A 72,089-nucleotide genomic window follows, 5' to 3' on the forward strand; every position below is an offset into this window, starting at 1 on the left:
CCAAGGAAATGGGTTGAGGGGGGGAATGCCTGTTGGGGGTCAATGTTCTCCAAATTCCGGAGTAGGGGCTAAACTAGAGTGGTAGAATGCTCAAAAGAATCCAGCGAAGAAGAAGACTTCTGAAATAATAACTAGGACTTATAGTCATTCTAGGTTGGTAGATGGTAAAAGAAAAAACCCCCAGCTGAAATAAAATAAACTATGAAGGAAATGGTTCTGCCCGAAAGAGCACAGCCCTGCGACAACTTGGTTTTTAGTCCGGCGGGGCCCATGTAGGACTTCTGATTTCCAGAACAGTAAGGTGATACGCTTGGATCATTCTAAATCACCAAGTTTGTGGTAAAAGGTTACAGCGGTCACTAGAAATCAATACATCACCCCATCCCAACCTTTATTTAGGTTTTCTTCAACCCTCCAGCCCCCGTGAGGCCTGCCTCCCGGGGAATCCTCCATTGACTTCCACCGCCCACAAGGACCCCTTTGCCCCAGAAATCTGGTGCCCCTCCGGCCTGTTGCCTCTGTGCCCTTTCTCTCAATGAGTGCCCAGAGGGCACGGCCAGGACTTTGTCCTGGGTAGGAGCTCGTGGTTCCCGCTGCTGACTCAGGTCCCATGCTATGGAGGGCGTGTGCCTACCACCTGCATCGCCTCCTGGGTGCTGGACCCTGGCCAGAAGAGGCATGTTGCAGGGATGGAGTCTGAATTCACAGGCTTGACCCAAGGGTCGCAAAGGGCTAAAGGTTTTCTCCATTTGGATAACAGGATGGTGTTCTGATTTTGCTCTGGGTCAGTTGAATTGTAGAGTGATAAAAACTCAGTTTAGCATTGATATAGTTTGGCTGTGTCCCCACCCAAGTCTCGTCTTGAATTTTAGCTCCCATAATCCCCACATGTCGTGGGGGAGACTCAGTGGGAAGTAACTGAATCATGTGGGTGGTTGCCCCCATGCTGCTGTTCTCATGATAGTGAGTGAGTTCTCACAATGTCTGATGGTTTTATAAGGGACTTTTCCCCCTTTTGCTCAGCACTTCTCTTGCCTGGCACCATGTAACGTGTGCTTTGCTTCTCCTTCACCTTCTGCCATGATGATGAGGCCTCCCCAGTCATGTGGAACTTTGAGTTCATTAAACCTCTTTTTCTTCATAAATTATCCAGTCTCAGGCATTTCTTCATAGCAGTATGAAAATGGACTAATACAAGCATGCTACTTCTTAAATCAAGAACAAACATTTTAAAACATTTATTTTATTTTTAGGATTTTATTTTTCTCTGTAAAAAATTATTAATATTAAATTTTTATCAATACGTAGTAGGTATATATATATATATTCAGGGAGTACATGAGATATTTTGATACAGGTGAGCAATGTGAAATAAACACGTCATGGAGAATGGGGTATCCCTCCCTTCAAGCATTTGTCTTTTGAGTTACAAACAATCTTATGGCACCCTTTAACTTATTTTAAAATGTACTTTAAGAACATTTTAAAACTATTTTTTTCCTTTACAGATAGTTGCATTGTATCTGTCATGATGCCCTGACATTATACACATAGTGAGTGTCTGGCGATATTGATGGAATGAGTTATTATGAGACTAAATGGGTGGGTTTTGGGGTTCACTCACATTTTGGTCTCTTAACCAGGCTTGTTGAAGATGGTGAAGCTAGGGTGGAGGAGAAAGTCTGGTCACCTGTTGTTGGTCCAGTCTTCCCTCAGTCGCTGTCTCCAAGTGTGAGCATGGGCTGTCCCTTCCTTCTTTGCAATTGGGTGTTCTCATCTACTTTTTCTGGATCAGGGAACTCTAGAACAACCCTGCCCCTGGAGAACAGCCAGCACAGCTGGGGAGGGGAGGCAGGTCTGCTCATCCCAGGGCCCTCAGATACCCTCTCTGTTCTCATGTGGGTGTCCCTGGCCCCATGTTCCTGCCCAGGGCTCTCCTCTCTACCTGGGTTCTGGGAGCACCTTGCCACAGGTGCAGGAGCCAGAAGCACCGGGAAGGACATGTTCCCCAGGGTGGTCCTACTCCAGTGGCCAACAGCTGGAGGGGGAGACCTGCCCAGTTCCCTCATCTTGAGCTGTAACAACCTCTTGAGGTGTAACTTCCACTCCACACTTCCTGGTATGATCTGCTGATATTGGGGCTGTGCCTGAGACAGCACCATGCTGGACTGGCACTCCTTCGTACCCTGCTTCCCCTCCCCACCCCTACTTCCAGACCACATTCTCCTGAAAACACACAGACCCTTTATCTCAGGGCCTGTTTCTAGAGAATGAACCCACAACATCCCCTCCTCCCAGATGATCTCTGAGCATCCTCAGCAGAACCTTCAGGTGACTCAGAGCTGGCTTCCCAACCTCTGAATGGGGTGAAGGCTCAGCTGGCTGCTTGGCTTGGTGAAGCAGTTGTATCAGTAACCAACCGAGTGTAAAGGGCCAAGTATTTGAGTTTCAGAACAGAAACTACCCCATCCCTGCCTTCCCATTCTGGGGACAGGAAGACTCAGTACCTTTCAGATAGGACTCAGAGAGGTGCCTGGCAAGTGGCTGGACCAAGGAGAAGATTCTGGAACGTGCTGCTTTGGGAACAGTGATGGATGGGTCAGCACCTCCATACCCCCACTCCCCATTTCTTGGTCCAATCTCTGAGCTGCAGAGTCCCTCTGAATGTACATCACTGGGCAGAGTAAAGTTCCAGTTAGCTCGGCCCTTTCTATTAATAGTGGGCACTGTTAGAGGCCAACTATCGATAGAAAGATGAGGACCCCTCCAAGTGTCATGGAGCGTGGAAGGACCCTAGCACCAGTCGGCTTTGTCCTGGTAGTCTCTGAGCCCCAGTTTCCTCTCCTGTAAACTGAGGACACACATGCTGTTCCTCTCTTGAGCCTGTGGTGAGGATCAAGGAGAACAAGCACGTGAAAAGCCTTGGAAACTGTCCAGCACTTTACTGTAATGTCCATTTTCCTTTTTTGACAATGTATCCCGCCTCCTCTGCAATCTCAGCCTTCAAACCTCCCAGCTCATGAAACAGAGAGATACTGGCCCCTCCTTGGTGAGTAGACACTCCTCTCCCTCCAGCCCCTCTCAGCACCTGCAGAGCACACAGCAGGCAGGCAGGTGTTAGGAGAATTATGTCTGCTTTTTATGACTCGCTCACTGTAGCACTTGGAACAATTCCAGGTCCTTGTGGTTCCTGGTATGTTTGCAAAGTCACAGAGGCAGGGAATGTTTGTTCCTGTGTCAGCAAGTTAATCCTCCCCCTTTGGGGTCCCTGCCTGCCAGGAGATGAGGGTGGATGATAACAAAAGGTCACACTGACGGGGTGGTGACCAAGCCTTGCACTTACTCATCTCAGTGTCTTCAGCATGGCAGGAGGCAGGTGCTGTTACACTCTGTTTCTGGCTGAGGAAGATGAGGCACAGAGTGGGTTAGTCGCCTCCCTACTGTCACACAGCCAGTCGATGGCCATGTGGGGAGTGCCCCACAGGCTTTTCTGACCCTGGAGGGGGATTGTTCTTGAAACTTCCAGAGGCATTTTCTACAACAGCTCTTGGAAAGCCCTGAGGTACCGATTGGCGAACACACCAGAGCCCCGGGGCACTAAGGTTTGCCCTCACTTCTCTAGGGCTGACAGGTAGCTGGATTTTCACGTCTATGAATTTGAGCACTCTAGAGAGCTTATATAAATGGAATTTCTCCTTTTGTGACTGTTTTATTTCATTTAGCATAATGTCTTGAAGGTTCAGCCAGGCTGTACCATGTGTCAGCATTTCCTTCCTTTTTTAAGGCTGAATAATATTCCATTACAGGTACACGCCACATTGGGCTTATTAATTCATCTGTCCATGACATTGAGCTTATTCATTCATCTGTCCATGACATTGGGCTTATTCATTCATCTGTCCATGACATTGAGCTTATTCATTCATCTGTCCATGACATTGAGCTTATTCATTCATCTGTCCATGACATTGGGCTTATTCATTCATCTGTCCATGGACGCTTGTGTTGCTTCCACATTTTAGCTACCATGAATAATGCTGTTATAAACATGAGAGTACAAATATCTGCTAGAGGTTTTGCTTTTACTTCTTTTGAATAAATAACAAAAAAAAATGGAATTGTTATGTTAATTCCAATGGATTATATGTTATTTCCATTTTTAATTTTTTGAGAAACTATCACACTGTTTTTCATAGCGGCGATAACATTTTATATTCCCACCAACAGTGCACAAGAGTTCGAATTTCTCCACATCCTCATCAGCACTTCTCATGTTCTGCTTTTCAGATTGTAACCATCCTAATGGGTGTGAGACGTATCTCATTGAATTTGCATTTCCCTAATGATTAGGGATGTTGAGCATTTTTATGTGCTTATTGACCGTTTGTATATCTTCTTTGGATAAATGTTTACTCAAGTCCTTAGCTCATTTTTGAGTTAAGTTGTTGTTGTTGTTGTTGTTATTGTTGTTGAGTTTTAGGAGTTCTCTATATATTCTGTGTATTGATCCTTTATCAGATATATGGTTTTCAAATATTTTCTCCCATTCTATGTGTTGTTTTTTCTACTTTGTTGATACCGTCTTTTGATGTACAAAATTTTTTATGAAGTCCAATTTGTCTGTATTTTTTTCTTTTGTTGCCTGTGTCTTTGGTGTTATATCCAAGAAATCACTGCCAAATCCAATGTTGTGAAGCTTTTCCCCTGTTTCCTTCTAAGAGTTTTGTATTTTCAGGTCTTACATTTAGGTCTGAGACCATTTTAAGCTAGTGTTTGTATATGGTTATAGGTAAGGGTCCAACTTCATTCTCTTGCATGTGAATATCCAGTTTTACCAACATCATTTGTTGAATAGATTGTCCTTTCCCTACTGGATGGTCTTGGCATCCTTGTAAAATATCATTTCATCATATATGTGAGTGTTTATTTCTGTGCTCTCTATTCCATTTGTCTACATATCTGTCTTTATGCCAGTACCACATTATTTTGATTACTGTAGCTTTGTAATAGGTTTTGAAATCAGGAAATGTAAGTCCTCCAACTTTCTCTTATTTTTCAAGATTATTTTAGTTACTTCAGGGTCCCTTGACATTCCGTTTGAATTTTAGAATGGGGTTTTCCATTTCTGCAGAAAGCATCATTGAGACTTTGATAGGGATTATGCTGAATATGTACATCACTTTGGGTAGTACTGACATCTTAACAATGTTAAGACTTCCAATCCATGAATATGAGATGCGTTCCATTTACAATTGACTTTTGAACAACATGTGAGTTGAGGTGCTGACCTCCCATGAAGTCAAAAATCCATGCATAACTTTTGACTCCTGCAAAACTTAACCACTAATACCCGACTGCTGAGTGGAAGCCTTACGGATAACATAAACATTCAACTAACACAAATTATTAGGTGGTATGTATTATGTATCCTTACAATGAAGTAAGCTGTTAGAGAAAAGAAAATGTTATTAAGAAAATCACAAGGAAGAGGAAATTTGTTTACTACTCACTAAGTGGAAGAGGATTACCATAAAGGTCTTCATCCTTGTCTTCATATTGAGTAGGCTGAGGAGCTGGAGGAAGAGTAGAGGTTGGTCTTGCTGTCTCAGGGATGGAAGAGATGGAAGAGGAGGCAAGAGAAGAAAGCCAGGCACACTTGGTGTAACTTTATGGAAACACATTGTAATTTCTGTCTGACTCTTTTGCTTTTTCATATCTTTAAAAATGTTTCTGGCCAGGCGCGGTGGCTCAAGCCTGTAATCCGAGCACTCTGGGAGGCCGAGACGGGCGGATCACGAGGTCAGGAGATAGAGACCATCCTGGCTAACACAGTGAAACCCCATCTCTACTAAAAAATACAAAAAACTAGCCGGGCGAGGTGGCGGGCACCTGTAGTCCCAGCTACTCAGGAGGCTGAGGCAGGAGAATGGCATAAACCTGGGAGGCGGAGCTTGCAGTGAGCCCAGATCCGGCCACTGCACTCCAGCCTGGGCGACAGAGCGAGACTCAGTCTCAAAAAAAAAAAAAAAAAAAAAAAAATGTTTCTATATGGTACCAATCCTTTTCCCACCATATGCTTTAGTTTTAGTACCTGTGTCATAGAAGGGCTCGTGTCTTAAAAAAAACAAAAACAAAAACAAAAACAAAAAAACCAGAAGCAGCCTTGAACAATCAGAACCCTTCTGCCAGATTGTCTAATGTTAATTTGTTTCTTGGCACTACTTCTTCTACATTATCTTCTGCATGGTCTGGCACTGGTTCAGAAGCATTCATCTCCTTCGTCTTCTGTTAATTCCTCTGGTATGGTGTCTATTAGCTTTTGAATTTCTCCAAGTCCATATCTTGAAACCCTTTACACCCACTTTTTATTTTTTATTTTTTGCCATATCCACAATCTCTTAATTTCCCTGTTTGTCTTTCTTGTGAATCTTGTGATGTCAAGTACAACATCTGGACACAGTTGTCTCCAGTAAGAATTCATTGTTTTAGGCTTGATAGTTTTCACAACTTTTTGTATAACAATGTTGGCCTCTTCAATGGTGCAATCCTTCCAGACTTTCATGATGTTCCCTCTACTAGTATTCTTTTATCTAGCATTGATAATACTTTCCATAGAGTACTGAGCCTACAGATCCTTATGGCCTCCTGATCTAGAGGCTGAAGGAATGGCACTTTGTCTGGGGGCAAGTACTCCACTCCAATGCCTTCAGTGTTGAACTCCTGGGATTCCGGGTGGCCAGGGACATTGTTCAGTATCAAAATAACTTTATAAGCAGTCTCCTACTGGCAAGGTATATCCTGACTTCAGGGACAAAGCATCAGTGAAGGCAATCCAGAAAAAATGTTCTCATTTTCTAGTCCTTCTTATTGTACAACCAAAAGACTGGCAGCTGGTGTTTAACGTTTCCCTTCAAGGCTTGCGGATTGGCAGCTTTACAGATAAGGGCAGACCTGGTCATAAATCCAACTTCATTTGTACAAAACAGTAGAGATGTCCTATTCCTTCCTGTCTTAAATCCTCCTGCTCACTTCTTTTCCTTATTAATAAATGTCCTTTGTGGCATTTTTTTTTTTCCAGAACAGGACACATTTGTCTGCATTAAAATCAGTTCAGGCAAATATCCTTACTCCTCAATGATTTTTTTTAATGGTGTCTGGGAACTTGTCTGCTGCTTCTTGGTTGGCAGAAACTGCTTCTCCTGTTATCTTGACATTTTCAAAGCCAAACCTCTTTCTAAAATTATCAAACCATCCTTTGCTGACATGAAATTCTGCAGCTTTAGATCCTCCACCTTCCTTTTGCTTTAAGTTGTCATATAATGGCTTCATTTTTTGACTCATAATAGTTTATAAATATACCTTTCTTATAGCAATCCTGCACCCAGATAAAAGCTGCATTTTCAAAATAGGATCAAAAGGTATTTTACAAAAAGTGCAAGATTTTCATTCCTTCTAGCCTAGCTGCAGTGATGGCTCCATGAATTTCATTTTCTTTATTTACAATGGTCCTTATACTATATTCATTTATCTTGAAATTGAGGGCAACTGTAGCTGCAGATCTTAATCTACAGTACATATCAAGCAATTTAACTTTTTCCTGTAATGTCATGACTTTTCTCTGCTTCTTGGGAACACTTCTAACATAGTGGCACTTTTTAATGGGTCCCATAGTGTTATTCAAGGTTTACAGTATTGCACTAAATGAGATGAAAAACAAGTAAGTACCACAAATTATCAAATTTTACTGAGATATGCAATTTACTGGAGAGATGAACTGCTCATACAGAGATGAATAATGTCACATAACATTTGAAGTGGATGGATACTCCTGAGTTCACTGCAATAGCAACAGGAGGTGGCTACAAAATTATCACAATAGTACAGTATTACTACAGTTAATTTTATGCAGTCATGATTGAATACATCTTTACATTTGTTTATGTTTCTCTTAACTGTGAATAGCACCATGTAAATACCATGTAAGTCCATTTGCATGTATAAATTTTAATAAATTTTAACCTTTTGTAAAAAATTTATATATATTTTATGGTAGTAAATGATAAAATAGATTAGTAGCTACATGTATTTTATTCATTCATAACATAACTAATTAATTTTTCAATATTTTTCAATATTTCTAGGCTATGTGGTTTGTGTTTTCAAATTGTCACAAATCTTCAACAAATTTTCTAACATATTTACATTTGAAAATTCAAGTATGATAGTGAACCCATGCACAGTTCAAACCTGTGTTGTTCAAAGCTCAACTGTATTTATGTCTTCTTTAATTTCTTTCAGCAATGCATTTGTAGTTTTTATTGTACAAGTCTTTCATCTCCTTAATTCCAAATATTTTATTCTTTTTGATGCTATTGTAAATGGGGTTTTAAAAATTCTTTTTAGATTGTTTGTTGCTGAAATAAAGGAATGCAACTGATTTTTGTGTGTGTGTGTGTGTGTTGACTTTGTATCCTGAAAGTTTGCTGAATTCATCTATTACTTCTAACAGATTTTTGTGGAATCTTCACAGGTTTTCTGCGTATAAGGTTATATCACCCCAAAACAAAGATAACTTTATTTTTTCTTTCCAATTTGAATGGCTTTGATTTCTTTTCAAGCCTGATTTATCTAGCTAGAACTTCCAGTTTTGGTAATGCTGGCTGTAGAATGAGTTAAGAGGTGTTCCCTCCTCTCCAATTTTTAAAAAAAGTTTGAGAAGAATTGGTATTAATTCTTCAAATGTCTGGTAAAATTCGCCAGTGAAGTCATCAACTCCAGGGCTTTTCTTTGTCAGGAGAATTTTGATTACTGTCTCAATTTTCTTGCTAGTTTTAGGTCTATTCAGATTTTCAACTTCTTCAATATTTGGTCTTTGTAGGTTGTGTATTTCTAGGAATCTGCTCATTTCATCCAGATCATCCAGTTTGTTGGCATAAAATTGTTCATAGTACTCTCTTATAATCCTTTTCATTTCTGTAGATTCAGTAGTAATGTCCCCACTTTCATTTCTGATTTTAGTAATTCGAGTATTCTCTCTTTGTTTTCTTAATCTGTCTGGTTAAAGTTTTGTCAACTCTGTTGATCTTGTGGTTTCATTGATTTTTATCTATTTTTCTAGTCTCTATTCCATTTAGCTTTGTTCTAATCTTATTTCCTTCCTTCTGCTAGCTTTGATTTTACTTTGTTTTTATTTTTCTAATTCCTTAAGCTGTAAAGTTAGGTTGTTGATTTGAGATCATTCTTGTTTTTAATATAAGCATTTATAACTATAAATTTCCCCCTTCATACTGCTTTTGCTGTGTCCCATAGTTTTGGTATATTGCGTTTTCATTTTCATGTTTTTTTTCTAAGTGTTTTCTAACGTACCTTGTACTTTTTCTTTGATCCATTAGTTGTTGAGGAGTGTGTTAATTTTCCACATATTTGTGAATTTTCCAGTTTTACTTCTCTTATGATTTCTAACTTCATCGCGCTGTGGTGGAGAAAACACTTTGTATGATATTTATCTGTTAAAATCTATTGAGACTTGCTTTGTTGACCTAATACACGGCCTGCCCTGGAAAATGTCCCATATGTACTTGAAGAGAATGTGTAGGCTGCTGTTGTTGGATAGTATGTTCTGCATAAGTCCGTTAGATCTAATTGGTATTTTGTTGTTGAAGCCTCCCAAGTTTCCTTACTTACCTTCCATTCTACTTATTATTCTATTCATTTTTGTGAGTAAGGTATTGAAGTCTCCAACTGTTACTGTAGAACTGTCTATTTTCCCTTCAGTTCCATTGGTTTTTGCCTTACATATTTTGGTGGTCTGTTATTAGGTTAATCGTTGTTTATGATTGTTATATTTACATGCTACATTAAACATTTAATTACTATATGATGTCCTTCTGTGTCTTTTGTAATTTGTTTACTTAAAGTATATTTTGTCTGATACTATAGCCACTCCTGCTTTCTCTTGGTTACTATTTGATGAAACATCTTTTTTCATCCTTTTACTTTCTACCTGTTTGTATCTTTGGATATAAAGCAAGTGTCTTGTAAATAGCATATAGTTCAATCATGTATTTTTATCTATTTTACTGTTCTGTGGTCTTTTTATTGGAGAGTTTAATTCATTTACACTTGAAGTAATTACTGATAAGAAAGGATTTATTTATGTCATTTTGCTGTTAGTTTTCTATATGACTTACAGCTGTTTTGTCCCTCCTTCTGTATCACTATCTTCTTTTGTGTTTAGTTGAGTTTTTTTTTTTGCAAGGAAGTGTTTAAATTACTTTTTCACCTCCCTTTGTGTATATTCTACAGCTGTTTTTTCTGAGGATACTGTAAAGATTGCATTTTACATACTAAAGTTATAATAGTCTAATTTGAACTTTTATTTGTTTAACTTCAGTAACATACAAAAACTCTGCCCTTACAGATCTATCTCCACTCCTTTTGGTTGTTGTTGTTACAGAATTACATCTATATACATTATGTGCCTAAATATATGAGCTAATCATTAATTTAAATGCCTTAATCCCTTAATTTATGTAGAGAACAAAGCAGAGTTACAAACTAAAGTTACAATAAACTAACTTTTAGACTAATAATTTTTTAAACATGTATTAGTCTCTTAAGTTACCTAGAAAACAGAAAGCGGAGTTACAAAACACAGTTAGAGTAATACTATCTCTTATAATTGCCTATGTATTTACCTTCATTGAAATTGTTATTTCTTTATGTGGCTTTGAGTCACTGTTTAGTGTCTTTTCCTTTCACTTCCCATGACTGTCTTGAGCATTTTCAGCTCCAGAACTTCTTTTTGGCTTCTTTTTAGGTTTCCTTTTTTTTTTTCCTTGTTAAATTTATTATTATTATTATTATTTGAGTTCTAGGGTACATGTGCACAATGTGCAGGTTTGTTACATAGGTATACATGTGCCGTGTTGGTGTGCTGCACCCATCAACTTGTCATTTACATTAGGTATTTCTCCTAATGCTATCCCTCCCCCAGCCCCCCACCCCCTGACAAGCTCTGGTGTGTGCTGTGGTCTGCCCTGTGTCCCTGTGTTCTCATTGTTCAATTCCCACCTATGATTGAGGACATGTCAATTCCCACCTATGAATGAGAACATGTGGTGTTTGGTTTTCTGTCCTGGTGATAGTTTGCTGAGAATGATGGTTTCCAGCTTCATCCATGTCCCTGCAAAGGACATGAACTCATCCTTTTTTATGGCTGCATACGTTTCCTATCTCTATTGATATTTCCTCTCAAACATCATTTTCTTTATTTCTCCCTATCTTTTAATTGTTTGAGCATCTTTAATACAGTTCTTAATGATACTCTGGTAGATTTGCACTCAGTTCTTTTTCAGAGAAGGGCAGTATCTGTTGATTTATTTTTTTCCTTTGAGTGGACCATACTTTCCTGTTTCTTTATATAACTTCTGATTTTTTTTGATTGAAAACTGGACATTTGAACTTAGTAATGTGGCGACTCTGGAAATCAGATTCTCTCCTTTCCCCATGGTTTGGCGTTTTGTTGATGTTATTTATTTTTTATTCTTTTTTAAATTGTTGGTGGCTGTCTCTGTGCCAAGGATTAGCCTGAGGCGTAAACTTGGGGTCTTCTCACACCTTTGCAGGGCCTTGGCCTTTACCTGGGCATGTATGGTCACTTTCCAGTTATCCCTGTATACGCAGTTGTTTTTAAATAACTTAATCTGTAGTATCTGGCTCCCAAAAGGGGAAAAAGAGAAAACTAAGGCAGGAAAAAAAGGGTGCCAGTCCTTTAAATCCCCTGGAGATCATGTCAGCCAGAGTGGGAGGGACTTACATTAATCAGGGGAGGTGCAACAATAATGACCACTGCCTTTTTGCACTCTGTGAACGGAAGCAGAGAAATCAGGAATCAGAGCACAGCTTCCTGACATTTTTAGAGTCCTCTTTGCCCACTCCATCTTCCACTAGCTGTGTGCAAGCTGTTCCAGGAACATATGCGTATCTGCAACCACCGGGCTGGTGATGAAGGGTGGGGAGCTGCTACTGCTCTATGAACTGAAATGGACTGAAATTAACTGCAACATACCCTGCAAGCCTTCCCTTGAAAATTGCAAGCCTTCAATAGATGCTGGGGTTCGAAAACAGTTACAGCAGACTGATTCTGTCAGCGCAATTATTGTCTGGGTGGTGAGATAGATTCCTGGTTCTTCCTACTTTGTCATATTCCCAGAATCTCTTTCCTATTGTTTTGTTTGCAAAATCCTGAAGGTGATGAACAGAGGCTGAGGGAAATCAGCTATGTGTTAATTAATATAGCCAATTAAAATTTTTTATTTTTAATTGATGCATAATAATTGTAAGTATTTATGGGGTATAGAGTGATATTTTGATACATGTATACAATGTAAAATAATCAAATCAGGGCAATTAGCACATCCATCACTTCAAATACTTACTATTTCTTTGTGTTGGAATGATTTAAAGTCCTCTCTTCTAGCTATTCAAAAATATATAATAAATTATTGTTAACTGTAGTCACCCTACAGTGCTATAGAAAGCTGGAACTTATTTCTCCCATCTAGCTGTGATTTTGCATCCATTAACCAACCTCTTTACATCCTCCCATTTCCCCTACCTTTCCCAGACCCTAATAACCACAATTCTACTCTCTACTTCTATGAACTTTATTTCCCACATATGAGTGAGAACATGTGGTCCTTATCTTTCTGTGCCTGACTTATTTCACTTAACAAAACGTCCTCCAGGTTGATACATGTTGCTGGAAGCAGCAGGATTTCATTCTTTGTTATGACTGAATAGTTATCCATTGTATATATATACACCACATTTTCTTTATCCATTCATTTGTTGATGGATACTTATGTTGATATCATATCTTGGCTATTGTGAATAGTGCTGCAATAAACATGGGGGTGCAGATAGTTCCTTGATATACTAGTTTCCTTCCTTTTAGAGAAATACCTAGTAGTGGTATTGTCGGACCATACGGTAATCCTATTTTTAGTTTTTGGAGAAACCTCCATACTGTTTTCCATAATGGTTGTACTAATTTGCATTTCCACCAACAGCGTATAAGAGTTCCCTTTTCTCCACATTTTTGCCAACATTTGTTATTTTTTGTCTTTTCTATAACAGCCATTCTAACTAGGGCGAGATAATATTTTATTGTGGTTTTGATTTGCACTTCCCTGATGATCAGTGATGTTGAGCATTTAAAAAATACGCTGTTGATCATTTGTATGTCTTCTTCTGAGAAATGTCTATTCAGATCCTTTGCCCATTTTAAAATCTGTTTATTTGCTTTTTGTGCTGTTGAGTTGTTTGAGTTCCTTGTATATGTTGGATATTAATCCCTTGTTGGATGAATAGTTTGCAAACATTTTCTCCCATTCTGTAGGCTGTTTCTTCCCTCTGTTGATTGCTTCCTTTGCTGTGTAGAAGCTTTTTAGTTTGATATAATCCTATTTGTCTTTTTCTGATGTGTTGCCTGTGCTTTTGAAGTCTTACCCATAAAATCTTTGCATGGACCAGTGTATTTTTCAGGTTTTCTTTTGTTAATTTTATACTTTTGGCTCTTACATTTAAGTCTTTATTCCATTTTGAGTTGATGTTTGTACATGATGAGAGATAGGTCTAGCTTCATTCTTCTACATATGTATGTATGGTTTTAGCAGAACCATTTATTGAAGAAGATGTCCTTTCTCCAGTGCATGTTCTTGGTGACTTTGTTGAAAATCAGTTGGCTACAAATATGTGGGTTTGTTTCTGGGTTCTCTATTTTGTTCAGTTGGACTATGTCTCTGTTTTTATACCAGTACCATACTGTTTCAGTTACTATAGCATTGTAGTATATTTTGAAGTCAAGCAGTATGATGTCTCCAGCTTTGCTCTTTTTGCTCAGATTTTTTTTTTGGTTATTTGGGATCTTTTCTGGCTCCATATGAATTTTAGAATTGTTTTTCTAGTTCTGTGAAGAGTGTCATTGGTATTTCAATAGGAATTGTATTGAGTCTGTAGATCATTTTAGGTATGGTCATTTTAACAATATTAATTATTTCAATCCATGAAAACAAGATATCTTCCCTTTTTTTTTGGTATTTTCTTTCATCAGTGTTTTGTACTTTTCATTGTAGAAACTCACTTCACCTGTAAAGATACGCATAGACTGAAAGTTAAGGGATGAAGGAAAGATATTCCATGCAAATGGAATCCCAAAGCAAGCAGGAATAGCTAGTTTTATATCAGATAAAATAGACTATGAGTCTAAAAACACAGAAAGAGGCAAAGAAGGTCATTACATTATGATAAAGGGATCAACTCAGCAAGAGAATGTAATAATTGTAAATATATATGCACCCAACACTGGAGCAACCAGACATATAAAGCAAATATTATTAGAGCTAAAGAAAGAAATAGACCAAAATACAATAATATTAGGGGAGTTTACCCCACTCTCAGCATTGGGCAGATCATCTAAACTGAAAATCAACAACAAAAAAATCAGACTTAAACTTCACTATAGATCAAAGAGACATAACAGATATTTGTTGAACATTTAATCCAACAGCTGCAGAATACACATTTTTCTTATCAGCACATGGAATATTCTCCAGAATAGACCATATATTACACCATGATACAATTCTTAACAAATTCTAAAAAAAGAAAAGTCATATCAAATATCTTTTCAGATGATAATGAAATAAAACAAGAAAACAATAACAAGTGGAACTTTGGAAACCTTATAAATATATGGAAATTAAACAGCATGCTCCTGATCAACCACTGGGTAATGAAAAAATTAAGAAGGAAGTAAAAAAATTTCTTGAGGCCGGGCGCGGTGGCTCAAGCCTGTAATCCCAGCACTTTGGGAGGCTGAGACGGGCGGATCACGAGGTCAGGAGATCGAGACCATCCTGGCTAACACGGTGAAACCCCGTCTCTACTAAAAATACAAAAAACTAGCCGGGGGAGGTGGCGGGCGCCTGTAGTCCCAGCTACTAGGGAGGCTGAGGCAGGAGAATGGCTAAACCTGGGAGGCGGAGCTTGCAGTGAGCTGAGATCCGGCCACTGCACTCCAGCCTGGGCGACAGAGCAAGACTCCGTCTCAAAAAAAAAAAAAAAAAAAAAAAGTTTCTTGAAACAAGTGTAAATAGAAACACAACATACCAAAACCTATGGAATATAGTGAAAGCCGCACTGAGAAGAGAGTTTATAGCAATAAGTGTCTACATCAAAAAAGTAGAAAATCTTCAGATTAACAACACAGTGATGCACCTTAAAAACTAGAAAAGCAAGGACAAACCAAATCCCAAATTAGTAGAGGGAAAAAAAGTAATAAAATCATAGCCAAGCTAAACAAAGTTGAGACTAAAAAGCAATATAAAAGATCAACGAAATGAAAAGTTGACTCTTGGAAAAGGAACAAAATCAACAAAACTTTAGCTAGAGTAAGGAAAAAAGAGAGAGGATCCAAATAAATAAAGTCAGAAACAAAAATGGAGACATTACAACTGACATCCCAGAAGTACAAGAGATCATAAGAGAGTCTAATGAACAGCTATAGACCAACAAATTGAAAAACGTAAAGGAAATGGATCCACTCCTGGACATGTATAACCTACCAAGATTGAACTAGGGAGAAACAGAAAATCTGAACAGACCAATGTCAAGTAATGAGATGGAATCAATAACAAAAAGTCTCCTAACAAAGAAAATCCCAGGACCAGATGGCTTCACTGCTGAATTCTGCCAAACTTTTAAAGAACTGAAACCAGTTTTTCTCATCATTTGAAGAGGAAGGAATTCTTCCTAACTCATTCTTCAAGGCCAGCATTACCATGCCACCAAAACCAGACAAGGTCACGATAAAAAGAGAAAATCACCAGCCAATCTTTGTAATGAACATAGATGCAAAAATTCTCAACAAAATGCTAGCAAACTGAAACCAATAGTACATTCAAAATATCATTTACCATGATAAAATGGGATTCATCCCAGGGATGCAAGGATGGTTCAACACATGCATATCAAGAAAACAATTTAAGATGACCCCTTTGGGCAAGAATCTATTAGCTGAGCCAACTTGTTTTGCTAAAGACTAGTGAGGTGTCTGCTTCAATGTTTGATCTGGTGAGCCCTGAATCAAATCCCATATGGGCCCTTGGACTCTCTGACATACACACCATGTGACAATTTTTTTGTTTGTTGAATTCTGGGTGGAATTGATAGGCTCTGAGATGCATTACAGCAAGATCTTTGAGCCTTCTCTCGAGAATAAGCTCTTGTAGGGAGACAAAGGCCAACTCCCCCAAACTCCTGCTTTCTCCCTTTTGGTTAGGACCTTTGATTTTAAAATATGTATATATTTTCTGTCTTAAACGTTTAAAACAGTTTTATTTTATTTTTAATTGACACACAATAATTGTACATATTTAAGGGATAGGGCATGATGTTTTGATACATGTATACATTATGCAATGACCAAATTAGGGTAATTAGCATATTCATCACTTCAAACATTTACCATTTCTTAGTGGTAATGAGGTAAGAGGCAGAACTTGAATCCAGAGGTGAGGCTTGGGTACTGGATCAAACTGAGGACTAGCCAAAACAGGGATAAGGTAGAAGCACCTTTTCATAAGACATGTACATCAGTGTGCCATATCAGTTTACCATTGCCTTGACAACCCCTGGAAGTTACCACCCCTTTCCATGGCACTGATCTGATGACCCAAAAGTTACTACCCCTTCCCTAGAAATTTTTACATAAATCTCCCCTTAATCTACATGCAATTAAAAGTAGGGCCAGGTGTGGTGGCTCATGCTTGTAATCCTGGCACTTTGGAGGCAGGGGCAGGCAGATTACTTGAGTCCAAGAGTTTGAGACCAGCCTGGGCAACACGGTGAAACCCCTTCTCTATAAAAAATATAAAAAATGAAATGGGCATGGTGGTATGCGTCTGAAGTCCCAGCTACTTAAGAGGCTGAGGTGGGAGGATCACTTGAGCCTGGGAGGTCAAAGCTGCAGTGAGCTGTGATCGTGCCACTGTACTCCAGCCTGGCTGACAGAGTAAGACACCGTCTCAAAAAATGAAAATAAAACAAAATAAAATAGATATAAAAATGACTGCAAAACTGCCCTAGCTGCTACTTTCAGCACACTGCCTATGGGATAGCCTTAGTCTAATGGTGCAGTCACAGATCTCCAACACTGCCAGAGCTGTAACACTTCTTCAATAAAGTTGCTTTCTGCTACCGTCAGCTTGCCCTTGAATTCCTTCCTAGGCAAAGCCAAGAATCCTCGTGGGCTAAGGTCCATTTTGGGGCTTGCCTGCCCTGAATTAGTAAAAGGTTTCAAAATTTTCTCTTCTATCTATTTTGAAATATATGATACATTTGCATTAGCTATTGTCATCTTACTGTGCAATGGAACACTGGTATTTATTCCTCCTATCTCACTGTAACTTTGTACCTTTTGACCCCTCCCTCCTACTCCTCCCAGCCCCTGCCAATGCTTATTTTACTCTCTATGAAATAAACTTTTTCAGATTTCACATATGAGTGAGATCACATAGTGTTTATCCTTCTGTGCCTGGCTTATTTCACTTAACATGATGTCCTCCAGGTTCATCCATGTTCATCCTGTCAATGTTGCCACAAATGACAGGATTTTTTTCTTTTTTATGGCTAAATTTTATTCCATTGTGTAAATATACCACATTTTCTTCATTCATTCATTGGTGGACACTTTGGTTGATTCTTGGCTATTGTGACTAGAGCTGCAATAAACATGGAAGTGGAGATAACTCTTTGACACACTGATATCATTTTCTTTGGATATATAACCAGCTGTGAGATTGCTGGACCACAGGGACTCCTGCTCGATGTGGTTCTGTTTCTATTCTAGGACAGAGGCATATTGCCCCTTGGTATCTGAGTGAGTGACAGCAGAATGTCAGGCACAGGGGACCACCTTCCTAGAATTGGGTCCCACTATGCTTGGGGTTGGGGAATGGGACTTTGCATGGCAGGAAACCCACTCTTCAGTTGCTTTGCCTCAGGAGCAGCTCCAGGCTTGCTTAAGATGTCAAGACTCCTTTTGGAGAAGCCTGGAGGCAGGGTAGGAAATATTCCAGGGCTATCCAGTGTCATCTTGGAGCCAATAAAGTCACAGTAAAGGTGTAATGACTGGTAGTTCCCTCTGCCTAAAACACTCTTCCCCCAACCCTTTGCAGAAGCCCCCTCTTCTCAGAGCCTTGTCTCAGACTCTTATAGAAAGGGGCCCTTCCAACCAGCTCCTTTCTCAACTCAGCCTTGTCTCTTCCCAATGGGGACCTTTTCCTGAAGTGGCTGAAGGCAATGGTTTGTTTATGCATTAATTTTCTGTTTCTCTTCTGAGGGGAGGGAGCTTGTCCTGCTGTCTTGGGCTGTATCTTCAAGCCTGCAAAAGTGCCTGGTGCACAGTGGTCACTCAATAAACATCTGTTGAATGAATGGCTTTTGCTGTGTGATTAAAACAAATAAACCAAAGAAAGTCCTATGTCAAAGAGTGGAGTCATCCCTCATTTTGACAAGCCCCAAAACAAGGAGAAATTCTTCCTGAATTTATTTCCTAAAGAAAGAATGTGCATCAGCTATGACCCAAGAACACAGATCTTGGGGGATCCTTTGGCAATTTCTGCAGCAGGTGGATGCAGGAATGCTGGTGCAGATCCCGCCAGACCAGATGCCCGAGGACCCTCACAAGAACTCTCACAACACCCCTCTGCAGGTTGTCTCCATTTTCCATGGTCAGCCCCAAGCCCAAACAATCCTGGGTCCCCTCCTCTATAAAATCTCACCTTACTTGGCTCATTTTCTCAGCTAGTTACTGTCACAAATCTTTCTGTTGTTTTTTGTCAGCTCAGGCTGCCAAAACAAAATACCACACCCTGGGTGACTTAAACAACAGATATTTCCTTCTCGCAGTTTTGAGACTGCAAGTCCAGGATTAAATTGCCAGCGGATTTAGTTCTTGGTGAGGGCTTTCTTCCTGGCTTTCAGACGGCTGCCTTTTTTCTGTGTTCTCATGTGGTGGAGAGTAAGCTCTAGTCTTTTTATCATCTCATAAGGGCACTAATCCCATCTTGGGGGCTCCACCCTCACAACATCATTCAATTACCATATTAACTATTTACCACCCAAAAACTCCACCTCCTAATACTATCACATTGAGGGGGTGCAGCTTCAACATGTGAATTTTGGGAAGATATAAATAGTCAGTCTATAACACTCTGATGCTCAACATTTGACAAATATTAACTTACAAGAACTTTGGGGCTGGTGCTACCTTCCCATCCCCATTCTTCAGATGAAGAAACAGAGGTACGGATGCTAAGGTCCTGATCCAAAGTCACACACATGTGAAATGACACTGAGCTGGGACTGACTCACGGTGTCTGTGCTCCTGACCACAAGCACAAACCATCCTTTATGGTTAACAAGTTGCTCTACCCCCATGTGTCCTTCTCTAGAGATGGGAGTTTACAGAGAATTTGGTGGCACCATGGATCCCATCCTTTAAACATTATGAAGCATCTTGGGGTGGGAGAAACATCTAGCAGTTGTCCTGAACTATGCCACACATCCAGTGTGTCCAGCTGCTGCCATCATTCTCAGAAACAGTGAGTTTTCTTTTCCTCAAAGCCCATGAGCTTTGGAACCAGATAGCAAAGAGACTTGCAGAATGCCTGTCTCTGAATGGGATTATTAACAAGATTGGTTGGTCTTTCTTTCAGTGGATTCCATTTGTCAACGTTGGCACAGGCTCCTTTTCCCTGGTACGTCCTGTAGTTCACAAAGAGGTCTGCGTCCTAGTGGAACTCACTGAGGGCATCCCAGGGACACATCCATCCAGCTGATGTTTCTGCAGTGCCTGCTCCATGCAGGACATTCAGTTGGTCATTATGAGGAGGGCAGGGGAAGCTTAACATCTCACTGGGCAACTGAGACAAGCAAGCATGGCCACAATGGAATAACACAAGATAGCACTGTTGAACAAGAGGAGAGAAAGCTCCTGCATAAGGCTACCTCTTCCCTGGATTTATGCCACCCTCCAAAAGAGCAAAGAAGGGCCCAGTTTTCTGAAGAAAACTCTGCCTCTCCTTCCCTCTCAACACTCACCATCTCTCCACCATCATTTTTCCTGAAACCAAGAGACTAATCTCACCCTGCTCCTTATCCCTACTCATGCCCATGACTACAGGAAGGTCAGGAATCTCCTGTCTACCCCTGCCCTGATGCCTTTTCACACTTTTCCCCAATGCCTGACATCCTTCCATTGACAGAACCCAAGGTTAATTGTTGGCAAGGTTCCTGTGTCCTCAGTCGCTTCTTGTAATGCTCTTCTAACTCTATTTACTAACCAAAACCTAGCCCTAGGCTTCCCGTGTCTCTCCTACAAATGGGCACTCTTTCCTCTGCCACAGGACATAGGCCTGGAGGCAGGTATTGTCTTCTCCTGATCATCCTTCTCCCTCCTCACCTAAGCTTTCAGCTTTGACACTCATCTGGCCCTCCCAATCCTTGTTGCAGAGATCTACCAACCCCAAGTCCACTCCATATATCCTTTAAGGATGTGCTCTCTGCTCTCACCAACACCACTGCTTCTCTTCATTTTTGTTGTATACAATATCCATGTAGATATTCCTTTCAACACCCAGCCTCTCAGTTTCTTGGGCTCCACTCATCTAATGACCTTTCCTCCATCCTATCTGGGACAGAGTCTCCACAGGTGCCACCATCCATTGCTTCTCTCCCTGGATGAGCATACTGCCCCTCACATCAGGAGATGAAGTTGAATTCCCGCCCCTTGAATCACAGTCCCAGTGATTTTCTTGATGAATGGAAAGCAGGATGACTCTTCTCAGAAGACAGCCTCCATTCTGGGAGAAGCTCAAGCCACACGGAGAGACTAAGTGAGGACCTTCTGTTGCATCTCCAGCTGGGCTCCCAGCCAGCAGTATCTACAGCTGCCATGTGGGGCATCTAACATAGTTGAGCCTCCATATGAAACCAATCCCAGTTGCTATCTGACCACTAGCATATGGGAAACCCTAAGCAAGAATCACCCAGTTGGGCCCAGTCAACCCACAGAAATGTGCAAGATAATAATAAGTAATTTTAAGCCACTAAATTTTTGCTTAGTTTGTCATTCAGCAATAGAAAATCAGAACAGAAGTTGGCACCTGGAAGTGGAGTGCTGCTGGAACAAAATCCCAAAACATGTGGAACCAGGTTTGGGACTCTTCTGCTCACAATCATACTATACTTTAGTCCAGTCTGTCTAGTACCCTTCTAGATTCATCCCTTTGCCTCCACAAGCCTCTAATGCCTCCAGCAGGTAGAAGCTGGAGAGGACCCAAGAAACTGTGAGGAAAGGCTTGCAAAACAGGGAGGGAGTTGTTATCAGAGGCTGCAGAAGGAGACCACTGTCATGTACTGCTGAAAAGTTTGACAACATTGTCACCTGAAAAATAGAAAATATACCTAACGAACTGATGAACTTGGCTGTAAAATAAAACAAAATTTCAGGACCCTCTAAATTTATTATTCCAAGGGGAAAGGTAAGCTCTGGAGACTGAATCAGTAGCATATTTGCAATTTTGTTTCTTAGACTATAGCTTAATTGTCTTCCTCATCGTTCTTGTTCTGTAAATGACTAGGAGAGACTAGAGACCAGACCTTCCTCCAACTCCCATCGCAATCACTGATCTTTGTTATAGATTAACTGCCTTTTTTTTGTCCTGTATCTAGCTCAGACCAGATGGTGTGAAAGACCCCATGACTGTTACATCGTCAGTGTGGAGTGATAAATATAGCTTTCCTGAAAGAAAAATACCACCTTGGCAAATGAGATCGTTGCAACTATGCATGAAGCCTTATTTAGAAAGATGCTGAAATTCTGTTAAGCTTCCATAAACTTTGTGTATACCAATCATCCCAAACGTTTACACTTCAGAACAACTGACTTTCATTCTTTAGAATCTGTGCTTCCTGCGTGGGCCATCCACAAACTTTGTTTTTGAAAAAAGTTTCTTTAAACTAGATTCTGACCTTTTGATTATTTTAGGTTGACATGGCTTAGGAGATTCCAGATAGAATGTTGAAAGTGAAAACTGGTTTATTTTTGCCACATCTAGTAAGGTACCAGTACACAGAGAGATGAACATTCTTTCTAACTGGTAAGACTCTCAAAGGAAGACTCTCAGAATAAGAAATGGCTTCAAGGTAAGTCAAGAGTGTGGCCTTTTGTCAAAACCTCAGAAATATTTAAAGGCATGCCTCATAGACCTTCTCAGATAGCTTCTAAGAATAGTAAGGGCATTATTATACAGTACCTTGACTCTCAGCTCAAGGAAGGGAGGGTCAGAGGAAGACCGTGTGGTCTTCAAAGATGGTCACCACTCATTCCTTCCATCGCATGCTCTTTGCATGAAGAAGTGGAGCCTAATCCTGCTCCCTTGACTCTGGAATGGTCTCAGTGACTTTCTTGGTCAAGAGAAAATGGTGGAAGTGGTGTTCTGAGACCTTCACAGACAGGCCATAAGAAGCCTAGAATCTTCTGCTTGGGTCTTCTGGAATGCTCTCTCCTCAGAAACTTGCTGCTATTTCCTGAGAAGCCCAGGCCTCATGGAGAGGCAAAATGTAGGCACATCACTAAGTGGCTCCAGCTGAGCCCCTAATTGCCAGCCACCATCAACTGCCAACCATAGAAGTGAGCCTCCTGGATGCCAACATGTTGACCTCTGGTTGACTTCAGCCCCCATGATGATATGCTGCAATCACCCGAGAAACCCCAGGTGAGAACAGCCTCATCAAGCCGGTCAACTCACAGAATTGTGAAATACAATAATGACTTGTTTTTAAGCTACTAAGTTTTGGAGTGGCTTGTTATACAGCAATAGATAAATGGAACAATGTCTCAAACAGTTACTCCCATTTTGAAGCCCTGGACCTTATCTTACCAATAATTGCAATGCCTGCCCATAACATAGAGTTCAAGCATTCCCACACTCCAATTATAAACTCCGGTCTATCCAGCTGACCCTTCTCATATCTGGACTCCAACCATCCTCAGCTCCACCAGGACCTGCAGTGCATTAGTGCTTCCATCTGTACACTCATCTCCCTTACCTGTGCTTTGTCTTGCCTCCTTACTCAGGGTCCTTTGTTATAACAGTTCCCCTGCATGTGTACTCAAATCCTGTAATGCTCCTCACTTCATCTTGTTGTTCTGGCACTCTCCACCTCAGTACTGGTTAAATCCAGCTCTCCCTGTCTCCAAGCCCTTACCTGCACAGCTGACCATGGCTGAAGAAGAACTCACTTACTTCTATGCTGATTAGTCCTATTTGAGGTTCATGAGCACTAACTTCCCATGGCCCCTTGCTTCTGCCCATAGTCACACTATACTTATTTAATCCATGCTTTCTAGCATCTCCTAGATTCATCCCATCTCCTCTGCAAATCTTTAATACCTCCCCATCACTGTGCAGACAGTCTTGTTGCCCATGAGCAGCAGCAACAAGAAGGGAGCTCTCTGACCTGCCAACTCACCCCATCTTCCTGCATCTGTGCCTCATCACCCCACTTCTTTCCTTTCATGTGCCTACTAAGGCCAACCTCTCAATGTATCCATAAATCTTATGCTTTCTTGCCTACTCAAGGCTGTTGCTTTAATGCTCCCATTTTCTCTCTCCTGTACATCAATTTTTCCCTGTAATAAACCATAGCCCTCAGCGTCTCTCACCTTAGAAACAGAAATATCTGACCATGCAGCCCTCTCCAACTTCAACTCCAGTTATCTCCTCTTTGTTGTCCAGACTTGATGTCTCCTGTCTCTTTCCTATTCTTTCTTGAATCATCTCAAATCAGACTTTTGTCCCTACAATGTCACCAAAACAGACTTCTCAAGACCACTATTGACACCCATGTTGCTATGTATCCAATTATTATTTCCCACTGTGCACAGGAATACTAATGTTCATACGACCTATTCGGTCACTCACAATACCACTTAGACCTCAAGCTTTCCTGGGTTTCCTCTCACTTTATTGGCTCCTTCTCAGTCCCCTATGCTGTTCCTCCTAATTTTTCAGACTCCTGGGCTCACTCTTTGTGTCTCTATTTACATTTGAGCACTTGGTTATGATATTGATTTATGGTTCAAAATAGCATCTATGTGGGATGACACCTAAATGCAATGTCCAGCCCAGAACTCTCTTGAACTTTGTCTTGGCTGCCCAATCATGGCCTCCACAGTCTACCAGAGACCCCACAGCAGTGACACGCCGGGGCAAAGGGGTGGGAATAGTCTTGCTGGGGCAGAGGCCACAATGGATGCTTTGTCTGTAGAAATTTTTAAATAATAATAATAATAATGTGAGCTACGAGTCAGTATGCTTCTCATTATTACCCTGCGGCAGAATTTCAAATCATACACTCAAATCAATGTGTTCACAGACCCACTGTATTATTCCATTCTGATGCTTCTGTGAAGAAATACCTGGGACTGGGTAATTTATAAAGAAAATAGGTTTGATTGGCTCATGGTTCCACAGGCTGTACAGGAAGCATGATGCTGGCATACACCTGACTTCTAGGGAGTCCTCAGGAGACTTACAATCATGGCAGAAGATGAATTGGAAGCAGGCTTGTCTGACATGGCTGGAGCAGGAGCAAGAGAGAGAGAAGGGAGGTGCTATACACTTTTAAATAACTAGATAGTGTGATAGCTGTAACATGAGAACAGCACCAAGGGGATGGTGCTAAACCATTCATGAAGGATGCAGCTCCATGACCCAATCACTCCCACCAGGACCTATCCCCAACATTGGATATTACAATTGAGCATGAGATTTTGTGGGGACACAGATTCAAACCATATAATTCCACTCCTGACCCATTCCAAATCTTATGACCTTCTCACATTGCAAAATACAATAATGCCTTCCCCAAAGTCTTTACTCATTCCAGCATTAACTCAAAAATCCAAAGTCCAAAATCTCATCTGAGACAAGACTAGTCCCTGCTACCTACAAGCCTGTAAAATAAAAACAAGTTAGTTACTCCCAATATACAATGAGGTGGGTGGAGTACAGACATTGGGCAAATACTCTCATTCCAAAAGGGAGAAATCAGCCAAAAGAGAGGGGCTGCAGGCCCCAATAAAGTCTGAAACCCAGCAAGGCAGTCGTTAAATCTTAAAGCTCCAAAATAATCTCATTTGACTCTGTGTCTCACATCCAGGCCACATTGATGCAAGGGGTGGGCTCCCAAGGCCTTGGGCAGCTTCACCTGTGACTTTGCAGGACTTAGCCCCTGCAGCCATCCTCAAGGGCTAGCATTGAGTGCCTACAGCTTTTCCAGGTGCATGGTGCAAGCTGTTGGTGGCTCTACCATTCTGGGGTCTGGAGGATGGGTGGCTCCCCTTCCCATGGCTCCACTAGACTGTGCCCTAGTGGAGACTCTGTGTGGGACCTCTAACTCTACACTTCCCCTCTGCACTGCCCTAGTAGAGGTTCTCTATGACGGCTCTACCCCTGCAGCAGGCTTCTGTCTGGGCATCCAGGCTTTTTCATATGTCCTCTGAAATCTTGGTGGAGGTTCCCAAGCTTCAACTCTTGCACTCTGTGCACCTACAGGTTTAACACCATGTCAAAGCTGCCAGGGCCTACAGTTTGCATCTTCTGAAGCAGCAACAATAGTTGTACCTGGGCCCCTTTTAGCCATGGCTGGAGCTGGAGTATCTGGAATTCAGAGAGCAGTGTCCCATAGCTGTACAGGGTGAGCCATGAAGGTCTCTGAAGTGGCTTCGAGGCCCTTTCCCCATTGTCTTGGATATCAGCCCTTGCCTTCTTTTTACTTAGGCAAATTTCTGCAGCCTGCTGGAATTCCTCCTTTGAAACATGTTTTTCTTTTCTACCACATGGTCAGGCTGCAAATTTTCCGAACTTTTATGCTCTGCTTCTCTTTCAAATGTAAGTTCCAGGGTTAGGTCATTTCTCTGCTCATGCAAATGAACATAGGCTGTTAGAAGCAGCCAGGCTACATCTTGAACTCTTTGCTGCTTAGACATTTCTTTCACCAGATACCCTAAATAGTCACTCTCAAGTTCAAAGTTCTACAGATACCTAGAGCAGGTGCATTAAGTATCTGTAGAGTCAGGCACTTTGTTAAAGCATAGCAAAAGTGACCTTCACTCTAGTTCCCAAAAAGTTCCTAATTTCCATCTGAGACCTCCTCAGTCTGGACTTCACTTTCCATATCACTGTCAGTATTTTGGTCACAACCATTAAATAATTATCCAGAAAATTCCAAATTATCCCTCATCTTCCTATCTTTTTCTGATCCCTTCACACTCTTCCTACCTCTGTCTGTTTATTACTCAGTTCCAAAGCTGCTTCCACATATTTGGGTATCTTTATAGCAATGCCCCACTCCTGGTACCATTTTTTCTGTATTAGTCCATTCTCATTCTGCTATAAAGAAATACCTGAGATTGGGTAATTTATAAAGAAGAGAGGTTTAATTGGATGATGGTTCTACAGGTTATACAGGGAGCAGGATGCCAGCATCCGCTCTGCTTCTGGGAAGGCCTCAGGAAACTCACAATCATGGTGGAAGGCTAAGGGGAAGCAAGCTCATCTTACATGACCGGAGGAGGAGCAAGAGAGAGGGGAGTAGGTGCTACACATTTCTAAACAACCAGATTTCATGATAACTCTATCATGAGAACAGCACCAAAGGGATGGTGCTAAACCATTCATGAGACTTCTGCCTACATGATCCCAATCACCTCCCACCAGGTCCCACCTCCAACACTGGAGATTATAATTCGATGTTAGATTTGCTGAGGACACAGATCAAAACCATATCAATCATACTTGACATTCTCCTTCATACCTGTTCTCTCATGCCTTTTCCATTACAACAAATGCCACCTTTCTCCTTAGGCTGGCACCTGAGAGCCACCCTGCCTATCTTTCTTGGGTACCCTGTGGCCTGTTGTTCAGTACACCTGACCAGCACTGCTTCCAAAAGGTAGTGCTGCCTCCTTGCCTATACCATGTTACCGCTCATGTGGATTCTGCAGCGCCTCCTCCCTGGTCTCCCAGCAGTGGTGTGTTCTGTGCAGGGCTCAGAGCAACCCTCTAAAATATGAGTCAGATCACGTCATTCCTTAGCTCAGAAGCCTCCAGTGGTGTCCCATCTCCCTAGGACCAAAAGCCAGATCCTTCTAAGGGCCTGGCACCTGCCGTGATGTACTCTCTCTTCTCTTCCCTCCTCTCCTGCTGTCTCCCGTGCTCTCGGCTCCAGCCTCACCTGCTTCCTGACAGCCCCTTGGATATGCAGGTGTGTTCCCACCTGGCTCTGTACAGGCCCGGAGTCCACAGCCCAGTCCTCAGTGTTGTGGACAGCTGGACAGTCACAGGTGGGATGGGGTCCTGCCAAACCCAGCTCTAAGGGGTGTGGGGTGTGGTCTGCGGGCCATTCATCACTAGGGCCTCCTGCCACTGCTGTGGTGCCCGCCGGCTGCTAAGAGCTCTGGTACAGGAGGGAGCCTTGATGGATTGCCCCGCGGAGCGGCTGCCCTAAGCTCCCCTCCTGTGAATGAGTGCTGGGTCGCACTGGCGCAGCACGGCCGGCTGATGGATAGGACAGCCTGGCACAGCCTGGAATGCAGACAGCCACTCATCTTCATAGAGGAATTAAAAGGGATTCTGCTTAAGAAATAAATCTTGGACACCACTCTTGGTGGCTCTCTTTTTTGGAGTGTTTCTCCTTGAACTCCTGGGAGAAACCCCTGCCCCTACCTGCCTGTCTGGCTTTCAGAGGGTCTGGCCTGGAAGGGGCCGAGTGTCCATCTGTCCAGCACCATCTCTTACTTTATAGGTGGTAAAACTGAGGCTCAGAGAAGGGGCAAGATGGGGGCCTCAAGTCTAATTGTCAGCGATGTCAAGACTAGATCCCCGTCTCCTGACCCGCACTGGGCGGCTGCTCCCATGGTTTCTCTCAGGGGCACTGACACATCTCCTTGCCCATGAACGTTCCTCCTTCAGTGACCTGTCACTGTGCCGAGGGCCCCCTTCAGGAATCCCGTGGGTTAGAACCTAGAGGCAGCAGAGTCTTCCTGCACTGCAGTCCTGTCCCTGGGCTCTGAGTGGGGTTCTCAGGATGTAGGAAGACAGGAAGGAGCCACAGAAGGAATGATGGTGCTGGGGAAGAGGGGAGCTGGGGCTCCAGGGTCCCATTGTGGGAGCCAGACCACATCTGTTCTTTCTCACTGCTGTCACCTGGCATAGAGCCAGGCACGGAATGAGACCGCCACTTGTTTGTTGAATAATGAAAGTGTGGACGGCTGCCTGGAGTAGGTGTGTGATGCATGCTGCTGGAGGGTGAGCGGCTTTAGGCTGATGACAGCCACCCGTGAGGCTCTTGTCTATCGAATGCTTCCTATAAGTCAGGTCCACTACAGGAGCTTTAAATGCTCAGTGGGGAAACTGATGCATGGGACAGGAATTGTTACCCACGTGGTACCAATGTGGCCAAAAACTACCTTTGGGACTCCCTCCTTTCTTGCAGGCTACCAGGGATCCCTGGAGTCTTCTGTCCTATCAGGGCAGCAGGTTCAGCCCCCCTACCCCTGGGACGCCTGGTAGAATGGGGGGTATGGAAGTTTCCTTCTCGGACTGGTTGAGTGTGGGAGTGACTCGGGAGTTTAATTTTGTAGAGAAGCACAGAAAGCTTCCTGGGAAGACGTCTTATCAGGTTAAGTTCAGATGTCCCTGGAGGACAGACCTGTCCCCACCCTGGGTACCCACTCAGGGACATTCCCTGGTCCCCTCTGAGGGCTGCTCTCTGCAAGGGATGATTCTAAGTGTAAACTAAAGGCTGAAGCGGCCTGTCCACTGCACCCGTGCTCCCTCTCCCAGGAAAGCGCAGGCAGGGCCCAGCGCTCACACATCTCAGAGGAGCAGTGAGATTTTTCCAAGGAAGGTCCCTAATCTCCACTGCGACATCCCCCAGGGGCATGTGGCCCTCCCACTAGCCTCTCTCTACTAGTTTCCTTGCCCTGAACTCTTGCCCTTTGAGGCAGTGAAAGAGCCACTGTTGTGAACTCCTGCAGACCTCCTGCCCGGGAGACCTCCTGCCCAGGAGGCCCTGGAGGCAGAGGAGTGGGCCTGGGATCCTGGCATCTTCCTTTCCTGTCTGTCCTTTCAGCTCCGAGGCTCTGAGGCCCTTCAAGAGGTGGCACCGACCACAGATTTCCCAGTGGGAAAACTGCAAATGGCTTCAACCCCATCTCCACCAGAAAAATATCTTGGCTGAGTTTCTTGGAGGCGGGTGGACGGTGCCAGGGTGCGTGGAGAACGGCTTCCTCGCTGGTACTCAGATGCAAGAGTCACTTCTGGTGCAGCCAGAGTGACAATACCCTGCTGGTGTGTCCAGAAAAAGGCACCTTCGCGAGGGCTTTTGTTCTGGCAGCAGCTTGGTGTCTGCAGACGTGAGCCGGAGGGTCCCAGGCCGGGGCCAGCTCTCATCAGCGAGGATTTGTGTTCAACTCTTTCCTACGGGGCAGCTTCCAGACAAGGGGACGCGGTGTTTACAATGCACAGGCCATCTTCAGGGAGAAGAAATTTCATCATTACCATTTCAATTAAAATTGTTCTTTGAAGCGTCAGGTCCTGAGACACAGCTATGGAATTCCAGAACACCCGAGGGCGTTTATTGAAACAGCGGGTCCTAATGCACACGGCTGCCCCTGGGAAACTGCATGCTGGGCAGGTCCGTCTGTCTGTCGTGCAGCCTAGGATGAAGGAGAAGCAAGCCGGGTTAAGAACGGGTTCCTAAGTGAACGCATAGTCAGGAAAGTGAGGTGGCACCAGCTATGTGGCCAAGCCAAGCTCCCCTTCCCCTTGCGGTTATATTACAAGTGCTTTTTCTAATTTAAAGTGCTCCATGCTCATGACAGAGAGTTTGGAAAATTCAGAGAAATACAAAGGAATATAAAAATGCAATCAAAATTGGTCCTTGATCCTATCTCAAAGGATGGCTGCTGTTGAGATTTTCTTTTTTTATCTTTTGCATCCTTTTCTATATGTATTAAGTCTAAATAGCACAAAATTGGAATAATATTGTACACTTATGATTGGATCTCAATTTTTATTTTAATCTAACACTATTGAAAAATTATTTTTCCTGTCTCTTAAAATGCTCTTTGAAAATAGGAGAGCTTTGATGGCTACGTAACCTTTTTCTGGGTCTGCCACAGAGTTTATATAATTTCCATGACTTGAGCCCCTCTGTTGGTTGCCCTTGGGGGTTACATGGGCAGTGATAAGCCATTTCTTATTCATCCTGAGTGCGTTTATGGGGCACCTATGGATGCCCCGCTGGGAGCAAGGACTCTGTAGTCCGATGAGCTCAACCCTATCTGGTGCCCCCTTCCTCCAGCCACCCCCTGAATCTCTGGAGTTGGTCTTCAGGTCACACGGCATCCACTGGAAGCTTCCAGGTGCTTGTCCTGCCCTGCCCTGTTGGGGTGCAGAGAGCGGGCCGTCAAAGGAGAAGGTGCGATGGATTCCACATGCCCAGGCTTCTGGGGTTCCGGGGAAATAGGTTTTGGGGGAAGGAGGACAGCACAGTGTGACCCTGGAGTTAGACACTCCTGGGGTCAGCCCCGAGCTGCCCTTCACCACCGTTCTGTGTCCTTGGACAACCCTCTGCCCTCCATCTTCTCATCTGTGGGATGGTCGCTGTGAGGATCCCATGACTTGGCACGGAGCCTGACACCGCGGAGCTGTAGAACCAAAGCTGAATACGGATAAGGCTTTCGGTTTTCCTCTGGGCTTCTCAGTCTCTGGCACTGGGAGCATTTGGGTGGCCGTGGGGGGTGGAGTGGGGCGTGGAGTAGGAAGTCTTTCTCCGGGTGACACAGGCTTGGCTGCTGCGTTGAGATTGTCCTAAAAGGCATGAGTTCACTCTTTCACTCAGCCCACCAATTTCCCAGGGGTTCCTCTTCCTCTGAGACCCAGGAGAGAACAAGCCAAGGGCAAGCAGTGACATGGAAATGGCTGGGAACACTCCTATCAACAGGTATAGGCGAGCACAAGCCACAGTGGCTTAATAACTGAATTCATTTTTCTTCTGTAACGAGGTCTGGAGGCTGGTGGTGGCTGGAGTCTGTTCTGGTGCTCTGTTATTTCAGCACAGTCCTAGGATCGGTCTAGTCCCCACTCAGCCTTCCTTAGCATGATGTTTCCTTGATTTTAGTTTTCTCCTCAGGCTTATTGCCTTGTGATCCCAAGATAGCTGCCACAGCTCCAGACAATGCATTCGTGTCCACGCCAGAGGCATATTGAATATTCTATCTTTATCAGAAGTTGACTGTCTTGACAGTACCAAGCCACACTTCCCTCAACTTTTGTGGGGTCCACCTCTCACTCTAGAGAACTCTGAGAAACAGGCACTGTGGCACCTTCCTCTGCCTGCTCAGGACCCTGCGTAGGCTTGGCATGGAGTGCAAACATCACTCGTCTTTGCAGGATACCCCACAGATGAGGAGACGGAGGGCAGAGGGTTGTCCAAGGACACAGAACAGTGGTGAAGGGCAGCTTGGGGCCGACCCCAGGAGTGTCTGACTCAAGAGTCACACTGTGCTGTCCTCCCTCCCCCAAAACCTATTTCCCCAGAACCCTAGAAGCCTCTGGGCATGTGGAATCCATTGCACTTTCTCCCTTGACGGCCCGCTCTCTGCACCCCAACAGGGCAGGGCAGGGCAAGCACCTGGAAACTTCCAGTGGATGCCGTGTGACCTGAAGACCAACTCCAGAGATTCAGGGGGTGGCTGGAGGTAGGGGGGACCAGAGAGGACTGCTGAGCTCTTCAGACTGCAGAGTCCATGTTCCCAGCAGGGCATTCATAGGTGCCCCATAAACGCACACAGGGTGATTGAGAAACAGCTTATCACTGCCCATGTGACCCCAGGACAACTCACAGAGGGGCTCAAGTCATGGAAATTACATAAACTCCATGGCAGACCCAGAAAAGGAAATATTACCTAGCCATCAAAACTCCTTTTTTTTTTTCTGTTTGAAATGGAGTCTCCCTTTATCACCCAGGCTGGAGTATAGTGGTGCGATCTTGGCTCACTGCAACCTCCGCCTCCCGGGTTCAAGTGATTTTTCTGCCTCAGCCTCCTGAGTAGTTGGGATTACAGGTGCGCACCACTATGCCCAGCTAATTTTTGTACTTTCAGTACAGACAAGGTTTCATCACATTGGCCAGGCTGGTCTCAAACTCCTAACCTCGTGATCCACTCGCCTTGGCCTCCCAAAGTGCTGGGATTACAGGCGTGAGCCACCACATTTGGCAAAATAATTTTTCAATAGCGTTAGATTAACATAAACATTGAGATCCAATCGTAAGTATACAATTTGGGAAGCCCTCCTGGCACAGCAGAGAAACGGCAAGGAGCTTTGAGCAGGGCTGGACATGGTTCAAATCCTGACTCAGTCACTTTCTAGGCAAGTGACCTTGGAGAAAATTGTATCTGTTCCCCTCTGACCCTCTGTTTAGCCATCGTCCACGGGGCAATAACTCCTGCACTAAAGGGGTGCCAGGATAAGGAGGTCGGGCCGTGCCCTCTGTGGAGTGCCTGACTTGTTCTAGGGGCCCCAGACAGCCACAGCTATTGTTGTCAGTAGCCTTGAACCCTCACAGGCATGGGACTGGCGAGGGTGAAGGGGAACAGAGCATTGAATCAAGCTGCCTCTTTCAATTAAGGGATGTGTTAAAAGGGTTATGATGGAGGAAATGAGTGCATGATGGAAAATCATCAGTATCAGACCCCAGGGACTCATCTCAGCCTCCAGAGACAGGGTGGTGTGAAAGCACGGAGAACAGTCCTGCACGCTGGCCCTCGTGGAGAGACTGAGAGCAAGCGATTAGAGCCAACCAGTTTGCAGCCTAGTTTAGGAGGAAGCAGAGAAGCAGATCTGGGTAATTTATGCATCTCTGTGTTACAATCTGTCCTTATGAATATAAATACCCACGAATGTGGATTGTCCTTGATAATTGCTTGCAATGTCATCTTTTTAATGAAAATTAAGTGCTTCAGTAGCACTAAGTAGGAGCTTTGCTGACACATTTAATTGCTGCACTGGGAGTTGATAACCTCGTTTAAAAGCAAGGAAAACCTTGGGAGAATTGAATATGGCTCCATTTAAAACCGTGGGTCCTATTAACTTTAAAGACAAAAATGTTTTCTGAGTTACTGTTGCCTGATTGTACTTCCCTTTATGTTACCTCCAAGGGAAGTGATGAATTAATTACTACACAATCTGTTTTTTAATCCGGGCTTTCGTGTAACATGTTACCTGGAGCCACTGTTTGCTGGTTTTCCCATTTCCCTTGAAGCTGATTAGACTGCGTCCCAGAGAGAAAAGCGAAGTGCAGTGTCTGGGTTTCTGTCTATCCTGGTTTCCTTTTGATTGTAGGTTAGACTTGAGGTTTACCTTTGTTCACAAGGTGTACTAAATTTAGCACCACAAGGAATGCGTATGAAAAGAAAGGGTTCACTGGGCACAGTGGCTCATGCCTGTCATCCCAGCACTTTGGGAGGCTGAGGTGGGTGGATCACGAGGTCAGGAGTTTGAGACCAGCCTGACCAACATGGAGAAACCTCATCTCTACCAAAAATACAAAAAATGCTGGGCATGGTGGTGGGCGCCTGTAATCTCAGCTACTCGGGAGGCTGAGGCAGGAGAATCGCTTGAACCCAAGAGGTGGAGGTTGCATTGAGCCGGAGATCGCGCCACTGCACTGCAGCCTGGGCTACAGAGCAAGATTTTGTCTCAAGAAAAAAAAAAAAAAAGAAAGAAAAGAAAAGAAAATAAAGGGTTAATGGTTAACTGATTAGGGGAATAATTAGTCGACATCATTAGCATACTCTTTGCACCCAAAGATACTATTAATTGGAAGTGATTCTTATCTGTTTATTAAGATGGGTTTTCTTAGCTCGACAAGGATAGAGCAACCAGTCAAAAGAAAGCTTCTGAAGTCATCAGTTGAAAGCCTTTACTATCCTAGAATATTTTCCTACAGTAAGCCCAAATTAATGAGATTTATTGTATTCAAACTCAGAGGCTTATGTTGGTTTGTTTTCCTCTTTTTCTACCTTAAACCTTCTGAAAAGAAAAGGCTTTGCAAAAAATGATCTCTTGAGAAGTCACTGAAAGAGGAAATGTCATTCACCTGGTGAATAATGTGTGTGGTGATTATTCTGGATAAAAAGAGAGCTGTGTGGCATCTGGGGATAGCAGGGCATCAGGGGCTGAATTATTTCCTCTCCAATTTATCCATTGAAGCTCTGACCTCCAGTGCTACAGTATGTAGCATATTTGGAGATAGGGCATTTAATAAGGTGATGGAAGTTAAAAGAGGACATTGAAGGGGTACCCTAATCCAACAGGGTGGGTGTCCTTATAAGAAGAGGAGATTTGGACACAGACGTACAATGGGATAACCATGTGAGGATGCAAGGAGGAGACAGCATCTACAAGCCAAGGAGAGAGCCCTCAGGAGGAACCAGCTGATATAGTTTGGCTGTGTCCCCACCCAAATCTCATCTTGAATTGTAGCTCCCATAATCCCCGTATGTCTTGGGAGGGACCCAGTGGGAGGTAATTGAATCATGGGGATGAGTTTTTCCTGTGCTGTTCTCACGATAGTGAATAAGTCTCATGAGATCTGATGGTTTTATAAAGAGCAGTTCCCCTGCACACAGCTTTTTGCTTGTCACCATGCAAGGCATGCCTTTGCTCCTCCTTCACCTTCTGCCATGATTGTGAGGCCTCCCTGGTCATGTGGAACTGTGAGTCCATTAAACCTCTTTTTCTTTATAAATTACCCAGTCTCGGGTATGTCTTTTTTTAGCAGTGTAAGAACAGACTAATGCAGTAAATTGGTACCAGTAGAGTGGGATACTGCTATGAAGATACCTGAAAATGGGGTAGTGACTTTGGAACTGGGTAACAAGCAGAGGTTGGAACAGTTTGGAGGGCTCAGAAGAAGACAGGAAGATGTGGGAAAGTTTGGAGCTTCCTAGAGATTTGTTGAATGGTTTTGACCAAAACGTCCAGGCTGAAGTGGTCTCAGATGAAGATAAGGAACTTACTGGGAACTGGAGCAAAGGTGATGCCTGCTATGCTTTAGCAAAGAGACTGGCGGCATTTTGCCCATGCCCTAGAGACCTTTGGAACTTTGAACTTGGGAGAGATGATTTAGGGTATCTGGTGGAAGAAATATCTAAGCTGCAAAGCATTCAAGATGTGATCCCGCTCTTAAGAGCGTTCAGTTTTATTCATTTACAAAGATATGGTTTGGAATTTTAACATATGTTTAAAAGGGAGGCATAGCATAAAAGTTCAGAAAATTCACAGCCTGACAATGTGATTAGAAAATAAACACCCATTTTCTGAGGAGAAATTCAAGCCAGCTGCAGAAACGTGCAAAAGTAACAAGGAACCAAATGTAAATCGCCAAGACACTGGGAAAAATACCTCCAGGGCAAGTTAGAGGTCTTCAAGGCAACCCCTCCCATCACAAGCTGGGAAGCCTAGGGGAAAAAATGGTTTCATGGGCCAGGCCCAGGGCCCTGCTGCTTTGTGTAGTCTTGGAATTGGTGCTTTGCATCCCAGCTGGGGCTAAAAGGGGCCAACATACAGCTCAGACTATTGCTTCAGAGCATGCAAGCCTCAAGCCTTGGCAACTTACACGTGGTGTTGGGCCTACAGGTGCACAGAAGTCAAGAACTGAGGTTTGAGAACCTCTGTCCAGATTTCAGAGGATGTATAGAAATGCCTGGATGTCCAGGCAGAGATGTACTGCAGGGGTGGAACCCTCATAGAGAACCTCTGCTAGAGCAGTGCAGAAGGAAAATGTGGGGCCAGAACCCCCACACAGAGTCCCCACTGGGGCACTGCCTAGTGGAGCTGTGAGAAGAGGGCCACTGTCCTCCAGACTCCACAGTGATAGATTCACTGACAGCTTGCACCATGCATCTGGAAAAGCTGCAGACACTCAATGCCAGCCCATGAGAGCAGCCAGGAGGGGGGCTGTACCCTGCAAAGCCACAGGGGTGGAGGAGCTGCCCAAGGCCATGGGATCCCAGCTCTTGTATCAGCATGACCTGGATGTGAGACCTGGCGTCAAGGGAGATCATTTTGGAGCTTCAAGGTATGACTGATTTACTGGATTTCAGACTTGCATAGGGCCTGTAGTCCCTTTGTTTTGGCCAATTTCTCCCACTCGTAATGAGCGTATTTACTGAACGTCTATACCCTCATTGTATCTAGGAGGTAACTAACTAGCTTTCGATTTTACAGGCTCATAGGCAGAAGGAACTTGTCTTGTCTCAGATGAGACTTTAGACTGCGGACTTTTGAGTTAATGCTGAAATGAGTTAAGACTTTGGGGAGGAAAGTACGTTGCCAGAGAGACAATGAGCAAGTCAGCAGATGCTGACTGCAAAGAAACAAAGGCTTGCTGGAGATTGTATAGGATAGCATTCACGGTGTCTGTTGAAGAGAGCTTTGCGTGGTACTGATAACACTAAGTTTGCAGTGAGCTAACTTGTGGGTGTGTCTGGTGACAGTTGGGTGCAGAAAGATTGTGAGTTATTTGTGCAGAAGAGCTACGTGTTCTGGACCATGGAGAAAGGCAGACGTATGGCTTATCTGCTTTCTCTTTTTGCTTTCCCTTGATTCTGCCAGCATGAGCCTTTTCCCTAATTCATACTCCACACAAAGTTCAGAACTGTGAGAAAACAAACCTCTTTTGTTTAACCCGTCCTGTCTGTGATACTTTGCTATGCAGCCCGAGCTGAGGAATACACAGGAAACTCTCACAGCCACAGGGAGGGGGTCTTGGGAGAGGAGCCTCTGTGGCTGGGAACCCCTATCCGCCATGCTCTAATCTGGAACAATACAATTGTAAATCCACTTATGTGACATCTGTTTAGTTGATAATTATTGGGGATTGGCAGGTGGAGGAAGCAGTCACGAGTGGCAGGGAGGTTGGAGAGTGAGGAGGTACTTTATGAAAAATGAGGATGTGCAGAAAGGGAGTCTGACCACGCCCAGTAGAAGAGTGCAATCCTGGGGTGTTAGCCCCATTTTTCCTGAAAACATTTCTTTGGGGGTAAATATTATGTTTCTTTTATTACAAACTAAAGAAATACAGTGGCCTACTGTGAACAATAGTGAATTCTGGATGGTGGATACTGGTGTTTGGCATACAGATTCTCTATACTTTTCTATATTTATATCTCTTTAAAAATATTTTAAAATTTATTGTTACAAATAATATGTATATTACGGGGTACGCTATGATGTTTTAATCTGTGTATATGTTGTAGAAAGATTCAATCAAGCTAACTAACATAGTCATCACTTTCACCAACTTTTTTTTGTGGTGAGAATGTTAATCTACTCTTAGTAATTCTGAAATATGCAGTATGTTATTATTAACCATAGTCACCATGCAGTGCAATAGATCTCTAAAACTTTGTCCTCCAGTCTAACTGAGATTTTGTATCTTATATATATTAGGACACAAAGTGTTTTATTGTAGACAATTTCAAACATGAGCCCTGATGTGCTCATCACCAGCTACAAACGTCATCAATGTATGAATGGCCAGCCCTGTTTTCTCTGCACCCCCATCCACTTCTGGCTCCTCCCTGGGATCATTGTGAAACGAATCCCAGACTGTATCACTTCATTCAACAGTAATGGAGCATGTGTCTCTAAAGGTGATGACGTTTTCTTGAAACAGCTGGGGAGTCAGGATCCTAACCCAAATATTTTAACCACAATTCCTTAGTCTCTGAAGAGTTTTAGACCAGGCTACTGGTGAGGTTTCCTCCCCTAGGAATGTCTTTTGATCATTACCAACATCAAAATTTAATGTCTCCTGACATAGTTGGATGACACACATGAACCACAGCCTCAGGCTTCTGTATCCATTTGTGTGTGTGTGTGTGTGTGTGTGTGTGTGTGTGTGTGTTGTGCGGGAGAGGGGAGGCCGTGTGTAATCCAGCTATGTGAGGAGACATTACCAAAGGGCGACCTCCTTGACGGAGGAGAAGACGGCCCTCCCCTTCTCAGCCTCCTTCTCCCCTGCCTGCTCTGCTGAGCCCTTTACAAGGCTGTGGGTGACAAGGAATCTTTGATGATCCAAAATTGCTTAATGACCGTCCATCATGAACCTGGATTGTCATATCACCAGCTTGGCTGTGATCGCCTATTTCAGGGCGGGGGCCTGGTACATTAGCAAAATCTCATAGACCCTTGTCCCTGATTGATTCATCTCAGCTGCCACTCTGATTACCTTAATGTGGCATTTTTCACCTGGCTACGCATTGGAGATGCGTGGAGAGCTTTAAAACCATGACACCCAGTACCACCCTGAGACCTTGATGACTGTGGCTTATGGAGGGGGCCTGGCAGCATCTCTTGGGGTCCTAATGGGAACCAGGTGGAGGACACTGGCTCCTGGATTTTAACCACCGTGGGCCACAGCCTCAGGCTTCTGTATCTATTTGTGTGTGTGTGTGTGTGTGTTGTGGGGGAGAGGGGAGGCCGTGTGTAATCCAACTATGTGAGGAGACATTAAATAATTTTTTATAATCTGTGTTTGTAAAAATAACATTAATCTAGATCTTTTGAAGAAATAAATGCAGTGCTTTGTTATAAAACAACCACTATTATATGTAAACAAACAAAATTTAATCCACTAGAGTTTACAAAACCAGTTTACTTTTGCAGAATAACTTTTATACCAAAGATCAGACAAGATAGTGAGCATTTCCCAGCCTCATATTACTTGTCAAGTACTAAGGCACCTGCAGTAACCGTCTTTAATCCCTGCAACAACCCTATGGTGTGAGAGGTTTTATTACCTTCCACTTTACAGGTTGGGGGACTGAGGTCTGGAGAGGTTGATAAGCTCCCACAGCTGGTAAATGGCCCAGCCATGAAACAACTCAGGTGAGAGAAGGGAGGTGGCTTGAGGGGAAAGATAGGCTTCTGTTTTTGAGTGAGTAGGCATCTTTTCAGCTGTTCTCTGTCTTACTGAAAGTGTAACCCAGCCCCACACCTGTGGGGGGGGGGTGGGGGTGGGCTTCTATCTGGTCCAGGAATTTGCCAGAGATTAGATGAGTGTTTACAGACTGGGAGATACACAGAGGAAACTCTCATAGCCACAGGGAGAGGGTCCTGGGAGAGGAGCCTCTGTGGCTGGGAACCCTCATCTGCCATGCTCTAATCTGGAATAATGCAATTGTAAATCCACTTACGTGACATCTGTTTAGTCATGACCGTCCATCATGAACCTGGCTTCTCATATCACCAGGTTGGCTGTGATCGCCTATTTCAGGGCGGGGGCCCTGGTACATTAGCAAAATCTCATAGACTCTTGTCCCTGATTGGTTAATCTCTGCTGCCACTCTGATGACCTTAACGTGGCAACAGGGAGCAGACAGGTCAATTCAGAGTTTGTAGGAAGGGCGTGGTCTTGGTTCAGGAAGAGCTTCTATGGATGTGAAGACACAAAGGAGCAGAGGCCAGTATCCAGGGCACAGCCAGCAGACCGAGGCCAGCAAATGGGCTAAAGATACACGACTGAGAGCCAAAGGATTCAGGGCTCCAGAAACGCAAACTGGGGTGTGTAGCCACTCTTGAGGGTGAGCTGCCATGAGATGCCTGGTGGGCCAGTGGCCACCCCCAAAGGTGCAGGGTGTGCCCTTTGGGCCATCAAAAGGATCAAATAGAATTGTCATAGAGCCAGTTAGAGGGCCAAGGAGGCTCTGTTGAGACATCCTCTTCAGAGACATCAAGTTGGTCATGCAAAGCACAGGTTAGCTGATGTAACAAGTGAAGTCTTGTGCTGTGGCCTGAGTTCCCCAAAGCTCATGTTGAAATTTGATCTCCACTGTTGGAGATGAGACCCGGTGGGAGGTGTTTGGGTCTTGGGAGCGGATCCCTCATGAAGGTTTTGGTGTCCTCCTCAAGCTAATGAGTGAGTTCTCCCTCTATTAGTTCCCATGAGAGCTGGTTGTTAGAAAGAGCCGGGCACTTCCCCTGTCTCTCTTGTGTCTTCTCTCCCCTTGTGGCCTCTGCACACCCGGCTCCATTTTACCTTCCTCCATGAGTGGAAGCAGCCTGACGCTCTCACCAGATGCACAATCTTGCCACCAGTAGGATCGTAAGCCAAATAAACTTTATTTTTTTAAAAATAAATTACTCAGCCTCAGGTATTCCTTTATAGAACTACAAACGGACTAAGACATCGTGCTTGGTGCAGGAGTGGTCCAGGAGGTTTCTAACTCCAGGAAGGGACTCAGGGCAGGCTCTGGGCTTTGGATGTAAGCTCAGTGCTTACTTCGTCGTTGACAAACAGTTAAGTCTATTTCAGAAACAGATATAACTTGTACCTGCGGTTTTACTAATCTCTTTATAATAGACAATATTTATAGTAATGACATGAATAATGCATATCGTTATTTTAATCAAAAGTTACACTGTTACAGAAAAAGCACACGAGACCGGAGCAGGCGCTGAAATCCGGCTTTCTGAGCTCAGCCTCCTGCAAGGTCCGCCTGGGGGCCTGGCAGCGCTGCCGCCTCGCTGCGCCCCCGGTGGCCATTAGTGGAATTGCAGGCACTACACCTGATTGGCACCAGCTCCGCAGAACTGCACTGAGATCCTTTATATTCATCGAGCATTTGTGTGACTTTACTATCTCTCCTCTAGCTTTTAAACCCAGTTACTATTTCTTACTAGCTGCACTCACTCATTCTTTCATTTAACAACTATGGATGGGTTTCGTGCTTCAGGGTCTTGGTGATGGAACTCTGTTGGTGAAACAGACAAGGGCCCTGCTCCATGGAACGTACATTCCAGGGACCATAAAGGGAACAGAGAAGGCTTGTCCAAGCAGTCCAGGCTTGACCTTGGACCAGCCAGAGGTCCAAGCAGTGAGAGGACAATAGCAGGAGGGACAGAGGTGCAAAGGAAGACTGAGAGGAGAGGAGTTCCTGTTTAAATTTACCCACAGAGGGAAGTCATTGATGGCTTTAAGCCCAGTTGTGCCATGACACTCATTGCTTTGAGAATTCTACATGGCCTGCTCTGCAGAGAATGGATGGTAGAGGGGGAAGTGAAAGAGGGAGATCTGAGAGGAGGCTGCAGCAGGTGGCTTTGGGCTAGGATGGCCGCTGTGATGGAGAGGGAGAGGTGGATGGAGAGAAAACCTAGATGTGGAATGGCAGGTGCAGGATTGGATGGGGGGAAGGCTAGGGGAGAAGCAGACTGGCTGCACAGGTGCTTGGAGGAGTCAGGGAGACTGGGAGGGGCTGGAGAAGGGTGTGTCCCTTATGTTCTAAACACAAAGCCTGCCAGGTTTTTGGTTGATGTTTGGAAAAGAGAAGCGTCAGGCCTAAAAGGAATGGCTGCTTTCTTGTGGTGTGTAAACAGAAGCTTCTTAAGGGGATTGAAATGTTGGAGGGCTTGGCATACTGTCTGTTGGACAAAAAGTTTGCTCAGGATTGGCCAGGATCTTGAAGCTGTGAGCCTTGGGTGCTGCGAGGGCAGTCAGGTCACTGGGACCTGCAGGAAAAGACCGCTCACTGTTGCATGCCCCTTATGGCCACCATGGAGCTACAGACACAGGCTCCCCCTCCAACAGCCTCTGGATGGCATGGGCTACATTGGTCAGTTGTTGAGGCCTGAAGCTGCCTTTGGTGAGCTGAAGTGGGCTTGGTGTACCATTGCTTGCACTGGGGCCCAAGTGAAGACCTTACTTCCTTGGCCTCATCTCCAGGTCCACACCCTGCACTTTGTGGTCTTACAGCTCCAATATGGAAATGAACTGTGAGAAGAAGTGCCAAAGGGGAAAAGGCCACCCCAAGCAGATGGGACCCTTCCCAGCAGGAGCCAGCCCTCGACCATCTTGCACCTCCAGCCGATGAGCAGGGGTTTTCGCAGAGGGAGCCAAACATCAGAAGAGCAGGGCGCTTGGAGCAGCCAGCACCCGACAGCCCAGGACAGCTTCAGCCTCGTCCCTGCACCTTGCAGGGACCCAGAGCCCACCTGGATCCTGACCGCTTGTGTGTCTCATCCTCAGGGGTCGGTGGGGCATGCTCTATGTCAGTCGGGTCCTCCGAGAAGCTGACGGCAAGCTGAGATGAGAAGTGCAGGGTAAAGGGGAGGGGAAAGTGTCTAGGGTGGGGCTTGGGGCCATGACTGGCTTCTCTGCTCCAGGTCTTAGGAGGCCAACATCAAGCCATTGGCCAGCCTGGGCTTCTATCTGGAGGCTCTGAGGGAAGTTCTGTTTCCTTGCTCATGAGGGTTGTCAGTGGAATTCAATTGCTGGTGGCTGTAGGACTGAGGTTTGCTCCTGGTTGGTTGTAGCCAGGCTTGTTCTCAGCTTCTAGAGGCCTCCTGCATTCCCCAGATCACAGTCCCCTTTCTCCATCCTTCCATCCTTAAAGCCAGCAATAGCAAGTTGAGTCTTCAATACTCTTTGAATCTCTCTAAGCTCCCCTTCTGCCTCACTTCTCTTGCCCCAGCCAGAGAAAGTTCTCTGCTTTTAAGGTCCTGTGAGATGAACTCGAGTCCACTCAGCTCATCGGGATAATCTATTTTAAAACCTGTATCCTTAATAACACCCATCAAGTCCCTTTTGCCACGTGCTGTACCATATTCACAGGTCCAGAAGGTGGAGACATCTTTAGGGGGACAGAGTTCTGTCTACCACAAGTGTAGAGCATGACCCTGGAGGCAGCATTTGCGTATTTATTGTGAAAATATTTATTGAGCATCTATTGCATGCCAAGGTCATGCCATGCTGAAAAGCATAGTCCTGTCTTTATAGGTGCGTAGTTGGGCAATGGGATGGTGGAGGAGAGAATGGAGAGCCATTTGGAGATGACAACTGCTCTGAACAAAGGCGGAAATCTCGAGCCCAGCATGTGGCACCTGCAGAGAGGAGGCAGGATGAGTGACCACAGGAGGATGGACTCACTGTGGGGCTCAGCTGAATGGCAGAAACTTCTGGGCCTGCTTTGCTGTGTAGGGGAGTTTTCATGGCCCCCCACCTGCTTTCAGACACTTTTGCCTGGCATCATAACTGGAAGGAACTTTAGAAGTTACTAAGTTCCAGTGTTTTCAAAAGAAACCTCCTTCAGAAGATATACAACACATTTTTTACAAAAGAAGATCAGATTTGCTTGAAGCTGGGGGTTACAGAGAAGGTGTGGGGAGCCTTCCACCTGAATGGCAGGAGTAGGGGAGTGGGGACAGACCACCATCCATGAGGCTTCTCAGCTGAAGCCCTGCACTCTTTAGGATGCAGCTTGAAAACTAAGGGAGATCGAGGTCTGGAGTGAATAATTTTCTCAAGTTCATTCATCTACCTAAAAACGATCCAGACTCCTAGTTCAGCAGGTTGCTGATGACTCAAAGTTATAACTTTTTACAGCTGGGGTGGGGTTGGAAAACCAATTTGTCTTCGTAAGATCACTTCCAGGCATTGAGAAATTCTATACATAACGATGCTTCCACCCCCCCACTAGCAATTTTAATTACAATCTCCTTCTGCCTCTATTCCAAGAGTTAAAGATGTGGAACTCAGGAAATCCCTCACAAAATATTTTGATGCTCTTTTTTTAAGAGCCTGGCTTGAGATGATCTTTCTTTCTCTCTTTCCCTCCCTCCATTTCTCTCTCTGTCTTACACACACACACACACACACACACACACACACACACACACACAGCCAGTGCCTCGTGTGCTTTTGCCACTCCTGAAGGAGGGTGATGTGTGGGCACACAAGGGCAACACCCAGCCTTGCACTGTGACACCAATCTGCAGATTCATTCTTAGGAATGTGTTTTTGTTTCTAGCTGGGTTGATTCTCTCTGTTCATTTCTCTTCTGTGGCCCATCAACTCCGTGTTTCCTGTCTCTCCGCTCTCCCTGTTTGCCTGAGAGCCTCAATTATGTCCTGGATTCCACACAGGGCACGTTTAAGGGGCCTCATAGGCTACCCAAGGCATGGAGGAGCCAGCCCCGCATGAAAATCAGGGTCCTTGACATTGGCCAGGTGTGCCAGGGTTTAGGATGCTTAGCTTGCAGGCTCCTGGACCCCTCTGTCCCACCCCTCTCTCCGCCTTTTCCCATCCCCTCTGGGCCAGGGACACCTCCCAGGTGCTCTGGAGTCCTGGGCAGCACATTGGCCAAGGAGCAGTTCTGTGCACATTTTCTTGGGAGCCAGGATGACTGACCCTTGCTGTGGGCTTGCTCTGTGTTCTGGAGGAAGTGAGGATCAAATGTCCGTGTCAGCTGCAGTCCCTTGGCAGAGGCTCTAATCAGCCCTGCATGGCTACTGCCAAGCAGAGAAAGGAAATGCGTCCCCAGCAGGGAGAGCCCTTTAAACCACGGTCAGTGGTAAGCACAAGGCTGGAGTCAGGTCTTGTCTTTCCATAAGGAAATCTGTGCAATGAGTGAGCCCCTCACCCCAGTTCCAGTTGTGAGGAGGAAGGAGATATACAACAGAAAGAAAGGTGAGAAAGGTGAGAAGAGGAGTCCCAGGATGCCAGAGGGAAGAAGTATGGTCCCAAGGTTAAGAGGAAGCTATGGGTCCGGCCGCCCTGCCCAAATCCCCACCATGCCATTGCTGGCTTCTCCTTCCTCAGTCTGCCCATCTGCAGAGTGGGGGTGATACTGGCACCCACCTCCTGGGCTCTTTCTGAGGGTTTGATGGAGAAGAGAGCCTGCCACGTGGGGAGCGCTGAGTAAAAGGTAGCTATAATGATGATTGCCTTTTTTCTCGATGTTTACCAAACCTGGGTAAATGCATGAATCTCTTTGGAGGAAACCGTTTCTCTTGAATCCTGGAGAATATCTCCGAAGCCCTCAGAGTTCAGTTTATGGATTAATGACTAAGCAAAGGCCTTATTGAGGAAGATCGTTTTCCCTGGTAAATGATCTCTGCAAGGCCGGGTGCGGTGGCTCAAGCCTGTAATCCCAGCACTTTGGGAGGCCGAGACGGGCGGATCACGAGGTCAGGAGATCGAGACCATCCTGGCCAACACAATGAAACCCCGTCTCTACTAAAAATACAAAAAACTAGCCGAGCGAGGTGGCGGGCGCCTGTAGTCCCAGCTACTTGGGAGGCTGAGGCAGGAGAATGGCGTGAACCCGGGAGGCGGAGCTTGCAGTGGGCTGAGATCCGGCCACTGCACTCCAGCCCGGGCGACAGAGCAAGACTCCGTCTCAGAAAAAAAAAAAAAAAAAAAAAAAAAAAAAAAAAAAAAAAAAAAGATCTCTGCGAAAGTTTTTGCCTCTAGAGCTGGCAGAATATATTTTAGACTCGTTGAAATAAAAACACAAGTTTAGTTCTCAGAAACTTGCAGGTCCTGAGGAATTTGCAAAGCTTCCTTAAACTTGGTTAGGGAGGGAGACGGGTTGGGGAAAAATGCTGGGCTGTAGGGCAGAGTTTGGACACGCACACTTGGGGGTCTGGTTTCTGGGTCTGCTGGGGTCCACTGGACGTCCCCTGATGTGGTTCACAGGGCGGAGTACCCTCCTTCCAGCTCTCTGGGACTGACTCCTTGCAACCACCTGCTCCCCTCCATCCTCCCCAAGTTGTAACAAAGTAGCCCCTGGGGAGGCGGTGTTGCTGCCACCTGGTGGCCAGCTCTGCACACTGCAGGCTGCCCTGTCCTGGGAGACCCCAGGAGGCTGTACCTGTGTTCCTGCAGAGCCGCGCGGACTGGGTCGTTTTAGGGACACTCATCACAATGAATTGGGGTTGGTCCTTTCCCATGCGTGTCTGTGTTACCAGTGAGCTGGAGTAGGAGAGTCCCCATGCCCAGGGAGCCCCAGGCCAGCAGGCAGGTGTACCCTCCTCCCTCCTCCGTTCAGGGTGCCCACCTCCAGGAGCTTTTGCTGTCCCCAAGTTGTCTCTCCCTGTCCTCAATCCCGCTGGTCGCTCCACTCCAGGTCCGCTCTTCGGGGTAGCCCAGATGCGCTGGAGTCTCCAAAACGCCCCTCCTGGCCTCATCCTCCTGCCTGTCGGACGCCACACACTCGTCCTTGGTCTCTGTTTCCCTTTGATAAAACCCTTTCCTTTCCTTCCATCTTTCTCCAGAAGCAAAACAAGGCAGGGTTCTGAATTGTGGCTGCCTGATTGGTGCCTGATGACATTGTCAGCACCGAAGTCAACCCATGGAGAAAGATTCTGCTAAGGCCTGGGATGCTTAGTTAGCACTTGGTGGACTTGACCTTGTTTATTTCCGTACAAGGTTCCTGGGAAAGAGCTTCTTCAGAAGCTTCACAGATGAAGAGCGGAGCCTCTAAGGGTCAAGTGAAGCTTAGTGGGTCCTGGAGCCAGGATCTGCCCAGCACACTCTGCGTGGCACTCAGGTGGGGCACAGCTGAAAGTGCACCAGGATGCTGGAGGCTGAATCCCTCACAGGGCTGGTAAAATCCCAGACTGCTGTGCCCATAGCCAGAGTTTCTGACTCAGCAGGTGTGGGGCGGAGGCTGCAGAGTTGGCCTGTCAACCTGACTGCTGTTGCTGCCCCAGGACCCCATGCTGAGAATCGCTGATGCAGGTTGCTGAATCTTACCTTTGGCTGGGAATGGAGTCACCTGGGGAGACATGAATATGCAGAGTCCTGGGTCCCCACCGCCGTCAGTGGAAGGTCAGGCACCAGAGATTTTAAAACCTTCTCAGGAAATTCCAGTGTGCAGCCAAAGTTGGGAATCACTAAGTAGCTCATCCCTTTCACCTGGAGGAAACTGAAGCCCCAGGAGAGAAACAGATACCCTTGGGTCACAGGCAGAGTCAGCCCTCTCAGGGCAGGGTCTTGGGTTGGTGCTGTGGCACCTAGGGGGTGGCTTGTGCAGGGATGCACCTGTGTGCATGGCCATGCCAGGACCCTACATGGACAGGAAGCAGAGCTCAGGGGTGGGGCAGTGGGGGCATCCAAGGAGTGTCCTGCTGTGTCCTCCAACTACCCCTTGTTCAGCCCCCATCTCAGAATACCCACAAGGCAAAGGTCAAGGCCACGTTCCCCAGGTAGGACTCCGGTAGGATATCAGAGCCTGAGGTAAGTGAGCCCAAGATCCACTGTGTGGTCCCAGGGTGACCCTGACCTTGTCCACCACCTTGGCCAGGTTCTGTCCAGTGGTCTCAGTGTCTCCTTTGTTCCTGGGTTAGGTGGTTCTTGCACTGTTATAAAGAAATGCCTGGGGCTGGGGAATTTGCCAAGACGGGAGGTTTAAATTGGCCCGCAGTTCTGCAGGCTTCACAGGAAGCATGACGCTGGCATCTGTTTGGCTTCTGGGGAGGCATCGGAAAGCTTTTACTCATGGCCAGAGGTGAAGGGGGAGCAGGAGTGTCACGTGGTGAGAACAAGAGCCAGTCAAGGAGGTGCCAGACACTTATTTTTTTGAGACAGGGTGCTGCTCTGTCACCTAGGCTGGAGTGTAGTGGCAAGACCATGGCTCACTGTAACCTCCACCTCCTGGGCTCAAGTGAGTGATGCTTCCACCTCAGCCTCCCCAGTGGCTGGGACTACAGGCATGCACCACCATGCTTGGCTGATTTTTGTATTTTTTTTTTTGATGGAGACGAGGTTTTGCCACATTGCGCAGGCTGTTCTCAAACTCTGGGCTCAGGTGATCCACCTGTCTTGCCCTCCCAAGTGCTGGGATTACAGGCGTAAGCCACTGCACCTGGCCACTGCACAATGACAGACAACCAGATCTCAGGAGATCTCACTATCATGAGGACAGCACCAAGTCATTCAGGAGGGATCCGCCTCCATGACCAAACACCTCCCACCAGGCCCCACCTCCAACACTGGGGATTACATTTTAACATGGATTTATTTGGACAGGGACAAATACTCTGCAACACCAGTTACCATGATGACATGGAACCCGGGAAGCCCACGGTGGAGAGAGTGGATGGGCTGGGGCAGCACGGGCTTAGGTGGAGAACGTGAGCCTTCTCTGTGGAAAGTTGCTGCGCCAGCCAAGTGAGGCTGTGTATTATCTAGTGAGCGATTCTCCCATTAGTGAAAAAGAGGAAGAGATTCCAAAAAGAATGAGATAAATGGCTCCATGCCAGAACGTTCCTCTCACCCTAAGTGTAAATATTATAAATAAGCACACCGTGCAATCCATCTGTCAATGTGAGCGAATTAGCCGCTGAGAGATGCACACTCCTGAGGGCGTGTGTGCAGACCCTCCTGGGGGCGTGTGTGCAGACCCTCTCAGCCTGGCATCCGTCCCACCCTGGCTCAGAAGGAGGGGGCAGCTTTTGCTGAGGGTGGAGACAGCAGGTTTAAGTGATGTTATCCTAATGAAGGGACAGAGATGATTTAATGACGTGTTTTTTTATGCTCCCAACTACAATACATCTCTGGTGACTAGCACCAAGTGCTGAGTGCTATCGTTGTTCTCCCTGCCCCTTAAATTAGGTGGTAGAGTGCCTGGCTCGCCAGAAGAAAAGTGCGATTCTTTCTTTCCAGGGGAGGGGGCAGAGTGAATGATGAGCAGGTTCCTGACAACACAGGAACCCTCCGAGTACCCATGCCGTCCGAGTCCCTCATTCGCCATCTCCCTTTGTCATGGGGGCTGGACTTTGCCTGGGGATGGAGCTTGTTGTCCTTAGTAGTGTTGCAGGACAAGCTGGTCACCTTAGCCAGGGTGGGGGAGGCAGCTCTCCTCAGCTCTTGGCCCCGCTCTGGGGTGGGGGCGATTCCTTACAGCACAAGCCGTCTCCGGGCTCTGGAAGGAGAAGTGTCTCTCTCAGGTGAGACTTGCTCCCTCCTCCCCACCCATCTCACCTTCCCTTATCCACCCATTCCCAAGGCTCCTTGGAGGCCAGACACCTGGAGCTCCCTCTTGCACCACAAGCAAGGTGCTCAGCAAGCCTAGGACGCAACCTCCTGCCCTGCCCTGCTCTCCCGTGGTTCATGCTGCTGGTTACCACATTTCTCTGGCCAGCATGGATGCTGTGTGTGGGCAGGGCCAGGCCCTGATCCTCCTGGCTCCGTGGCAGTCATGGGCACAGAGCTTTGGGCTGGGGGAATGTTTGTGGAATGAATAGAAGACGCTGGTCCGGATCCACCCCATGGCCGATGCTCCTGTCCTGGACCTGGTGGGCACGAGAGGTGCTCACACCCAGGATGCCCTGTGGTTCTTCTCCAAATGCACCGAGCCATGGGGCAATGTCTCCTCATGTGAACCTGGGGGAGTCTGAGCAGACCCACGTCCTCAACCTTCCTTGTGCATTACCAGATCCTTGGCCAAGAGGACAGAGCCTGGAATCTGAGTCCACTGGTGCAGGATGTGGAAGTAAACATGAGCCCCAGTTCTTGGAAAGAAGCCTGGCCTTCAGGCTTGACCCCAGCTGACCCCAGTCCAGGCCCTGCAGTGCAGGCTGCTTTGCCCTTGGATGAGAGCTGCCTGGATGACAGCAGTGGGTGTCTGCTAGCTAATCAAGCTATTATTAGAATTCAGCAAGAGTCCTAAGGATTTGATTTAGTAAATTTCATCCTGTTGGGTCTATTATCAACATCCTATCACACTCCAAAGTGTACACGACAAAACCCAAATGATAATTGGGTTAACATTGTAACTTCTTAAGCAATAATAAATTAACCCTCATTTAATAACCCACTTTAAGAGTGGAAATGGCTATGTTAATACATGATAAAATATCTTAGTCTGTACATACGAAACACCCTGGAAAATACATTAAAAATTAATTATAGTAAAATCGATGTGATTAGAAGCAAAAGTCCTTTATGCAAAAGCAGTAAATGTGCTGAAGATGTTACGGGAAGGAAAAAAGCACCGTGTGATTAAAGAGCTGGGGAATGCTTATGGAAAACTTTTAATAAACGTTCTCTCCTCGGGCAATTTTGATAACAGATATTTAGAATCTGATTCTCTCTGTCAGATACAGCCATGTGAAATGCTCTCTGTCACTTTTTTTTCTTTTTTTTCCTGTTGGAGACTTTTGGCTTGGTTTGCAGATGTCTGGTACCACCCAACGCCCTGTCCTCTTGGGGGCTACCAGCCAGGAGTCCCTTGGTGCTGACCTGGCTCCTCTGTCTGCCTGTGTTAGTCAGGATGGGCTGGGTTATGGTGCAGTAACAAACAACACCCATCTCAGAGCTACCAACAACATTCTGTTCCTGCCTTCTGCAGGGGTCAGTGCAAGGCTGAGCACTCTTTAGAGTGACCCTGTGTCTTAGTCCATCTGGGCTGATGTAGGAAAATACCATAGGCTACCAGGGTAGCTTAGAAAATGATGAGCTCATTTCTCACACTTCGGGTGCTGGGAAGTCCAAGATCAAGGTACCGGCAGATTTGGTTTCTGGTTCGGTGCCAGCTTCCTGGTTAGCAGATGGCCCCTTCTCACTGTGTTTTCACACAGAGGCTTCACCCCCATTACCTGGTCACCTCCCCAAGGCTTCACGTCCTAATACCATCACCGTTGGGGCTAGGATTTCAACAGGGGAATTGGGAGCACAGATGCAAATACTTGGAACATGGCATGGTGGCCTCGTGATGGCTACGAGTTGTACCTCCTTATAAACAGGCACTTGCTCAATTACCAAGGCAGGAGAAGGAAGTTCTGTATGGTCTCACTGCAGCCGTTTCATGCCTCTGCCCGGAAGTGGCATCATTTCATCGGCCAAAGACAGTTACACGGTCATTTCTTGTTTCAAGGGGCAGGGGAAGTGCAAGTCGCATGTTGCAGTGTATGTGTTTGGGAGACGAACCTGTTGCTGACAGCGGCCTCCTAAGGAAAAGAGATCACAGTGACTGGACTGGGAATCCCCCCGAACATTAGTTCACAGCTTCGGGGTTACTGATGTCCTAGTTTTAATCTCCAAACAGGAGCTATAGCTGGGATTTGGCCTTTCAGAGGGTTTCATATGCAGTGGCTCCCAGTCACCCAGAATCATCCCCGATCTCAGACCCAGGGGGATGAAATCACTGCCCTGGTACCAGCAGCCCCAGAAGAAGAGTGCTTGCTTCAGCTGCTGGCTGAGTGGTGAGCTCAGGGCCTGGGGACGTTGGTCCTTGTTGGCTCCAGGGGATGGGCTGGGTCAGCTGTAGCCACTGGAGAGCCAAGACGTGGATTCCTGGGAGCATTTCTGAGCTGCTACCAGAAGCTTCTCTATGTCACTGGGAGAGAATGTGGGGCAGTGCGAGGCTTTGCTCCCCAAGAGTGAGGGCTTCACTGAAGGAAAGAGAAAACACTGTGTTGCTGCTCCAGTTCTGAAAGCGCTGGGAAATATAACTAAGAGTGGGGAGGGGCATACCCTCCATGCCCGGGAGGCCAGGTGGGAACATGCCTCAGGCGTGCTGGCCGAGTGCACTGGCTCATTCCAGACCCAGCACTGGCCAGACCTTTCCCAGGCCCAGGGCTGAGCCCAGGCAGCTCCCCACAGTCTCCCTTGGGCCAGGGCAATGGCAAAGATCGGTGGAGCTGTGCTGAGCAGGGCTGGTTATTTTATTCCTGCTTTCCATCATGAGTTTTATTAATATGCAGCCACGGTGAGGCCAGCAGATCAGCAGTCAGCTGCCTGTTTAAGGTGGTTTGTCATAGATCCCATGAGGAGGGGGCAGGCCATGGCACACAGGGCCACATGGGAAAGCAGGGTGTCCATCAGGAGGCAGAGGGAGCCAGGGGCAACGTGGGCAGAGCCTTTATCGTGGTTTCTGCAGGAAGGATAGGCTCGTGTGGGTAATTTCTGTGGGCTCTGGGACAGAGAGGCTGCCCCTAGGTGTCTGGCACCAAGCCGGGGTGACTAGGGCAGGTGGATGGTGGCCCCGGGGAGAGACCTCGGTAGAGGAGGTGGTGGGATGTAGGCTCTGGGTGGGTTGGCATTAAAGGAGGGCTCCCAGCCCAGTCCTTTACTATCTCTAGGAATTGGCCAGCCCTGGGAGAGGCAGTCCCTCCAGGGTCAGCAAGGCACTAGAATTCACAGTGTCAGAACACAGAAAATTAAACTTCATGATTAATACTATTTTTCGAAATCTACCAGAGTGAGTGCAGAGCAAGAAGAAGCCATGAGTGTGCTGGGGTTTGAACCCTCCTATAGCTGCTGTTATCAGGAGGAACAGGGGGAAGCCATTGCCTTGAAATTAGAGTTTGTTGGCTGGTCTTGCAGGAGCATCCAGGCCCCTCTTTGAACCTGCATGCTAATTCGGGGAGGAAGGCTGTGAGTCTCATTTTGTAGACGAGGAAGGTCAGGAAGCAACTGGCTAAGGCCCCCAGCTCAGAGCAACTCAGGAAGACCCTGAAACACCATCTTCCCAGGGGAGCTGACCTCAGTGCTTCTGCCCTGGTCCATCCGGGCAGGATGCTACATGGTGGAACGCTTTTCTCAGGTACAAACCTCTGCCCTGGGATGAGCTGCAGCTCTGACCACAGCGCCGTCTTGGCTGAACGAGCCCGTGGTCCTGTGTCTCTCCTGATGTCACTTTGCCATTTGATCTTTTATTTATTCTGTACATGTCCACTGTGTTGGCTCAGGCCAGAAATCCTGCCTGCGACCACCTGCACAGCCCTGGGCTGGAGGGATGCCTGTGAAGGCCTCTGCCTAGGCAGGGCCAGTGTGGGGGTGGATGCAGAGTAGGAGGTCCCAGCAAGCATTCGAGGGATTGTACCCCAGAGCTCACGCCCCCCGGAGTGCAGAGCACCCCCAGAGTCACTGACAGGTGGGAGCAAATCTTAGTTTTGCACCAAAGTTACAAGTCGTTCTGTTTTTTGTGCTTTCTTTTTTCTAGGCTCCTTTTGGGCACTGCTCAAATTCTCTGCCTCTGATTCACGACAGGGCAGCCATCTGTGCCAACAAGAAATCTGCGTCTTCGGGTGAAGGAGCTTTTAGGAATAAATCCAAACAAAACTTTAAAAAAGTCACACTTAATCACACTTTCTCTTTGTATCTGGAACCCAGCCCAAACACTGATTTGTAGCCCTTTAGCGCAACTCGGAATTTGCCGGATTATCCTTTGTATTTATGTAGCTCATAAGTCTCCCTTGACTGGTGGGATGTCTCCATAAATACTCGGTGGCAGGAACGCTGCGAGTGTGGGCTTGCTGGCAATGGTGACTTTCATATTTCAAACACGGCTAAATTGAAGGAGATGGATTTGGGTCTGAGACGCCTCAGCGCATTCTGCAGTCTTACTTAGGTTCCTAGTTGCACACAACATGTTTGCTCTTTTCTTTCCCTTTTGGGACACCCTGTGATCTTTCTGGATCTCCCATTGGCTGTGGGCTTCCTATGTCTCCAACAGGGATCCGCAGAGTATCTCCATTCATCCCCATTGGAGCTCTCTGTAATCGGGATAGTCACTTCCATTTCAGAGGTGAAGACAACAAGGTTAACAATGGTCAAGTGTCCAAGGTCACCCTGCTCGAGAGAATCAGGGATTTGAAACGTAGTTGTTGTGACTCCAAGGCCCATGTTCTAAACCTCCATGCCACATAATGTCTAAAACAAGAAAATGTCCAGGATAAGACCAGGCCCAGAGTTGGATGCCTCCTGGCACTTTCTAGGGCCAGCCCCGCATCCGTGAGCTGGAATCTGATTTGGGACGTGGTGCAGGCCATCGTGATGGGGCTGAGAGACGCACCGCGGTGTCTCTGTCTGTGTAGGAGCAATGGTTTCCATGTACAGCCTGCCCAGGAAGACAAGGCTGGCTTCCAGGAAGGAGAGGGTTCATTTGGCTGGGTAAATAGGTCCAGTTTTGTTTAAAGGACTGAGAATGAGGATGTCAGCCTCAGAGACAGAGACAGTAAGGCAGCACCTGCCGAATGACGTGAAGGGTGGGGGAGGTGGTGGGGTTGGAGGAAGACGGATGGCACTGTGAATAATGAGAAATCTGGATATTAACGGGAGAAGTGAAATACAAGGCTGACAGAAATGTCATTAAAAATGGATTGAGGCCATGGGAGGAGGGACAAGGCACAGAGAAATTCTTCATAAAAGATGTTGCTCAAGAAAGGGGGAAATGAAACCTCAAACACGCATTTTCCCAGCTCGCCAAGTCAGCCTTTTATTGTGAATCCCAGTTAACTCCTCTGGAACAAGAGCAGGCTTGGAATGGAGACTTGACTTCTGCTCAAGGCTGGGCGGGGGCTGGGACCGCTGGACCCACCATCAGGGGTGCTGCGGCCCTCAGTGCTCTAATGGACAGGTGGCTTACAGTGTGCTCCAGGGCCAATTTTTGGAAAATTTCGATATTATACATAGTATCATTTCCAAAGGTAACTTCCGGAATACTCAGTTAATTAGGATAACCCTGGCCCAGTTATTTTTAGGGAAAACATGCTATTCTGGAGGAAGCATCTGCAAGATTTTTTAAAAAAAACAGTTTCAGCAGAATAAAATTAGGCAAAATATTTTCTGCTCTGGAGAAATAGCTACAGGGATCCAAATGTGACCAACAGCCTAACCACAGCTTCTCTTTCGATATGTTATATTCATAGCTATGTCTATTATATGTATACTTGCACACATGAATATACTTGCACGCATGGATAAATGCATAGACAGATGATAGATGAGTGCATAGATGCCTGGATAGATGCATAGCTAAATAGAAAATGGATAAACAGATGGGTATGTAGGTGAAGGCAGGTGCACAGATACCTAGATAGATGCCTAGACAGATAGATGTATAAGTAGCTGCACACACACACACACACACACACACACACACGGCGAGGGAACAAGGCTCTTCCATCTAAAACAGAACTTTCTACCACCTGGCGGCTGGTGTGAATGTTCCTTGTGCCCAGCCCAGCAGGGGACACAACTTTTTTTTTTTGAGACAGAGTCTCGCTCTGTCGCCCAGGCTGGAGTGCAGTGGCGCCATCTCTGCTCACTGCAAGCTCCGTCTCCCGGGTTCACGCCATTCTCCTGCCTCAGCCTCCCGAGTAGCTGGGACTACAGGTGCCCGCCACCTCGCCCAGCTAATTTTTTGTATTTTTTAGTGGAGATAGGGTTTCACGGTGTTAGCCAGGATAGTCTTGATCTCCTGACCTCATGATCTGCCCGCCTTGGCCTCCCAAAGTGCTGGGATTACAGGCATTAGCCACCGCGCCTGGCCAGAGGACGTCACTTTTAAGGATGAAAGTGAATGCCCATTGCAGCTCAACTGTCTTCCCCATGCTACCATCATGTTGACCTGAGGAGTAGCTATGTGGATTACTCCCAAATGCCTTTGGTCACTGCACCTGAAAGCCTGTCCCTGTTACACTTGCCTAAGGCAGAGGCCCTGCTGTGGCTCCCACAGGCCCCGAGTCCTTCACTTGCTGTCTTACTTGCTTGTTTAACCCCCAGCTCTGCTCTTGGACAGGTGGGGAGAATGCCTTTTTATTCACAGCTGCAGCCTAGCACCTAACATAGTGCCTGGTGCATAGTGGGTGCTCCCTGAACACTTGTTAAATGAATAAACAAAAGAATTAATCTACAGGTAGGATCACAAGTCCTCTGAGTGGCTTTTGCTGCCCTTGACAGTCTGACCCACTTATCTGCAAACCTTGCTTCCCAGCACACTCATGTCTGGGAGGATTATCTATCTGTTTATTATTCATCTATCTATCTATCTATCTATCTATCTATCTATCTATCTATCTATCTACTATGTATCTATCATCTATCTACCTATCTAACTATCTAGATCTATCTATTATCTATCTTCTATTTACTATGTATTTATCATCTATCTATCTATCTATCTATCTATCTATCTATCTAATCTATCTATCATCCATGTCTCTACTATCTGTCTGTCATCTATGTATCTACCTAATCTTCTATCAATTACTCATCTATCTATTTATCTATCTATCTATCTATCTATCTATCTATCTATCTATCCATTATCTATATATCTTCTGTCTATCTGTAATCTATCTATCTATCTATCTATCTATCTATCTATCTATCTATCTATCTTCTATTTTTTAAATCTATCTGTCTCTGTCTGTCTATCTATCCATCCATCCACTATCCATCATTTATCTATGCATCTATATATCATCCTATTGAAAGCATGTTCTTTATCCTACCAAATACTTGATCAGAGAACCTGGGGCCTTCCATAATAGAAGGCACAATCCTATCTGTGCTGCCAACACTCTGCTAACACCTTAGGACTTGTTAGGAAAACCTGTGTCCCCTCAATGGCTTCTGCAAACTGTCCACTGAGAGTCACCACTTGGACATGGCTGGAGGACAAATTCTCAATGTGGTCTTCCTGCTCCAGTAGCTTCTGTATGTAGCTCTTCTGGGGAAGACAGAAGTCCCGCCCTGTTCCTGGTTTCCTCTGGTGCCCTCTGTTTGCTAGCAAGTCTGAGTCTTCCTTGGTGTGGGGGCTCTGGGGTCACTTTGATGCCCCATCTCAGGCCTGTAACAGGTGAGAGAGCAGGTACTGGGCCCTTTGCCTCTGAGCACAGCCTTTCTGGGGTCAGTCTTGGCAGGTTGGCTAGGAAAAAAAACTGCTGCCCTGGCTGCCCGCCCCACTCGCAGGCCCCATCAGCAGTAGTTCAGTGGGTTGTTGGGGGACTCTCTGCTCCTGAATTACCAGGAGGTTTAGTAAAGATGAAGATCCCAGAGTCAGCCCCACCAGGATTCAGGGAGGCCTGGGTGTCAGTTGCTCCACAAAAGCTTCAACCCTATGCCCTCCCCGTCTTGCCCCCTGAACCAGGTGGCTCTCGTCCCACCAGGTGGGAACCTCTGCCCTGGAACACACGTGGGTCTGAGGTCCCAGCCTTTAGTGGAGATCCTGGTTTGGCTTCCGGGGGACCAGCTGTGTGGCTTGGACAAATGCCTTTGCTTAGCCGAGCCTTATGTTCTCATCTGCTCAGAGGAGAAAGGAGTACAGCTCTGGGGGATGGTGCCACCTTGTCTGGCACCTGACAGATGCCCAGACACTGCAAGTTCCTTCCTAGTCCCCTCCCTGAATGCCTTAGACACCAGGAGACCCTAGCGTGGGGAGGGAGTGTGGGGGACACCCTGAAAGCCAGGGGAGAGGTTCCTTGATGTTTGTATCTGAGCCGACAATTCTATTCTTAAAGGAGGTTCCCTCAGCATCCTCAAGACAGGTCCACTTGTACACAGGCTCCATTAGCAACAAACACACCCAGTTAAATATGCAAAGAGAAACCCATATGTACAACACACACCTGAAGATGCCTGCATACAATGACTGCATACTTGCACACATGCCCTGACACATACATCAGCACACTCATGCATGGGTAAGCACACACATGCACAGATGCACACACATGCACACACATGCACATATCCACAGGCATGTGCACACTTGCACACACACACACTGCCCATGCTTGCTAAGCAGCATTCTCTCCAGTGATGGAGGAAGGACTCTGAGGTTTGGCTGGATTCTGGTGCCCCAGCTCAGCACTACAGCCAGCTGGCTTGGGGCCAAGGACTCAGGGGCTTAACAGGAAAGGGTCCTGGTGCCAGTTTGCTGCTTGATTTGAGGAGGCAGAGTTGGACCTGGGCTTGCTCCTTGAGTGTCTGCAGCCTGGCCCTGGAGCTGCAGGTAGACGCTGCCTGCACCGCTGAGTAGAGGTTGTTCAGGACATAGACTCCATCTCTGCCCCCAAATCCATGTTGAGGCTGAAGGTGTCCAGCTGCCAGCCTTCTGACTTGCCAAGCAGGGGATGTTTGAGGATGTCCAAGGAGGCTGGGGTGAGGCAGATACCCTCCTGGCCCCACCAGGTCTTTGGAGGCAGGAGCAATGGCTGCTGTGGTGAGTCCCGGAGGTTGGATCTTTTTTCACAGTTACTGCGGGACAGCCCCTAAACAGGATTTCGAGGCATCTGAGAACCTTAGCATCTCCACACATCTCCAAGTGTCTGAGATGAGGCCAGGTGTTGGCAGGGGTAGTTATAATTCTAACAGCAAGAGGAGGGTCTTGAAGCCAGTGTGGGCAACAACCCCTGGGAATATTGAAGGGACGTGGCCCTTGAAGGATGAGGGGCTGACCTGCATCAGTGGGAGCAGTTGCCTGTTCATTCACTCATTCATTTAGTCTGCAGAGATTAATTGGACATCTGTGATGGGGAGAAGGCAGACTCTATAATAATGGCCTCTCAAAGAGACACGTCCACATCCCAATCTCCGGAATCTGTGAATGTGACCTTATCCTGAAAGAGCGTTTTTGAAGTTGTTATTAAGGATCATGAGATGAGATCGAGTAATCCTGGTGGGTCCCAATCCCATGCCAAGTGTCTTTATGAGAAAAAGGCAGAGAGACCAGACATGGACAGAGAGGAGATACTGTGTGAAGACAGAGGCAGAGATTGGAGCGATGCAGCCACAAGCCAAGGAACAACTGGAGCCCCCAGAGGCTGGAAGAGGGGAAGAAGGATCCTCTAGGGCTCTTAGCGGGAGCACAGTGCTGTCCACCCCTTGATGCCAGACTTCCATCCTCCAGAACTGAGAGACTAAATGTCTGTTGTTTTAAGTCACTGAGTTTGTGGTCCTTTGTTATGGCAACCATGGTACTCAAATACAGTTAGAATAAAGTGACACAGGAGACTTGCAGGTGCCTGGGAGTGCAGTGAGAAGCCCCTCGTCTAGCTGGGGTGGGGTCCGGGTGAAGGAGAGGGACTCCAACTTCAGGTGCCTGGGGAAAAAGACAGTGCATGAAAAACGAAGACCCCGGCTGAAGGTAGATCCCTCTCCCATCCGCTCTACCAGGGCTCAGTCGGTGCTTCAAGAAATGTTTGCTCTTCCCCCAACTTTTGTCGTGTTACGAGTCAATGACAAGCATAGGATGAGCGGATACTTACAAAACACGCTTGGTCTGGCACAGAAAGCCCCAGAAACAACATCACTGTGATGCACTAGCTGCCCTCCAGGTCATTGCTAACCTCCAGCTGGGGATACACAGAGGAGCATGGGTGCCCCAGTGCCTCACCTGAATGGCACTGCCCATCTGCCCTGGGTGAATAACCTTCTAACCAGCAAGAGAGGCTGCGGTGGATGTTGTCATTCCATTCCAGCGATGTTTTAAGACTGACCTAAATCGAGCCAGGCTCCTTGTCCGAGCCCTGGGCTGTCTCCTGAGTCTCTGACCTGCTCCCTGTAGACCGGATATAGTAGCCTGGAAGATGTGTCCTGTGCTTTACTGCTGGTCCAGAACAGCTGGCTTCCTGAGAGTTTCCTTCAGCTTCTACAGATGGGGCCATGATTCAAATCTGTGAAACAAGGGCTCCCTGGAGATGCAGGAGAATCCAAGGGGTCAAAGAGTTTCCAAAGTAAAAGCTTCCCAATGAGAGAAATGCTTCTGGGGCTTCCTGCAGAGCTAGGGGACATACCGTGATCCCAGGTACCTGGCCATGGCCAGTCTCCGGCGTTGTGGGGACGCTGTTTCCACAGTGCCCAGGGAGAACCCGTTTGCTCTGGGGATAGGCTGGCCGCACATGCTGGCATTGCAAGGGGGAGGCGGCCCCATTCCTCATGCCTCAGCTGAGTGCCTGCTTTAGCTAACCTCTGAGGGCTCCTTCTGTGCCAGACCTGGACCGCGTCTTTGGAATTTTTTATTTCGTTTAATGTCATGGAAGCTTTAGAGGTGACAATGACGGTCATCATTCTTGTTTTGCATGTGAAAACAGGTAGATCTGATTTATCTAAGATCACCTGGGTCACATGGGGCAGAGGTGGGCCCTGGGTTTGGTCTTCGCTATGAGCCGTAAGATCCGATCATCTCCTTGCTGGAAGGAACGTGCCAGGTGACTGCGAACAGGTAGGGAAATAATTTATTTGCAAAGTGGCCCTGGATTGGGGCCTGGACGTGTCTGTGCCCATCTCCCCTTCTCTCGCTAGTGTCCGACCATGGGGCTCGGGAGGACTGCACACATGACAGTTGAACAACAGTGCCTTTGGCAGGCGTCTTGCTTTCAGATAGATAAATAAAAATACTGCCACCAACTCAAGACAGCCACTGGTATGTCATCCAACCATGTGGGGGAATTTTACACAAATTAATTTATTTAGTTTGGGGCTGTTTTGGAATCTGGCTTTAATTTAATTTGTTGAGATTTGACTCGATTAAAGGGTATTGATCTGGGGTGCCTAAAATTGCTGCCATTTGTCAATAGTGGCTTGCTTGTAAAATCTCATTGTTAATAAATCAAGTCTCAGGCTGTTCAATATGTAGTTATTACAGTTAGGATACAGAGGCAGCTTTTGCCCTCTGGCACCCGGTGACAGATGAATATCATTAAAAGTTGCAAACACTCTTTTGAAAGAGTTTGATCTTTGCTTTTATATGGACTTTCCATCCCCAGCTCCCCTCCAATGTGGGCCTCGAAAGAAAAGTTTGAAGAACTTAGAACAGTTGTCAAGTTTCAGGAAACAAGACCAGACTTAAGGCAGCTGGAGCAACCCTGGGTTGGGAGACCCCTTGAGATTGTTTAATTACTTTGTTAGGTAAATGTTCTCCTAAAGTCACCTGGGGAAACCATGTCTCCTTAGGAGAGTCCCTTCTTTACAGGACAAGAACAGAGTGTGCTGGGCAGGCTGAGCTTTAATTTAGTTCCAATTGCTTTATTAGGACAAAGTGTGGCAGACGGCTCCTTAGAGCAGCTGTAAGGCAGCAATAATGACAATCAATTAATAAACTGTCCAATATTTATGAATCACCTCCTTTGTGTGATATGGCTGTGCTAGAGGCTTAATAAATATTTGTTAGTACATATTTTTGCATTTCAAATAAGAAAGGTTGCCACCCCAGAGAGCTGGAACTAAAAAAGACCCGGGAATTCATCCAGTACAGCACCCTTAATTATAAGGGAATTTGAGGATCTTTCCCCAACATAGCATGGCCCAGGAGAGGCTGTGATCCAGAGACCCCCAACACAACCACTGCTCCTGCCCCTGAGCCTGTGCAGGCTGGCACCGGTGCTCCAAAAGCAGCCTTCGTTGTGGGAGAACTTTCAACCTGGTCGTTCAGGGTTTGTGGAGCGCACTGCCCTGGCTCATCTCTCTCTTCCAGGACTCCGACTTACTGGCAGCCTTGGAGAGATCCGTCCTGTTGGCACAGAACTCCTCTGTTTTGATTCTCTCACACCGTGCTGGTGCAGGATGAAAAGTCCTTTGAAAGGCTCTCTCCCTTCTGAACACTTCATCATCTTCTCATTTGGAATCCAGAGAGAATGGCTTTTCCCTCCTTTCTCTCCTTTGTTCTTTCTTTAATGTGCTGCAGAAATGCCTTGGGGGAGAGTCTGTGCTTGGCGCCCGCCCTGGAGCAAGGGTTCTCTGCAGAGTACCCCGGGGATGCAGGGGTGGTCCTGAGCCTGGCCTCCACAGGACGGACATGTTTTCTACAGGCCGCTGATTTAACGGGGGCAGTGGAGGCAGAAATTCCCAGCAGCCTTTGCAGTGGGAGAGGAGCAGCATTACAAGATGCTTGACAGAGGCGGTTGGGGTGCGTTTATGTTACTGTTTACATGTCTTCTGGCCTTGGGGCATGAGGGCTGGCCTCCGAGCCTCCCTGGAGTTGTGTGGCTGGAAGGAGCTCCAGGGACAGGGAGGTAAAGCTTCCTACCTCCTGGTACTTTGCAGCAATTCCAGTGACTGTGCCTCCAGGATTGGGGCGCTCTACCTTCAAGGCGAGCCCTGGCAGGGCGAAAGGTCCGTGCCAAGTGCACATGAAGGATCTGCTCGGAGCTGTTTGCGATGCATAGAAATTGGAGAGCCTTGCTTTTCAGCACTATTCTTTTATTCATAGGCCTGCGTGTGAGAGGCTTGTAAATGACATTACCAATTTTGCATTAAGCAGTTCTGGCAAGGCTGGCTGAGTTTCTACATTTGGGGCTTCATGCCGGGGGCTGGACTGGCTGACGGGCCAATTGCTTTATTAGGCATCTTAAGGATATGCCTGTGTCTTGGCTTTTTAATCTAAAAGTCATTAAGGGGCTCTGTGTTGGGCAGAAATTGATGGGCACTCACCTCTGTTTCTGTGTCCTTGGCACTAACTGGGAGGGCAGGCCTGGTCCCTGAGCCCCAGGCTCACTTCCTCCTAAGCCTTCAGGACAGATGCTCAGCCATCTGGGAAAAAGCCTGGGGCAGGCCGACAATAGCGTTTGTCTCCTCTTCCTTTGGGTCTGATCTGTTCTCAGTGGGCTGGAGCTGTCTTCCCTGTTCAAACAGAGCAGCACTGGCTGTGGGGAGCGAGACCCATCCTGGCCTGAACTGGAACGTGGGGAGGGCTCACCAGCTTTGCTCGTTCCCAGCTGCTGCTTCCTCTCCTGCCTCCGGGTGACATCGTGATGGGAGCTTTAAAGACCTGGGCCCTTCAGAGGGGAAGCCAGGAATGTGCATCACAAATGCAGCCAGTCCCAGGATGCTCTGTGGGGGATGGGCAGAGGACACTGCCCTCTTGCCCGGTACGGAAGGAGACAGTGACTGTTTGGCTGTGGGTATGGCACAGACGCTGGCATGCAGTAAGTATGCACGTCACCTGGTTGTTGAATGCATACATAAGGGACTTAGTACTGACTCCTGGTTTCTGAGTCACTAGCACTGACAAAAAAGAGATCTAAAATAATTCTCTTTTCTCTCTCTCTTTTTTTTTCTCTTGAGTCAGAGTCTCTCTGTGTTGCCTAGGCTGGAGTGCAGTGGTGTGATCTTGGCTCACTGCAGCCTCCGCCCCGGGTTCAAGCCATTCTCCTGCCTCAGCTTCCTGAGTAGTTGGACTACAGGCGTCCACCACCACGCCCGGCTAATTTTTTGTGTGTTTTTAGTAGAGACGGGGTTTTACCGTGTTAGGCAGGATGGTCTCGAACTCCTGACCTTGTGATCTGCCTGCCTCAGCCTCCCAAAGTGCTGGGATTACAGGCTTGAACCACGGCGCCCGGCCCTTCTTGAGCTTTTTCAAAGCCAAAATGATATGCATTGCTCTAGTGAACACAGCGCCCTCCTCCTATTTTGTAGGTGTCCGTGGACATTTTGTATATCTGCACATTAAGGAGGTTCTGCGGTCAAATAAGTTTAGAAAACATGAGGATAAACAGAAAGCCAGGCAGCCTGAGACCCGAGGCCACTCATGTCACCGTAGGAGGCTCTGCCAATGACCCCTGGAGACACACACACCTACGACTCCAGCCTTAGTTTGGGACGAACTGACTTAGTGCAGGATGACCTGCGGCTGCTTCCAACAGCTGTGTCCAGCCTCAGAGGATGAAGGCGATTCACATTTGAGGCTCTTCAGAATAACGTGTCTGGCTCTAAGGCAGCTTCCAAGGAGGACATTCAGCCTGCTGTGGCTGTGAAGATATTTAACCCGACGTCATCCACTGTGAGGCGGAGGTTGTGGCATGTTGTGGACAAAGCGGCCGGGATTCTGTCACCTCGCTCTGCATACACCAGCATTTAGTGCAAGGTGTGAGTGAGGGCATGTGTGGTATATCATGCCTGTGTGTTTGAGGGTGCAGGGGCTAGCGAGGTCCTGACAAAAGAACTTTCTTCTGCAGATCATAGAGGTGAAACGATTCCTGTGCCCAAAAGGGATTTTAAAAATAGCTCGAGAAGCTGAAGGCAAGACACAACAGACAGTTCCACTCAATTTGCTGCCTTCAGCCCGGCTACGTGCTGGAAACATTTGGTCCTGCTGAAGCATGCTTGTCTGGCTCCAGGGTCAGGGCTGGGTGTTTCAGAAATGGAAATGCAAGCTTCTGGCAGCACTCGCTTTTCCTGTTGCACTGACTTGTCGCTTTGTTTGCTATCTTGTTGTACACAGACAGCAAAGGGGCCGCAGGCCTCAGGTCAGCCTGATGCTGTGTGCATGTGTGTGTGAGTGTGTTTGTGTCTGTGAGGGTGAGTGTGTGTGAGCTGAGTCAGCTGAGGGACTTGTTCTCAGCACCCCCTTCCCTTGCTTTCAAGTGGATCCCACCTTCACTTTGTGGCCCAAGCCAGATTTGGCAACAAGGAACAAGCCACCTAGAAGCTCAGGCAAGTCCCTCCTGCCGAAAAAAGGCTTGGGCCCCTCCTCCAGGACCTGTGATCAAACCACCGGTGTTCCGCTGGCTAACGTGATGGACGTGCAAGCAGTGCAATCGCACAACGCCCCTAGAAGGGCCTCTGGTATGATTTAATGCTTCGCTGTTGCCATCTTGAAATTCACTTTTTTTTTTTTTAAATTATACTTTAAGTTCTAGGGTACATGTGCATAACGTGCAGGTTTGTTACATATGTATACTTGTGCCATGTTGGTGTGCTGCACCCATCAACTCGTCTTTTACATCAGGTATAACTCCCAATGCAATCCCTCCCCGCTCCCCCCTCCCCATGATAGGTCCCCGGTGTGTGATGTTCCCCTTTAAGTTTTATTTTAAGTTCAGGGGCACATGTGCAGGTTTGTTATATAGGTGAACTTGTGTCATGGGGGTTTGTTGTACAGATTATTTCATTACCCAGGTATTAAGCCTAGTACTGGTTAGTTATTTTTCTTGATCCTCTCTCTCCTCCCACGCTTCACCCTCTCATAGGGCCCAGTGTGTGTTGTTCCGCTTCATGTCTCCATGTGCTCTCATCATTTAGCTCCCACTTTAAGTGAGAACATGTGGTATTTGGTTTTCTGTTCCCGCCATTAGTTTGCTAAGGATAATGGCCTCCAGTTCCATCTATGTTCCTACAAAGGACATGATGTTCTTCTTCTTTATGGTTGCATAGTATTCCACAGTGTATGGGTACCACATTTAAAAAATCCAGTCTACCGCTGATGGACATTTAGGTTGATTCCTTTTCTTTGCTATTGTGATTAGTGGTGCTGTGAACATAGGCGTGCATGTGTCTTTATAATAGAATGATTTATATTCCTTTGGGAATAGGTCTAGTGACGGGATTGCTGGTTTGAATGGTAATTCTGTTTTTAGGTCTTTGAGGAATTGCCACACTGTCCTCCACAATGGTTGAACTAATTTACACTCCCACCAACACTGTGTAAGTGTTCTTTTTTCTCTGCAACCTTGCCAGCATCTGTTATTTTTTGACTTTTTAATTACAGTCATTCTAACGGGTGTGAGATAGTATCTCACTGTGGCTTTGATGTGCATTTCTCTAATGATGGTGATGTTGACTTTTTTTTTTCCATATAATTTTTGGCCACATTCTTAATAATTTTTTATTTTTGAGTTTGTGTTTTGTAAGTTGCATCATAAGACCCTGGAGCATGGCCGTGGACAGAGCAGATGCTGTGACATGTGTCCACTGTTTCTTGCCTCTCCACTGGCATGCAGCATTCTTTGAGGCCCCATAAGTGCAGAATTCGAGGATACGTGGGAGATCAGCAAGACTCAAAGTGGGTGCAAGATCAGTGTGCTACATCTGCAACAAAGCAGGCCCTTGACAGCTCTGAAAGCCACACTCTCCACTTGTACTAGAACTTGCTTCGAAAGCAGAAAGAAGGCCCTGGCATCCTAAGAAACAAAAACCACCAAGAAGCCCTCTCGTGTCTGTCCTAATTTGTGTTGCTCCCAGTGTAGCCAACCACTTATGCTGAAAATATGATATAAAAGGAAAGGGAGAGAGGCAGCCCAAGCTCCTTTTCCTTTCAGTCCTTCCATGCTCATCAGGAAGCCCGAGGCAGGGAGTGGGGGTAAATGTACCTGACCAAGAAGGGACATGGAAACAGCTGAGCTGGCTTAGTACAGCGTCTCCACTGTTCTAGTAAGAACGGGATACATGTACAAGCCACACCATAGGAATTGAGCAATTTTGGTGATTCCATCCATGAGATAAATGCTCTTACATTTGCATTTAAAACTGGCATTGCACAGGATAAAGGTAAATGGTAAAATCCACACTGATGACTTACAAGTAAAATTTTTCTTTACTTGTTATGGGATTACATAGCAAATACATATCATCATCCTGTTGTGATTATTTTTATTTGCTATATAAAAATGCCTTTCTTCCACTGCTTTTCTCTCAACTTGTCATGATGATTTTCATTTGCTATGTAATGCTAGGACCTTGAATGGCACTTTTTTGCACTCGGCCTTACCAACAATGGAGCTAGCAGGGGTCACACCTTCCTATTCTGCGGTTTTGGGGCTGAGGTTGCAGATGGGAGTTGTCCTCAGCTGGGCCTCAGTAACTGCTCTTCCTCTCGCCTTTTCTCATATGTTTCTTTGAGGCTGAGCTCCTTCTCAGCCCTATGCAAAGCCCCACATACCACACAGAAGCTTCTAAGAGACAGATGACTAGGGTGTCCTTTCTGTAGACCTTCCTTTTTCTGCCAGGATCCGCCCCAGAGCTACTCAGGAACTTTTGGTGCATGTATGTATGTATGCATGTATGCATGGATGGATGTAAAGATGGTGGATGGATGAATAGATAGACAGATGGTGGATGTATGGATGAATGGATAGATTGAAGGATGGTGGATGAATGGATGTATGGTGAATGGATGGATGGATGGATAGATGGATGGAAGGAAAGATGGTGGGTTTATTGATGATTGGATGGATGGATGCAAAGATAGATGGAAAGATGGATGGAAGAATGGTGACTAGGTGGTAAATGGGTGGATGGATGTGTGGATAGATGAGTAGAGGGATGGTAGATAGATGAATGGGTAGAAGGACAGATGGTGGATTAATGGATGAACACATGAATGAATGGAAAGATGGTGGATGTTTGGATGGAAGGATGGTGAATGGGTGGTAGATGAGTGGATGGATGGAAGGATAAATCCCTCATATAGTCATTGAGTGCCTTCTCTGTGGTAGACACTGTTCAAGGTGCAGAGGATACATCAGAGAACAGAACAAACGAAAGCCCTGCCCCTGAGGAACATAAGCGTGCCTAGAGAATGAATGAATGAGCAAACTAGCTAATGCTCCGTACTGTCTGCCCCAGGAAGGCTTCACCTAAATTAGGCACAAAAGCAGCACTTACAACCAGGCCGTGTGCTACTGGGCACAGCCTGGTGTGAGAGAAGCCCTGAGAGTCGTGGGCATTCGGAGAAGACGAGTGAGGTGGGGGCCATTGTGCGGGTGAGAAGGCTTCATGCAGGGTTGGGGTGGGGTGGACAAGTCTTGACCAGGAGAAGCTGTAGATAATGAGAAAAGCTGGGGGTGGACCTGCCTGCCTGGGTGCAAGATGAATGAGGACAGTTTGGGGTGGGTGAGGCTTTGTTCATAAGATAGGGAGAGAGGGGTCTGGCGGGAGTCTGGGTGGAGAATAAGGACCATTTTCAGGCTGAGGGGGCCTGGAAGCTGACTTCGGTCCAGGCCAAAAGGCATAAGAAAGAGAATCCCTAACAGCCACTGAGCAGAGACCAGTGCCATCTCCATAGTAAATGACAATGGCCGCCCCATGCCTAACTCCCAATTCCGAGGCAAGGGGCAGCATCTGGGTTGGCCTGGAGAGGTTTCTGTGCCAGGAAAAAAGGTGCTCAGGCAGGCAAGGGGCAAATTCACCAAGAGATCCCACATGCTCCCCCCTTCTCTCCATCACTGTCCCTGGAGCTGAGCGCTGGACAGTGTTGCAGAGACCTGGGGCTTGTGCCTGAAGTGAGGACACAGAGGGAAATGTCTGCAGCCCCAGCGGGGTGAATGCCCACCACAGAGGCCTGGAGCTTCCCAGGCAAGGTTGGAAAGCAGCCCCACTAAGATCGAGGATCCTCTTCCTCCCAGCCTTGCCAGGGTGCTGCAAGGATCAACTGAAATAATAGGGGTGCACACACATGCCTAGGGTGCTACTCACATGATCATCAGTGGTGGTCTTCTCCTGGGAGCGCATTTTTCCCAGGGGGACAGGTGGGAGAACCTGAGGCACTGAGCCCTAGAGGGCTGGTGGTGCAGGCAGGGTGAGCGTGTGGTGGAGGGAGGAAGCCTTGCTCCTATGGCCTCACACTTTTTGGGGGAGTCACCTACTGACATCTCTTACAGAGCTGAAATCCAGGGTCTTGCCTGGTTGTTCTGCTGGCCCTGGCCCTGGCTACCTTGCCTTTTGCCCAGTACCTGGTCAGCTATCAGTGTCCTGGTGTGCCTGGGTAGAGCTCCAGAGGAGCTGGTTGACTGGCTGGCACCAAAACAAGATGGGCGTCAAGTGTCTGATGAGTGGATGGGGTCTCTAGTGGCACCCAGGCTGACACTCACAGGGCCTGGCCTGACCCTGTGTGGGTTGTAGGCAATGGGCTGCCTTTGGGTTTGGACAACTGGTTCACTTTTCCTAGAAATCTGATGTTGGACACCAGCCTGGGTTTCTGTAATAGTTTTCAAATACGCTTAACGCGGCCACAATCAGGGCCCCATGCAGACTTTGCGGAGATGCGGTGACTCTGGTATTTCATTCCTCGCTAACCTTCAATTTTTGTTCCTGACCTTTCTCCATGAAATATTTCAATATAAATAATGCAGTTTTGCAAACACATTGCCCTGATTACTTTGTAGGGCCCTGATTCTCCATGTGTGAAAGTCTCTGAAGTAAGTAGTAATTTGTTCCCCTTTCTGGTAATTGCTGTTTTAGAAATAGCTTCTTCAGACGTCTGCCTCAAATTGGCATTGCCCCGACTCTCCGTGCGCTTGCCAGACGCAGCTGCTGTTTGCACGGCTCCTGCAAAGTCACGGTGCAGAGGCCTGGAGGCAGACAGTCCTGGGCTGTGGACAGTGGGCTTCTTGCCATCACCTGGTCCAAGGCCTCTGCAGGTAACCCCTGTTTAGGTGCCCAGAGAGAAGAAAGAGGCCCCGTTCCTCTGCCTGCTCCTCTCAACTTTGAGGCTTGTGATGTCAACAGCTGCCAGTTTAGGCCTGGATCTGAGCCCAGCCCTGCCTGACAATGTGCTGGCTGGACAGGTAGGGGCTGACTAGACAACTGAGGGCTGACTGCACAGGTGAGGTCTGGCTGCACAGGTGAGAGCTGACTGTACAGGTAAGGACTGGCTGGATAAGGGAGGTCTGACTGGACAGGTGAAGGCTGACTGCACAGGTGAGGTCTGGCTGGACAGGTGAGGACTGACTGCACAGGTGAGGTCTGGCTGGACAGGTGAGGACTGACTGCACAGGTGAGGGTTGGCTGGACAGGTGAGGTCTGACTGCACAGGTGAGGGCTGACTGTACAGGTGAGGGCTGACTGCACAGGTAAGGACTAGCTGGATAGGTGAGGTCTGGCTGGACAGGTGAGGGCTGACTGTACAGGTGAGGTCTGACTGCACAGATGAGGACTAGCTGCCCAGGTGAAGGCTGACTGGACCAGTGAGGGTTGGCTGGACAGGCGAGGGCTGGCTGCGCAGGTGAGGGTGTGTGAAAGAAGTACAGCTGCAGTCCTGTCCTGGAAGAAACTTGCAAACAGATTTGAACCTGGAACTTGTCTATCACACTTGTCCCAAAGTTGCCCTTTCCTTTAATTTCCAAAATGAAACCATTCATGCCCCCTTACTGGCTGTGCTGCACACCCATGGTTTTTGCCACTGATTCTCATCTCTTCTGGAAATGCTCAGCACGTGTCCTCCGCAAGACCGCTGAGTGGCGATGGGTTATGTCAGCCAAAGGAAAGGAATCTAGGGGCCAAAGTGTCCACAGGCAGATGTCAATTTTGTGAGGGCAGACCTGGGGACCACTGCCATGAGGGCCTCAGATCGAAGACAGAAGACCACACACAGCAGAGCAGTGGACCAAGGCGTCAACCCAGAGAAGAAAGTGGTCAGGGCTCTGCAGCGCTGTCCTGCGGCAACCCAGCCCCTGAGGGCTGCTGCTGGAGATGCAGTTCTAAGCGGCAAATCTGAGCACGCTCTGCAGACAACTTCCCTCCCATGTCCTCTGACTACTCCTAGGGCAGAACTCCTCATCAGGCAGCCAAATCATCATTCTACCCATTTTTTTTTTTTTTTTTTTTTGAGACGGAGTCTCGTTCTGTCGCCCAGGCTGGAGTGCAGTGGCCAGATCTCAGCTCACTGCAAGCTCCGCCTCCCAGGTTCGTGCCATTCTCCTGCCTCAGCCTCCTGAGTAGCTGGGACTACAGGCGCCTGCCAGCTCGCCCGGCTAGTTTTTTGTATTTTTTAGTAGAGATGGGGTTTCACCGTATTAGCCAGGATGGTCTCGATCTCCTGACCTCGTGATCCACCCATCTCAGCCTCGCAAAGTGCTGGGATTACAGGCTTGAGCCACCGCGCCCGGCCCCATTTTTTAAATTAATTCATTTATCTATCTGCCCACCATTCCTCACCCAGTGTGTTCATTTCTGCAGCCTTAAGGGCACCACTTACTGCACAATCTACCCTCTGTCAACATTGGCAAGCGACTTGCCCAATGACAGTGTCATCACACAGCTGGTCAGAGGCTGCATCTGGCTTTGAACCTGGGTTTGCTGGTCCCAGGGTCCCTGTAGCCCCGATGATATTTGAGCTCCATTCCTCCTGGAGAGCATCTCCTCCCCTTGGCAAATGCCTGCTGGTGCTTAAGAAAAAGCTCAACATGTCCTTTCTTCCACAGAGCCCTCCAGGCCTGCTCCAGGCAGTTTTCACACCTCCCTTCTCAGGCTCCCTGGATGCCCTGTGGTTGCTCCAGCCACACTGATGAGATCCTGTGATTCCGTGTTTGTCCCCTGAGGGCAGGGACTGGATCTCGTTGACCTCCATGCGCTCAGCACCCATGCAGGTCCTGGTATATTGTAGGTGCTCAATAAATGCTCCAAGAGTGAATACATGAATGAAAAAATGCGCAGGGATGTCTCTGTGTGCCCCGGATGGCCCTCCTCTTTGCGGTGTGTGTGGCTGTCCACCCAGGGGGTGGGGGCTGCCAGTGTCACAAGTGGCAGACCCTTTTTTCCTTGCTCCTGGGTAGCTGCTGTGAAGGAAGGGTCAGGTGGCCAGGGGCTTCCAGCCACTTCCAGGGTAGCTGTATCTAATCGAACAGGAGGACTGCTGGGAGGGGAAAAGGGAAAGTGAAGATGGGGGAATCCTTCCTCCCCTCCAAGGGGCTGGGCCCAGTTCCCATTCACCAAGACCGAACAAAGCATGTTAATCCTGGGTGGCTATTTTGAGCACTTGGTGATTAATTTCCTTGGAAGGTTAGAATCCAACAGGGGGAAAAAGTCGATGGCTAATCTATTAAGCTCCTGGGGTAACTTAATTTACATGTTTTTAATGATTAATTCTACCTGAGCATTCCAGAAATTAAGTGGGCCTGAATTGCTGAGCGCATTCCAGGTTGGACTCATGTAAGTAGGGACCAAGCCAGGAGGGTGAACACAGGAGCACCTTATCCGGCATGAGAATGACATGAGTGAACTCCCCAAGGCCCGAGCTCCTTGCTTCTTAGACATTTTCCTTGGCGATAAACTGCCTGCCTCAGTCTGCAGAGGACAGAGACTCTCCAATCCATCCTTTCCGGAGATAAACAAACCCTGCCCAAGTCCTCTGTGATGAATAAATGACAGGAAATATCTCTGCCCATTTCTCCAAGTCAAAGTGCAAATTTGACCAGCCTCCCCCTCCAGGGACTGCTGTACCCCAACCTGTGAAGTCTCAGGCAGTCCCAGGGCAACACGGTTGGCCAGGGATGCAGGAACAAGACTAACCAGGTGACTGGGACCTCCTCTGGCAGGTGATTTGGGGCTAAATCGGAGGACTCCATAACATTGTCTTGTGTTGCAAATAGTGGAGCCTCTGTTGGTTCCATTGGTCATTGTAAGGAAGGAGACCACTACTACTCCTGCTGCCATCTTCCCCACACCTTGCCTAGTTCACAAGACAGGAGGAAAGAGAGAAAGCAAAATGTTAGAAAGAAACAAAAGTAAGATAAATAGCCAGACAACCTTGGCACCACCACCTGGCCCTAGGAGTTAAAAAAAAGTAGTAATAATAACATCAACTCCTGATCTAAACTACTTGTGTTATCTGTAAATTCCAGACACTGTATGAAAAAAGCATTGTAAAACTT

The sequence above is a fragment of the Rhinopithecus roxellana genome, chromosome 12 (genome assembly GCF_007565055.1).
Source record: "Rhinopithecus roxellana isolate Shanxi Qingling chromosome 12, ASM756505v1, whole genome shotgun sequence".
Classification (NCBI taxonomy): Eukaryota; Metazoa; Chordata; class Mammalia; order Primates; family Cercopithecidae; genus Rhinopithecus; species Rhinopithecus roxellana.